This window comes from Notamacropus eugenii, chromosome 3, assembly GCF_028372415.1.
Source record: "Notamacropus eugenii isolate mMacEug1 chromosome 3, mMacEug1.pri_v2, whole genome shotgun sequence".
In the NCBI taxonomy this organism is placed as follows: domain Eukaryota; kingdom Metazoa; phylum Chordata; class Mammalia; order Diprotodontia; family Macropodidae; genus Notamacropus; species Notamacropus eugenii.
The window spans coordinates 267,494,349-267,566,437 of record NC_092874.1 but is presented as its reverse complement, the minus strand read 5'-3'; the positions used below and the strand labels follow the sequence as shown (position 1 = coordinate 267,566,437).

The 72,089-nt window shown below is 35.9% G+C and overlaps 1 long non-coding RNA gene and 1 pseudogene across 1 annotated transcript; both read left to right on the top strand.

Moving 5' to 3' along the window:
- The first annotated feature begins 19,480 nt into the window (after positions 1-19,480).
- On the top strand, positions 19,481-21,430 carry LOC140531523 (heat shock cognate 71 kDa protein pseudogene; annotated as a pseudogene).
- Positions 21,431-30,928: 9,498 nt separating this feature from the next.
- Positions 30,929-59,884, top strand: LOC140534453 (uncharacterized). Its single transcript, XR_011977319.1, has 3 exons — positions 30,929-31,009; positions 51,278-51,309; positions 59,795-59,884. It is a non-coding gene; the product is annotated as an uncharacterized lncRNA (long non-coding RNA).
- Positions 59,885-72,089: the final 12,205 nt, after the last annotated feature.

Here is a 72,089-nt window from a genome sequence, read left to right as displayed (position 1 = left end):
TATCCAGGAAGCCTTCTGTGACTTCTCAAGTTGGTAATGACCTTTCTCCCATTAGAGTTATTATGCTTTTTTTTTTTTTTTTGGCATTTAACAAATGTTTATTGATGGATGTATGGATGTAGCAATTTCTTTCTCAGCAAAACATCTGAATTGCAATTGGCAACTGATTTATATCCCCAGTTCTAGAAAAGTCTATGGACTCCTGAAGAAAATCAAGCATTGCCCGTTCAAGTGCCTCTACCAGTGGCAAGGATTAAAGAATCACTTAGTACTAATGGTGCAGTTCCCAAATGCTCCTCAAATGCCAAATTAAAATAAAATAAAAACAAAAAAGGTCCCTAAAACTAAGTTCTTTTAGGGGACAGCAGTTAGACAATCCTAAAATTCCAAGGACCTATTACACAATTTTCTGATGCAAATCTCCTAGAACGATAAAGGTGAAAGAGACATAGAAGTTATCTAATGGGCATATGATGCCTTCATTTTATAGGTAAGAAAATTGATCTCTTTAGGAAAAGAGATTATGAGTTACTTCTGAAGGCTACAGCAGCAATAAATGAAGGAGTTGTTATTCAAATTTAGTTCCTGTGACTCCAAGTTAAGCATTCTGAGTTAGACAATCCTTCTACACTGTTACACCCTGAGTCATATAAAATAAATGTAGTTATCTGCATTTGGCTCTTAGATATATATGCTACAGTCTAAATTTCATCAAGCCAGGCACTATGTCTGAACTAAATTTTGTTCTCTAGGTCCTAGTTTAGCTTTCTACTTATTGTGAGCATTTAGTAAGTGTTGATTGAATGAATGGATGATGAATGAATGGATGTATCCTCTTCAGTATGTGAAAATTCTCATGGTAGGGGGTTCTTTCCCTTTCTCCCTTAAGGGAAACAGTTCTCTCTAAACCTTTGATTTGTGTCTTCTTCATCTCAGTTTTTTCATTATTCAGATTGAGTACTGGTGAGGATATCTTCAAGGTGAAGCGATACTTTTGGTAATCATCTGCATGACTGACAAACCCTTAGGATTCTCTTCCTTTCCTAATCATCATAACATAAATCACTAGAATATCTGATCTCTGGTCCTGTCCTTTAAAAGATGAAAATTTGGTTAGGTAACCCATAAACTGAAATTAAAAATATACATTATTATTTGATAACACATTAAACACAGTGAAAATTATTGAAAATGATTAGTAAGAGAACAGTCATTTAATGAGGAAGATGCATCATTAAACATAGTCTCTTGTACTTTTGACTACAAGAATTTCTTATGCTTCCAATGAGAATGTGTTACAACATTTCTTGTTACTATTCGGCTGGCTTACTGAAGCAAAGAAAGACATGATAGAGCTGGAAAATCTCCAAGAAGACTAACTAAGATCAGTGGGATGGAGATAGACAGAAAAAAAAAAAACAAAAAAAACCCCCTCAATCTGGAAAGATAAAGGCTGAATGAGGATGGGATTAAATTTTGTAAAATTGTAAAAGCATTAATTAATTAACACATGATCTCTATGAATGTGCTTGTTTTCTACTCAAATATTATAATAGCAATAATAAAAGTAGTAACAATAATAACAAAATAATTTATATAATGCATAATAAACTCCAGGTACTGTGTTAAGTGCTTTATAGTATGTTCTCCTTTGATACAACCTTGAAAATTGGTTTCTATTATTATCCCCGTTTTACAGGGGAGAAAACTGAGTAAAGAGAAATTAAATGCCTTGACTAGAGTAGTCATACAATTAATTAGTGTCTGAGGTCAGATTTGAACTCAGGTTTCCTTAATATAAGCCAGGTGCTTTATAAATATTTTCTCATTTGATACAGTAACTCTGGGAAGCAAGTTATATTATCCCTATTTTACAGAGGAAAAAAAAATGAATCCAGCAGAAGTTAAGTGCCTTGCCTAGAGTCATACAGCTTGAGAATCTCTGAGGCCCTATTTGACCTTGGATTTCTTTATCTCTAGGTCCAGTGTTCTGTCTCCTGAGCCATGTACCTAATACTTAAACATGGATTTACTAACCGAGACCTAGATTAGGATGATTTAAATGGACTCCTTACCTTGAAGCAGTGCTTTTAAGATAAAAAAAAAATGAAAGTTCTTCTGGTAATTGCATGGGTGTATGTATGTTTTGTATGTAGGTATATGCATAAGTACGCATTGACATTTATGCGTATGTCTGTAACTTGTGGATTTAGCAGTGTATAGACCTATATAAAGTTCCTCCATAAGTGTAATATAACATTTTGTCCTAGTGAGTTGCCTATAGCACTGAATGATTTGTTCACTTTTTTGTAGCTATTGTGTATCAGTGTACATATTTGAATCTAAGTTCTTTGAGATTGCAAGATCCGTGAGTCCTCTATGTCCTGACTACAAGGCTTTTCATTTATTTGTAAATTAATTATAAACCTAAGAGCTTGCACCTGGAGGACTGATCATGGTGAGATGCAGATGACTCAATGTTCTCAAAGGCTTTATCAGCGAAGGATCTCACATTTCCTACCAAAGTGAAAAAGTTGAGATCACAGCCCTATGAAAAGATTCTACATCCATTGGTTGAGGCTTAGCCCAGTTAAATTTGGAGAGGGCTCATCACCTAGCTGCCTCAAGGAGAGACATTTTTAAGATATAAAAATTTGTGATAATTACATCAGCATAAAGTGGTTAGAATTAGCATTAGTGGAAGGTAGTATACACATTGATGAAACCAAAAATTATGAAAATATGAATTCTAAAGCTAAAAATACAAATGACTGAAAAAATGGTCTCAGAAAACTTAATTGTTAACAGATAGCTCTTTCTATATGGAAGTGTTGTTCACAAGTAATGCTGAAGCCTAGACTAGAAAACTTAGTTTATTGAGTTTTAAACTTTAAGTCAACTTTTCAGAGGAATGATGGCTCATCTTTCCTCTAGGGTCCAGCTTTCTTAGTTATAAACTACTAATATTATATTCTGTTACTAGGATACATCTTCACCTTGTCCGTATAATTTTATTCACTTATATTCTGGATTAAAAGCTTAGGAATTTTGTTTGATCCCTTAACTAACAAAAGAAACTTTGACTTGTTAAAGAAAAGCATATTTCTACAAATAAGCAACAAAATCCAAAAGAAATGAGTGATCAATAGGAATATGAGGAATTAAGCAGCACAGACCTTTTTTCCCCTTGTCTTTCATCACTTCATCATTGTGAGATGTAGGCAGTAGTATCCTGGAGTCAATTCATACTGGCTTGCAAAAGCCAATTGTTAAATTTTCAGTGTGATTACATTTCAAGAATCAGCAATGATATAAATCAGGGCTTGAGTTATTATTGTTCATTGGATTCTAAACTTAAGTGCTGGGAAAAAATTAATAATGCAGGTCAAATGTAAAATTTTATTAAAAGCATATAATTTATGGGGCTCAGTGGGGGGTGGAAGTGAGTTGTTTGACATTTACTAGCATGCCCTTGGATTCAAGTATTGAATCAGTCTTAGTTTTTTAAAATAAATTAATGTTATAGTCAGAATTTGGTATGGAATGAAATATCAGTATAATTGAGGCTGAAGATGGAGTTTGCTTTTAATGTATTGCTTTTTTTTAAGACTGTTAAAATAGCTGTAAGTGTGATTATCACTTCAAATGATTTCTCTTTGAAAAATGTATTCGCACAAAGTCATGTGTTAATTTCATTTGTGAGAATTCACAATTTAGATACTTTCATTTTTTCTTATTTGGTATGTTTCTTCTTTTACAACAAGACTAATGTAGAAATAAGTTTTACATGATTTTATATATATAACCTGTATCAAATTGCTTACTATCTTAGGGAGGGGAGAGGGAAGTGAGAGGAGAAAATTTAGAACTCAAAATTTAAAAAACAATGTTAAAAGTTGCCTTTACATGTAACTGGGAAAATGAGATACTATTTTAGAAGAAAGAAAGAGAGAAGGAAAGGAAGGATGGAAAGAAAGGAAGGAAGGCAACGGACAGGGAAAGGAAAGAGAAAGGGAAAAGGAAATGAAAGGAGAGGAGGGGACTTGGGTCATTCACATCCTGGCCCTCAAAACAAACTGACTTTGTTATCATGGACAAATGACATTACCTCTCATCAATATAAGCGATCCTATCAGAGCAAAATGTCATTAACAGGGGAACCTACTTCAGTAGAAGTGTTCCTGAAATTACAGGTTCTATCCCTAATAGATTTCATATACTTTAATCTTCATTATAAAACCATTGCTAGAGGCATTTGGAGTTTGTGTGCATGGCCATATAGGTAATTGCATCAGAATCAAACTTGGTATTAGTACATACTGTTTGAATTTGGAATCAGGAAGACTTGAGTTCAAGTCTTGCATCAGAAATTAATAGCACTGTGATTGTGAGTAGTCATTTAACATTTGTCACCATTAATTCCCTCATCTGTAAAAAGAGGGTAACGGTAGAACCTTCCTACCAGGGTAATTGTGAGGATAAAATGAGATAAAAGATGGAAAATGTTTTGCAAACTTCAAAGCATTGTTGCTTCAACTCTTGTTTAGTTGTTATTTAGCTGTTACTACAGTTGTTATTAATTGAGGTTTTCCTGACTCCAAGACCAGTTCCTGTCCATGATTCCAGGATTCCTTAAAAAATTGTATTTTCTCTTTTAAATTTGCATGTCCACGAAAAATTTCTAAGATTATATGAAAGAAAATATCTGTAATTAATATATGCCAATTTTCAGATTTCTTTATAAAATGCATGTTTTTGTTTAAGGAAATATTACCCTTTCCCCATTTTCATGATATAATATCCAGAAAGATTATTTTCCCCAAAGATTTTCTTTTTTTTTTTCTAGATTTTATTATTTAACTAAAGAAAGCATTACTCCTAAATTCAAATGCTTTGGGAGGAAATGCTTACTTTAAAAAATGCCTACTCTAAGGTAAGGTAGGAAAACTCTTGTATTTGTGTTGTTTGCACTTGTTTTCAATTTCAAGGTGGTGAGAGCTATTTAAGCTTCTCAAGGGTATGTATTATAGTACTGTATTCTTCACAGTGTGGACACATAATAGGTGCTTAGCCATATTTGTGAATTAGTGAAATGTGGATTGAGGAAATGTGTCATGTACTCAACTAGCATTCCTTGAGTATTTAATAAATGTTATGTGCAAAGCTGGAAATAGAGATAAAGTAGAAAGACAAGTTCTGCCTCCAAGGAATTTACATTTTAATTGGGGAAGACAATCCTTATAAGTAAGATGTATGGAGATAAGGGTACCTAATGAGAGAAATGGGACATTGCTGATCTGAATGCCCCCAACCCCCATGGAGGTCCTGGGAAGAGTCATCCAATCAGAGAAGGGTGCTTCAGGGCTGAAAGACACTTCCAATATGTAAACTGGAGAGGAAGGAAAGTGTGAAGCTCCAGGTTGAAGAGCTGGGGTATAGTTACACTCCAAGTCTGGAGTGTAAACCAGAGAGGAATGAGATCATATGAAAGTCGATGTCAATTTCAAGAAATCGTCATTGAATATTTTGTTTTCAAATAGGAAGGTGGAGAAAAGCAAAATGTTAAGGGGAACATATTTATGTGTCCTACTGTCTGATGGTCACCATGGGAAATGGGAACTTAGACCATTTTCCTATCTTGTCTAGAAAATTCATAGAGTAGCTAAGGGAAAAGTGAAACTATCCCTTCCCATTCATTAATCACATAATCTCATATTTGCAAGGGAATTAAGGGGCCATCCGGATGAACCAGAACTGGAAAAAGAATCACCTCTATGACTTTCAAATATCTATTTCTGTGTTGCTCTGATTTTTAGGGAAATTTGTTATTCTTATAATTGGTTTCTTTTCTGTAGTCAAGTTTAAATTTGCTTCTTTGCAGCTTATATCCATTATTTGTGGTTATGTTCTCTTCTATACAGAAGCATGAAAAGTACTGTAGGGCAGTGGACTGGGAGCTGGACCTGGAGAATTGACCTTGTACAAGTCATCTAGCCACTATATGCCTCAGTTTCTTCAACTGTGAAATGGGGATATATACTAGTACCTGTCTCCCAGGGTTGTTACCAGGATCAAATCTTCAATTATAAATAAACTTTATTGTCTTATATATGCCACATTGTATACTGAGTATGTTGGAATACATATAGGAAAAAGGAAAAAAATATTACTGCCCTAAAGAGTTTGCATTCTAATGGGGAAAATACACAAAAGAAAGCTGAGAAGGAGAGGAGGAAGGCAGAGGTGGGAAGAGGTAGACTGGGATGATGAAGCAATCCAATTTAAGGAGTGCAGCTAGTGGGAGAGTTGAGATGGGGGCTTTGGGTTTTTTACCCCTTACCCTCTAGTCCTCCAATCTGAGGAGGAGAAGCTACTGAGGGTTGTGATAAGGTGTAAAGATCAAAGCTCATGAAAAGCTCTGGGAGGCTGACTTTATTTGTTGATGAACTTTTTCTAGAAATATGAAGATGTTATAATCAAATTCAATGAGTTTGATAGAAAATAGTTAGGATCAAACGAGATTTATATTTGTGAAGCATTGTAGAAACTTTGAAGTGCTAGATAAACACTAGATAAATATTTTGTGTTTTTCTACAAGTCTTCCTTCACTCAGCACAACAGCAAGATCCTTTACCATTCCAATTGACTTCCCTCTGCTTTGACATTTTTAAATATTCTCTTTAACTTCTAGTTCATAGTACTGAATACAACAGTCCAAATGAAATTGACCTGGGGTAGAATATAGTAAGAAGATCCTGTCCTAATTTCTGGAGTCTCTCTAAGAAAATCAAAATTGCATTGCCTTTTTGAGTTGTCATATCACAATATTGTAGGGCAGCTAAGTGTTTCAATGAATGACCTGAAGCCATGAAGCCTTGTCTTCATGGGTTCAAATATGAACTCAGACACTAGTTGTGTGACCCTTAGCAAGTCCTTAGCTCTGTTTGGCTCAGTTTACTCATCTGTAAAATGGAGAAGAAAATGACAACCCTCTCCAGTATCTTTGCCAAGAGAACCTCAGATGGGAACATGGAGAGTCAGACATGACTGAAAAAAATTACATGCTTGACTGCTCTTAAGCTTAGAAATCATTTGGAGAAAGTCTCTATCTGTAATTTCTCTTGGAATTAATTTAATTTCCTATGGATTTTAACCTGAGTGCACCAGATAGAAAGATTAACTGAGAATGTGGAATAAAAGAACAATTTTTAAATCCTAGAATTCATATAGCACTTTAACATTTGTAAAGTGATCTCCTTCGGCCCTGAGAACAATTCTGGGACATAGGTCTCGTGGATGGGCACCATAATTTCCATTCTGTTGTTGTTCAGTTGTATTCAACTTTTTGGGACCCCATTTGGAATTTTCTTGGCAGAGATACTGGATTGACTTGGCATTTCCTTCTCCAGAACATTTTACAGATGAGGAAACTGAGGCACACAGGATTAAGTGACTTGCCAAGAGTCACAAAGCTAGCATCTGAGGCAACAACTCAGAATAAAGTTGGACTGGCACAAAGGGTGATAAGACCATCTTCTCTTAATTACTGGAGTTAGATCTTCCTGACTCTAGACCTGGTTTATCTACTCGCTGTACCACCTAACTGTCTGTGTAATTCAGTGCACTGACTACAAGTATACTCAATGATGTAAAGAAAATATGTAAAGAAAATAAATAAGCATTTATTAATCACCTACTATGTGCTAGGTAGTCTGCTAAGGATTTTACAAACTTCACCTTATTTAATCTTCACAACAAACAAAACAAAAAAGTAAGTTATTTTATTATCCCCATTTTACAGATGAAGAAACTGAGGCTTACTGGAGTTAAGTGACTTGCCCAGGGTCCCATGAATAGTACATGCCTGAGGCTGGATTTGAACTCAGGTTCGGGCCACTGTGCCACCTCGTTACTTCTATGTGCCAAGAACTAGGCTAAGCACAAAAGATAAAAAATGCAATAGCACGTATCAAGAAGCTTATATTCAAATAGGAGATACAATCCCATCTCATATTGGGAATGGTGATCGAAGAAGACCATTTTTGCTTTGGCTGTTTACAGAAATGTTGAGTTAGGTCATAATGGAGCAGATTGGTATTCTTTAACCAGAAACTATGGTAGAGTTGCTTTGATCCTGATTAATTGTTCCAGAAGTGAAGAGGGCTATGGAAGGCCTAGAGGAAAGGAAGAGAGGATAAGTTGATAGTGGCAAGGTTGTAGAAGAGAGGGCCAGAGAATAGGGAGTGGAATGAAACATGGAAGATGAATGTTCCTGAACTAATGGTCCAGGAAAGCCAAGAAGGCAGCAATTGTGGGCTATGGGCTAGTACTTCAAAGGGGTAGGATTGCTGACCAAGTTCTTTTTAATTTAGCAAAATATGGAGCAACTGTCAGTGGCAACAATGTCTAGGCCCTTATTTTACCCTTTGAAACTGTACCCTAAAGCAAGGTAAGCTCATACTTCAAAACTGCTTACATCCGATGAATTATTGGTGAATTCCTTCAATACCCAGGCTAGGACTTGAGTTATAAAGAACCTGAGTTAGCAAGAATTTAGTATAGAATTTGACTTCCTGATCATCAATGCCACGTCATTAGTGACAGGTCAGTCAGTGATCCCCAAAGGTGATTTTATTAAATATGACTTAATGTGCCATTTCTACCTCCATATCTGTGCCTTTGTATATAGACTGTGCTATGTGCCTAGAAAAATTATTTTCTTCCTCTACTAACCTCATTTTAATCAAAACTCATATCTATTGCCACCTTCTACCTAAGGCCTTTCTTTAACCCCTGAGTTATCAGGGCCTTTCCCTCCAAATTACTTTGTATTTATCTTTTGTTTTTCTTAGGGATAGGACCTAGATCTCTAATTTCATGGAACAGAGAACTTTAACATCAAAAAGCTCTTTTACCAATGTAGATCAACACCTTCTCTGCAATTTATAATCTCAGAAAGTTGTTGAGAGCTATGTGAGATCAGGTGACTTGACCAGGGTCTCCCAGCCAACATGTGTCAGAGTTGAATTTGAACATAGAACTTTCTTATTCCGAGACCAGCTCAGTAATATCCATCACTCCACATTTCCTCACTCTTTACATGGATATCTTGTATATACTTATATAGAGAGTCCCAAAAGTCTTAGTGCAAATGTGAACCATAATAAGTTCAAACTGCACCAAGATTCTAGGGACAGGCTTTTATCAGCTCCATAAATTAAGGGAAAGTTTCTCTTTTTTTGTCTAAATATCATCAATATCTTAGAGTTTCTGGCATAGAGTAGATAATTAAATGCATGTTCATTGGTTGAAATTTATCACATCCCTGTGGAATTTATTACCAACTTACTGCCCTCTCTTAGCTTCCTTCAAAGCTCTAGTCAAGTACATAGGATGAATGTTCTGATTTTCCCCCAGCTGCTAGTCATTCCCAAATTACTTTGTATTCCCTTTGTATATATTTTTATTTTATTTTTTTCCAATAGAATATTATCCTTTGAGGACAGGGGCCGTTTGTTTCCTTGTATCCCCCTTGAGGGTCAGACCTTGCTTTGCCAATTTAGACATAGATGGTACTTAAGATCTTCCACTGAAAGGATAAAGGAATGAATAAGCATGTTGAAGCTTGAATTCAACACTCCTCTCCACCAGGCATCTTCTTCATAACCCTTTGTCACCACAGTTTTGGTCTTCTGAGATTGTGTATTCAATAATTCATAATTATAAAGCAATAATCAGAAAATCTTGGTTACAAAAAAGATACAACAGTAACACTGTATGAATTCCCAAGTCTACTCCAGCAGCTGATTTCTACTGCCAATTTGATTGAGTCCAACTCATTTTCCATCAGTATAGTTCATGTCACAGATACATGAATTCTAGTAGCATACTAAATCCAAGGTCTCCATATCTAAATACATTTCATAGTCAGGATCAAATGCATTCTTCTTCTAATTAGTTTTTCCTATGAGAATTAGAAGTAAATATCTTCTCACCTTCATACTTTCTCAAACTTCAGTGTTTAGTTTCTCCTTTGTTCTAACTACTCAATGATCCTAGCTGCAAACACTCAAGATTCTGAACATCTTTGAAAGTCAGCATCCTGCCACTGAGGTAGGGTCTAGGTCTTAGTTGAAGGAAGGAAGGAATGAATGAATGAACGAATGAACTGAGGTTTCCATATCAGTCTAAGATCATATTTAATGGGGTTTTCTGGACTTGGAGTCAGAAAAGACTTGCGTTTAGAACAGTGCCTTTGACAGTTATTAACTGTGTGGTCATGGTGTATCTCTTCTCTGAACCTTGATTCCCTCCATTCAGGGTGAATGTACTTAAAATGTGAAACTTAAATGAGGTTATGTATTTAAATCACTTTGAAAACCTTAAAGAATTAGAAATGTATCAGCTATTATTATTATTTTAGTTATTATAGAACACAAGTCCAACTTTTGTCTGGTTGTGCCCTTACATAGATATTTCATCTCCAGAGGCCCAGTTATGTATCCTACCCTAATGATCACCTCCAGAGCCAGTCAAAGCCTGTGTTGTACTCATTATTCCTTTTCACAAAGCCAATTACTGAGCAACTAGGTGGATAATAATTATATTGTTATACATGTTCTTTCTGAAATTTACTTGAAGTTTACAAATTCAAAAAAGTTTGAAAAAAACTAAACAGATTGATAAAATGAAACCCACCTTTTGATAGTTTTTCCCCTGTAGTCAGTTTGTTTCTCACTTTTCATAACAAATAAGCATTGTCAGGTAAAACAATCCCACTCATTTTTCAAGCTTGCCTTATTCTGGACCTTGAGTCCATCACCTCTGTAAAGGGAGGTAGGCATCATACTTCATTATCAGTCCTCTGGTTGCTTATTGCATTGGTCACAATCCGCATTTCAAAGTTATTTTTCATTACAATCTCAAACATTCTTGTCAAGTCATCTGTTGTTAGAGATTTGGTCAAAAGTCTACCAGACAGCTAACTGCTGGCAGCACTTTCCTTTCAAGAGCAAATGCCCATGTGAACCCCTGTCTGATGAGACACTTTTTGTAATCCTTCATGTCACATCTCACCATTAGGCCTACTCATTATGCTGTGTCTTTAAATGTTCAAATGGACCCTTCACTCTTGACATTTTTAGTTTCTCTCTTTTAAAAAATTGAGTCTTGAAAGAAGTCCCCTAACAAGACTATTATGTAAAGGTAAATGGAGGAGTGAAACATTCTTGGGTTTGACAGATAATGTGAGAAAAACAAGTTCCATGTTTAGCTTCAGATCTTGACTTTCTTTCTATGGCTGATCCATCCTTCAGTCATTGTTTTTAATTGCCTTTTCACTGCTCTTCCTAGTGAGAAAGAAAACAGCAGCACATGCTAGGCACTTTTATATAAAAATATAGCCTTTAGGGTTTATCTTATCCTGATGACATAAAGCATGTCTTGCCAACTTTGAATTTTTATTCTCATCTATAGAATTTTTATTTCTTTCAAGGCCTTTTCTTGTAGAATAATTGAAAATTTAAAGACACATTTCTAGAGTTTACTGATTGCTTTATTCATGAATCTAATTATTTCAGATGAAATGTCAGCATATTTTGGAACTGTTCTATATGAATTAGTTAATATTTATACATTTAGATGAGATTAAGGGCTATACAAATTCCCAAAGTCCTCATTATAATAATAGCTCATTGCATATCTTTTTTGTTCTTTACATATAAAAGTAAAACAGAAGGCCATCTGGGGAGCCAGTAAGTACCTCACAAGCCCTGCTTCTGTAGGATTATTAAAACATTGGCTTCTTAGAGCTTATATTTCGGAGTACAGAAAAAAGTTTCTTTTTTCCCTTTGTTTTTACTTTTTCAATGACATTTTATGAGCACTGAAATTAATTCTTGAATTTCTACCTGTCCCACTGAATTGGGACTAGGTAGATAATTTCAGTGATTTTTAGAAAATTCCTAGATGAGCAAAGTTCCCTTCCTTTTAGAGAGTTAGCTAGAAGTGTCAAATATGCACTCTGAGGGAAACATGCTACCCACAACACTCCTCATTGTACTCAAAATAGTTTTAAAAAGTCATTGGGCAATATTTAGCAAAACAAATAAACAATAAAACAATATTACATTTTAAAATGATCAACGTGGCATAACAGGAATATTTATGTAGGGACTGATATCCTCCATTTCTATTTGAATTTGACACCATTGCCTAGAGTACTGAGAGATTTAAATGACTTACTAATGCTTGTAGCAGAGGTGAGATTCGAACCTATGTCTTTCTAACTCCAAGACTGGCTCTCTGTCCATTACCCTACACTGCGTCTTTTCCCCATACATGCCAAGGCAAGTTGTGTTTCTAATAATTTTAACTGTTTAAAGGTGAATACAATTAATTAAGTCTTCATAATATAATTTTGTAAACTTTCATTGCTAAATTATTACAATTAATTTTACCTTTTGAGAACAGTGTTGTTGTTCCAGTAATTAGCATCATTGGCTTTGTAATGGTTATGAGAAATGACATGGTACCTTGCCATTTATAATTATAACAGCAACCACTATTTGAGGATTATAGTTATTTTGCTAAACTTTCAATTACTTCCAGGCAATTTCAATAAAATGAGCCCACCAAGAATTAAAACAAAATGCATTTTCTCTAAAGCCTTAGATGACCCAATGCATTATTCATGCTTTTTTGAATGGGACATTTACAGTCACCATTGCAAAATTCCATTAAAAGTGTTAATTTCTATAACCAATAAAGAAAGCATCAGGTTTCAAGGTTGCACAAAAAGAATCATTAGTTAAATGGGATCCATTGGTTACATGTGGATTTGAAGCCAGATTTTGACCTTTTTATTTTTTTAATTGACTCAATTTTTCTCCCATGCAGAAATTATAGGTTGACTTTCCCTGATATATTTTGTAAAACAAGGATATATTCCAATGAGGAAAGTGTGTCGCTTTGAAAGCAAGCTTGTTCAGTAATGTGTGTGTGTGTGTGTGTGTGTGTGTATGTGTGTGTGTGTGCATTTGTAGCTCTTCAGGAAAAAAAAAAGACCTACCTTTCTAAAAAATCTTTTGTATAATCCATATAGTGTGGGGATGTATCTTTCAAGGCTGCAAGATAAAGGCAATGTTTTTGTTTGTTTTTGCTTGGTTTTCCTAATGGAACCAGTGATATGATAGCAATTATTTTTTGCCATTTCTCTGAAAGAACTCTGAAAATTGAAGAATCAGCCAATTTTTAAATACTCTAGATGAATTATTGAACAGAATGTTTAATGGAAATGGGAGTTGCAGAATCCATACAAAAATGTGCTTGAGAGAAAATGCTGTCAAGAATGTTCCCTTAGTGAATATTTCAATAAGTCAAGAATCTGGGATTTCATTGTGGCAGGAGTGCTCTACACTGATGTAGACTATAATACATATAAATTATACATGTATGTGAATATATAAAAACTATGTTTATAGGAATATATACATGTGTATGTATACATACATATATGCACATATACAAATATCTATATTTATGCATATACATGGATCTATATACACATGTGTGTATACATATGTGCATATATTGTACATGCATGTGTGCACACACATGTACATAAACACCTTATGGTTAATCTGTTGATGAGATTCTTTGAAGTTAGTAATTCTAGCCTAATGAATATAAATGCCATCACTGGGCCTGTACAAGAAGACTTTCTACACTGTTAGATCCTGCCACATTGTGTATTACTGCCTGCATGACCTTTGAGATACCAGATACATCTCCATGGCACTATGAGACCATCAATTCAGTCCAATTCAATAAGCATTTATTAAGTGCCAAGTATGTGTAAGAAATTGAAAAAATAGGGTTACAGAGTACATAACTTCCCACAAAGAGAAAGTTGTTGTAGTATATTCAATTAGTCATATCTGACTCTTCATAACCCTGTTTGGGGTTTTCTTGGGAAAGATATTGGAGTGGTTTGCCATTTCCTTCTCCAGCTCATATTATAGATGAGAAGACTGAGACAAACAGGGTTAGGGGGCTTGCCCAGGGTCATGCGCCACTGTTTCTGAGGCTGGATTTGAGCTCAGTTTCTCCTGACTCCAAGGTTGACATTTTCTCCACTGTGCCACGTAGCTACCACAGAAGACAGATGTGAGTTTAAGTGTGCCTCTGGTGGGAACCAGACTCTGGACAAACTGCTTAATTTTTCATTTTTTTAGTAGCACTTGCAGAGTATAAATTGCAAAGAAGGTGCCAGAATGAATTGGTAGAAGGAGTTTCTTTACCTTTAAGTTCCCTATATCAATGAAATCACAAGTCCAGCTTCTATCTCTCTATGTAAGGAAATCACTGATCCAGCTATAGAGGATTCACAGAAAATAGAAACAATGAAGAATCACATATAAAAGTAGGACTTTAGTGGAGGTAAGTAGCCTGGTTAATGTTGTGGTACCAAACAGTTGTAAATTTCATTTCATGGTGTTTCTGTTTTGCAGCTTGTTTTCTTTATGAAATTTCACTTCAGTCCCAGTTTCCCTGATATGAATCCCTCCACCTCGGTAACCTGATTGTCTGTTTCCCTAGTTCAGCTTCTTGGTCTACAGGCATAAACAAATCTCATCCACACTTCGTTTGGGCCTCTCACACTTGGCAGCTGCCCAATACCATGCAAGTCACCATACTCTGATCACTTACTGATGAGACTTGATTCCATATGGGGACAAGAGAAGCTGCGTCTAGGAAGTTGTGCTTCTGTTTCTTGTTGCATGTCCTTGTTCTGTTAGGGCAAAGAAAAGTTTGTCTGTTACATGGGCAGTGACTTTGGAATGTTTCCTTTCATCCCAACATAAAACCTGAACAGAGGTTGTTGGGACTAGGACTGTGGCTCCTACACAACCAAGAATAGGAAAAAAAATGCAAACATACATTTATACATATATGTATACATATGTGTGTGTGTGAGACAGAGAGAGAGAGAGAGAGTGTGAGTCTTACCTCTTTCTAAAGGACGAATGTACAAAAGTACTTTCATTTTTGGTTAAATTTGTTTTGTTTTTTATTTTTGAAATGCAAACTATGATTCACATTTCCCACCCAGATGAGGGGAGAAGAATAAAGATAACCCAGTATAATCTATATATCAAATGCTTTTCAATGGCCAATGACCATTTCCCCCCATTGTCATTTCATGACTGTGAGCATTTTTTATCTTTACTGACAGAATTTCGTGGTCCTAACAAGGATCGCGTGGTACTGCCCTGAATTTAAAGTTGAAGGATCAATGTTAAGGTCTTACTCTTCCTTGAACTACTTGAATGCTCTTAAGAAAATATTTCTCTGAGCATCAGTGTTCTTATCAGTGAAGATAGTAATAAGCCATACTCTCCCTAACTCACGGTGCTGCTGAGAGGATCCAATGAGAATGCATGGAAAACATTATGCAAATATGTGATGTTATGATATGAGATAGTCTGATGTAATGTGAAAATATCACTGGCTTAATGTAATTATTGAAAAGAGTAAATTGCTTAGCTCTTGGAAACCTGTGGATGTTTCTTGACATAGGGTAAAATGTGATTTTGTAATTCCTAATACATTGAAATAGATGGAGGAAAAATGAGAAATTTTGCTATCCAGGTATGACCTGTGGTTTTGTGTTTTTAGGTCCCTTTTCCCTTCTAGTACACAGTTGTAGGATCTCATTGCTTCATATCTGGACTATTGCAATAATCTGCTGTTTGGCTGCAAGTCTCTCCCCACTCCAGTCTGTCTACTACTCAGCTGTCAAAGTGAGCTTCCTAATGACCACTCCTCTCCCTTCCCCTTCCCTCTCTTCTTCTCCTCTTCTCTCCCCTCCTCCCCTCCCCTCTCTTCTCCTCTCTGTCTCTCTCTGATATCGCTTTTACATAGTGATTTGCATACTTTCTCACCCGTTACATCGAGAACTCCCTAAGAGCAGAAATTGTTTTTTTTTAATCTCTCTTCGTATCCCCAGGTACAGTACCTGGTACATAGGATGTACATAATTAAATGCTTGTTGACTTCTCCTCTGACGCAGATCATAAGTAAGCCTTCTCCACTCTTCATATTTGAATTCATCCTTTGGCTATTAGTCATAACTGATTCTGTAACATAATAGATAGTCTTTGAGAGTCATTGTGGTTAGAAAATTTGTTCCCCCACAGTCAGCTTGTTGATAAGTGTCTTTAGACCTAACTTAGCTAGGAAGGTCCTGAGCTCATAAACATACAGTCCTCTCAGTATTTTTGGTCCTTTTTCTTTTCACTGATGAGAATACCGAGGCTCAGAGAACTACTTTCCTAAGGTTATTCAACTAGTTCATGGCAGAGATAGAAATCAAAATTATATCTTCTGTCTTTAAGTTCAGACAGTGTTTCTTCTGTTGTGCCATGCAACCCTTGCTAGGGCCATGAAACCATGATGCCATACTTGAAGCCTTTCTGACTGAACTGGATCTGCCAAATTTGAACTCTTCTGTCATAACCTTTAAAAACATGGGGGGCATGTTCTATCCAATCAGACATTCAAATAGGATTTTAATGAAAACGAATTTTTAAAGGGAAAAACAATGGAGTCACCAAACATGAACCTTCATGAAAAACATTTAGAAGTCAGTGATAACATTAAGATGTTTTCTGTATGTTTACTTTTTAAAACATGAAAGATCGGTAGATGGCAGTTCTCTTAATAGAAATAGTTAAATATCAGATTGAAGAGGTAAGATAACAAGTTTAATTTTATACATGTTGATTTTAACATTTCTAACTCTAAGTAGAGATGCCCTAAGGCAATTGCTTTTAGGAAACAGGTGTGGAGGTTAGAAGAGAAAGTAAGTGTTGGATTATAAAACTAGAGATAGATAGAAGAAAAGGGAAAAAAGGGAAGAAGCATTTATTAAGCACCAACTATTTGCAAGACACTGTGCTAAATGCTTAGTATTGTAGATTTGACATAGTAAGTACTTAATAAATGCTTGTTTCCTTCACTCTTAAGATCACATATATGCATACTCACTATATAATGTACACATGTGTATACATACATGTAAATGTATGGGTGTATGTATGTGTATTTGATACACATATACACACCTATTTCAAATGAAATTATATGTTCATATATGTACATCTATGTGCATATGTAGATATATATGTGTATTATGTATGTGTGTATAGTAATTGGATGTTCACAACAACCCTGGGAAGTAGCAAGGGTCTAATGAGAGAGAATAGAAAAAAGTTCTGGGTACATTCCCATTAAAAGAAAAAAAGGAAGTCAGCAAAGATGACAGAAAAAAATACATTAGCTGACTTGTAACTCATTCTGCAATTGTAGGTATGTTATAGCGAAGGTGTCCGAGTTGATTAATTAATTTAGATTAAGGTCCCCTGAAGAAGGGGAACCAGGAGCCAATGACATCTTACACGCTGTAGAAACAAGGAATTCAGAAGGAAGGGTCAAAAGTGTTATCTTCTGCAGAATTTTTTCCTTGACTCTCTCCTTGTTTAACATTTTATTACTGATTTGTATGAAAGCAAAGATGGTGGATTTATTAAACATTTAATTGGTATGAATATAGGAGAGATAGCTAATGAGTAGAGGTGGCTGAGTAGGGATAAAATGAGGTAGACAACACTTTGTCCAGTTATAGGAACCATGTAGTAATGGTGGTGATGGTGGCAACTGCAGCAGTGGTGGCAGTAGTGGTAATTATTATTGCTGTTATTGTGAATATGAGTAACTAGCATTTATATAGTTCTTTAAGTGCTATAAAATGCAAATCACCTTATACACATTGTCATTTGAGACTCACAACAACCTTGGGATGTACATACGGTTATTATCTCCATTCGTGCTACTCCTACTTTAATATTTTAAGCAAACTAGGAACTGTGGTAAGACCTTTGGAACAGACTGTATTGTTCTCTATGTTTTCTTAGTTCTTCATTAGATCATGTAAATATTCCCTGTATTTAAAGTCTTATATGACATTTCCAAGAACACTATATATTCCACTATGTCTATGTACCAGCAGAGTTTCTCCCCATGCCCACTATTTTCATCTGAGTATTCCTGGGTACTCCCTCCATTATATGTGTTTCTCTGTAACACGTGTTCCATACAGTAATTTGTGTGAATATTTTATTGGGCCTTTTTCTGGTGTTCTAAATTCAGCATACAGTGTTCATGAACAGGTTGGCCAGTCTTTTGATAGAGACACTCCTGTTGATATTCATAAGGTGAATTACTGAGGATCATAAGGTTATAATATTCTAAGGTAGAAACATCAAACATGCACAAGTAACTTCCAACACTCCTGAATGCACCCACACCAGATTAAAATGTAATTGGACAATATTTGACAAAGTAAAGAAAAGCACAATAAAATATAGATTCTGTGAACTTGTGGTCTTCAGAGTCAATACGTGGCTTGCAGGGATCCTTGTGTGTGGTTTACTGTTCTCATTTCTATTCGAATCTGACACTATTGCTATAAGATACCTATAATTACAGAATGAGTCACCAGTCAACAAGAATTTATTAAATTCTTAAAATGTGATAAACAATGTGTTAATTGAGGTGACTATAAAGGCAAAACTGTAATGTCTCCTCTCAAGAGGCTTACATTCTAATGAGAGAAAACAACATGTGAATAATTATGTTCTTTTATTAATAATAATAATGATCATTATCATGAGAAAAACACTAGCATTTTTATAGCACTTTAAAAGTTGCAAAGTACTTTACAAATATAATCTCATTTTATCTGTACAATAATTCTAGAAGTTAGGTATTATTATTATCTATTTTACCAGAGAGGAATTTAGAAATGACTTGCCCGGTATCACACAACTAGTAAGCACTTGAAGCCAAATTTGAAAATACAAGTGTTCTGATTCCAGGACCAGCATTCCCTCCAATGTGTCTTTAGGTATCTCCTCCATACAGTGGATATACCCATATACTGTGTAAATGGAAAGGCATTTTATAGGGAAGGACCTCCTATAGAAGGTAGCATTTGAGCTAAGTCCAGAAGGATATGGGGAATTTAGGAAACAAAGGATAAAAGGGAGATCAATCATTACATTTAACAAACTTCTCAAGCCTTTTCATCATCTTTTCTAGCAGAGATACCAGTGCACACTTATATGGAACACTAATGAATTTGACCTCAGGCTACAAAACCGGTCAGGGCTGAATTTTCCTTGTCAATATTCTTTAGTCCTTAGAACTGAAATATATATCATGGCTGCACTTGAAACTTCACATATATGAGTTGACATGGATTTGTTTTCCACAGAATTTCAGTCAAAGTTCATAAAACAGTTTGGTTAGTAGGACGCTACTAAATCATGCTCAATAAAGAAAAGGGGGGCTACTCAGTGCAGCAGCAACCCTTCTTTCTCCACAGTGGTCAACTATGACCCCCAACTCCCCAGCAACCATGTCGAAGGGACCTGCAGTGGGCATTGATCTTGGCACCCCTTCCTCCTGTGTGGGAGTCTTCCAACATGAGAAAGTGGAGATCATTGCTAATGACCAGGCAATCAGAATCACCCCCAGCTACGTTGCCTTCACTGACACAGAACACTTAATCAGTGATGCTGCAAAGAATCAAGTTGCAATGAACCCCACCAACACAGTTTTTGATGCCAAACATCTGATTGGTTGTAGATTTGATGATGCAGTTGTACAGTCAGATGCTGGCCTTTTACAGTGGTGAATGATGCAGGCAGGCCTAAGGGCCAAGTGGAGTACAAAAGGGAGACCAAAAGTTTCTATCCAGAAGAAGTATCTTCTATGGTCTTGATCAAGATGAAATTGCTGAAGCTTACCTTGGGAAGACTGTCACAAATGCCGTAGTCACAGTACCAGCCTATTTTAATGATTCCCAGTGTCAGTCTACTAAACATGCTGGAACCATCACTGGTCTCAATGTGTTCCGAATCATCAATGAGCCAACTGCTGCTGCTATTGCTTATGGCTTGGACAAAAAGGTTGGTGCCAAGAGAAATGTGTTGATCTTTGACCTTGGAGGTGGTACTTTTGATGTCTCCATTCTTACCATTGAAGATGGCATCTTTGAGGTCAAGTCCACAGCTGGGGACACCCACTTGGGTGGGGAGGACTTGGACAACTTAATGGTTAGCCATTTCATTGCTGAGTTCAAGCGAAAGCACAAGAAGGATATCAGTGAGAACAAGAGGGCTGATTGCCATCTTTGCACAACTTGTGAACGTGCAAAGCACACCCTCTCTTCTAGTACCCAAGCCAGTACTGAGATTGACTTCTTCTATGAAGGTATTGATTTCTATACATCAATCACCCGAGCCTGTTTAGAAGAGATGAATGCTGATCTCTTCCGTGGCACGCTGGACCCTGTGGAAAAGGCCTTAAGAGATGCCAAGCTAGATAAATCACAGATTCATGATATCGTCCTGGTGGGTGGTTCCACTCTAATTCCCAAAATCCAGAAGCTTCTGCAAGACTTCTTTAATGGCAAGGAACTCAACAAAAGTATCAATCCCGCTGAGGCTGTTGCTTATGGTGCAGCTGTCCAGGCTGCCATTTTGTCTGGAGATAAATCTGAGAATGTACATGACTTGTTGTTGTTGGAAGCCACTCCTCTTTCCCTTGGAATTGAAACTGCTGGTGGAGTTATGACTGTTCTGATAAAACATAATATCACCATCCCCACCAAACAGACACAGACCTTTACCACCTATTCGGACAACCAACGTGGTGTGCTTATTCAGGTTTATGAAGGTGAGAGGGCAATGAGAAAGGATAACAACCTACTTGGCAAATTTGAGCTCACAAGAATCCCCCCAGCACCCAGAGGAGTTCCTCAGATTGAAGAGACATTTGACATTAATGCAAATGGCATTCTCAATGTTCCTGCTGTGGATAAGAGCACAGGCTAGGAGAACAAGATCACCATCACCAGTGATAAAGGATATCTGAGCAAGGAAGACATTGAGCGTATAGTCCAGGAAGTGCAGAAATACAAGACTGAGGATGAGAAGCAGAGAGCCAAGGTGTCTTCCAAGAATTCTCTTGAATTTCATAGTTTCAACATGAAGGCTACAGTGGAGGATGAAAAACTGCAAGACAAAATTGGTGATGAAGACAAACAGAAGATCCTTGACAAATGTAATGAAATAAACAACTGGCTGGATAAGAACCAGACTGCTTAGAAGGAAGAATTTGAGCATCAGCAGAAAGAGTTGGAGAAGGTCTGCAATCCCATCATTACCAAGCTGTACCAGAGTGCAGGGAGCATGCCAGGAAGCATGCTGGGTGGATTCCCAGGGGGTGGAGCAGCCCCATCTGGAGGTGCTTCTTCTGGACCCATCATTGAAGAGGTGGACTAAACAACAGAAGAAAAAGAATTCCGCACAGCTTTCCCAAAACTGAAGGACTCAAATTTGTAGCCAAAGCAGTAACAGTTTAAAAGTAACGTTTAAGCTACTGTATAAATTTGGGCATTCTGAATACTTGAATGTGTGCAGAGGAGAGAAAAGTGAACAGCATTGCACTTTATCAGTACCGTAAACAAGTGGAAATGCAATTCTTGTCCTGGAGAATAAAAACTATTTCACATTGACACCATATTTCCCCAATTGGTAAATGATCAAAGGATATGAACAGGCAATTTTCAGAGGAAGAAATTAGAGATATCTATAATCATAAGAAAAATGCTCTAAATCACTTTTGATTAGAGAGATGCAAATCAAAACAACTCTGAGGTACCACATCACACCTATTAGATTGGCAAACATGACAGAACAGGAAAATGATAAATACTGGAGAGGATGTGGGAGAGTTGGAACACTAATTCATTGCTGGTGGAGCTCTGAACTCATCCAGCCATTCTGGAGAGCGGTTTGGAACTATGCCCAAAGGGCTACAAAAATGGGCACACCCTTTGACCCAGCAATATCGCTTCTTAGACTGTATCCCTAAGAGATCATAAAAATGGGAAAGGGTCCCACATGTACACAAATATTTATAGCAGCACTTTTTGTAGTTGCCAAAAACTGGAAATCAAGGGGATGCCCATCAGTTGGGGAATGGCTGAATAAATTATGGTATATGAATATAATGGAATACTATCGTGCTATAAGAAATGATGAACAGAAAGACTGCAGGGAGGCCTGGAAGGACTTCTATGATCTGATGCTGAGCGAAAGGAGAAGACCCAGGAGAACTTTGTGCACAGCAGCAACCACAGTGTGTGAGAATCTTTTCTGGTAGACTTGGAACTTCGTAATAATGCAAGAACTTAGAAAAAAAATTCCCAATGGTTTTCTAAGGTAAAATGCCTTCCACACTCAGAGAAAGAACTATGGAATTCATTCGCAGAATGTAGCAGATCATGTTTGTGTGCGTGCATGCATGTGTGTGTGTGTGTATATTATGTTTTGATTTGTTATATGATTTCTTCCATTTATTTTAGTTTGTCTACATCGCATGACTATAGTGAAAACGTATTCAATAGGAAAGTATATGTAGATCCTACATAGAACTGTATGCTGTCTTGGGGAGAAAGGGGGGTAATGGGGGGTAGATGGGAGGGGGTAAAAATCTAAGGTCTATGGTAGTGATTGTGGAACATTAAAAATAAATAAAATATAAAAAATAAATAAAATGCCAACCTGTGTACCCATGTTTTAAGCTAAACAAACACACACACACACACAAACAAATAAATAAATAGAATTGGCACCATAAAAACAAAAAGAAAAGAGTGAAAAATTGTCCCATCTTTACTGGCACCTCCTAAATGTCCATTTCCATAAAACAAGGTCATTTAATTTCTAAGGTGATTTTCTCTCTACCACCACCTGGAGAGTAGTCATTCATTTATTTAATAGTTATTCATTGTTTCTGCAATGGTCTTCCAGTTCCTTTCCATCTTCTTACTCCTTCTTCCATAAGCAACTCTGCTATATGGGTAAAGAGTACTGAGTATACAGTCAGAAGACCTGAGTTCAATTCCCAGGCCAAGTACCAGTAGTTCCATTAATTATGGATAAGTCACTTAATCTCTCCAAGCCCCACTCTCAGGAGGAAGGGAAGGGGAAAAGAATAATAATATCTCACAAGGATTAAATGAGATAACGTGTACCCAGTGGTCAAGCTTTAGCTCAAAACTGCACTAAGATTGTTGGGACAAGCTATAGAAATAACTTTTCCTCCCTCTCTCACTTATTTTCAATCACGCTGTATCTTCTGATTGCTTCTTTACTGTCTGCAAATATACCAATGTCTCCCTCATCTGAAACAAAACACCACAAAACAACAACAACAACAAAAAACCCTTGATCCATATGTCCCTGCTAAATATCATCCCTATCTCTTCTCCTTTTGGTGACTAACCTCTTTGAGAAGACCATTCACAATAGGTGCCTCAGCTTCTTTTCTCTCACTCTTTTCATGTGCTAGAGTTTGGCTTCTGACCTCATCATTCAGTCAAAACTGTGTCCTCCAATTTACTCTGAGAGATGTCTCAAAGATGTCTTAATTGCAAAATCTAAGGATCTTTTCTCACCTTTAATTCTTCTTGACCTCTTGGTACTCTGATGATGTTGATCAACCTCTTTTCTTTGATTCTCTCTTTTCTCTAAGTTTTTGTGACATAACTCTCTTGTGCTTCTCCCTTATTTATTTGACTACTTCTTTTTGGACTCTTTTGTTGGATCGTCAGCCAGGTCACATTTAGTAACTGTGGATGTCCCATAGAGCTTGATCCTGTGCCTTTTTTTCTTCTCCTTCTATATTATGTCATTTGGTCATCTCATCAGCTCCAACGAATTATATTATTATTTTTGTGCTAATGAATCCCAAATCTACTTGTCCAGCCCTAACCTCTCTTCTGACTGGCAGGTTTACATTCCTAATGTCTATCTCAAACTGAATACTTTATAGATGTCTTAAAGTCAATGAGTTCAAAACTGAATCTTTCCACTAAAATCCTTGCCTATTACCATCTAGGGCACTGTACTTTAAGTCACCCAGAATCACAACCTATTTGTTATCCTCAACTACTCAGTATATCTCACCCATCCACCCCAACATCCAATCTCTTGCCAGCAGTGGTCAATGTCAGGGATATAGTAGGAATAGTTACCTTCAAAAATTGCAATTTTAGCTGAGTTTGGAAGAAATTATGAAATTGTAAGGGATAGGTGAGAAGGAAGAACATTCTGGGCATAATCAGACTGACATTTCAAAGGTATCCATATGGGAAATCAAGTGTTTTGTGGAAGGATCATTCTGGATGAAATATAAGGTGTTTGTAGAAGGCTATGTAGTACAAAGACTAGAAGGAGAGACTAGACTGAGAGGGCTAGGGGAAGAGTTTAACATTTCAAAAACTTCTTTTTCAACTCTTCTATTCTAATTCATCAGGTTTCTTTATTTTCCACTCCCTCCTTCCTCCCCTTGTCAAACACATATTACATGTTCATTCCTTTCTGTAACCCTTTGAAAATATTTGTTTTAGAAATGGAATGTCCCGTATCCTCCCCTCCACCCAACCAAACCTTCACCTCTCTTCTAAGGCTCAAATAAAGTCCCCAGTTCTTCTTCTCCATGAAACCTTTCCTCAGCTACTACAGTCCATCATTTCTCCCTTCTCTGATCTCCTTGAACGTTTAAAGTTGACACAGTCTACAATTAAAAACACATAGTTTGCACTTAATCATTCTTTAATTATGTCATGGGTTTATGATTACTGCAAACATGTCATAAGGAGAGGGACCATGCAATACACTTTGCTTATATCCCCATCAAAGGTACCAGTACAGCTAAGTAAATAGGAGGCAAGCAATAAATACGTGTTAGTTGATCAATTATAAGCTTCTAACACCTAAAAGGGGAGGTGTACTCATGCATGATACTTCTAGCAATCTCTCCTAATATTCAAGCACTCCAGAACTTTTACGGAAGAGGCACACAAGTTTGCCCAGAGACATTTGGAATGCCTACTGTACAAAAAAGAACTTTAAAAAAAGGTTTTTGATGGATGAAAAAGGAAGATAATTACACGCATGTGTGCCCAGAGTTATCAAAATGTTATTTTCCCTTTTGGTTTCACAGATCTTGGCTAGGAAGCATGGGAAAATCTTAATTGTTGTCATAAACCTGAAACATATCTCAATAACTTACAGCCTTCATGGAAAGGTTTCCCATGTCTGGATAATGCACAAATGATACATAATTCAGCCTCCATCCCTAGCATAATATTTAGAGATAATTTTATTATTCACATACATGAGCATCCATATGTTGACACATGTATGCTTAGCTATCCATGCTCAATCTATATGTGTGTATGTATATATGTATGTATGTATATGCACACATATATGCATACATATACATATACATATACACACCATACATGTGTGTATGTAGTGTATGCATGTAGTCCCAGATTGCAATCATTCCCATTCAGCAGTGACTCTTGCAGGATTGAAAAGACTTTGTACTAATAGCTGTCTTTTCTTGTAATTAATGTAACATGCCTCTGTGATTTAAAAGCAAGTGAAGTCCCTTTGAAAGTGTTTGAGCACATGCGTGGGTGAAAAACATGTAGCCACTAATGCTTAAGCTTAAAAAAACCACTTTCTTGAAATATTTTAAGAATGAGGGCTTCAGAAAGAGTTTTTGCTTTATATAAACACATAACTCCCACCATCTATAATGGAAATTGAACGCACATGAACAAGAAAGACTGTTCTGTACGTCTTTTGTCTTCAAGGTTTATTTATTTCCTTGCTTTAGAATTTTCAAAGGATTTCTATCATAAGAATTTGGCATCTCTCTGGAAAATGGGGAAATGATACCTGTTTTTTTATCAGAATTCCATCTACAAAGAGTGAGATTCACACTCTTGATTCTCCCTGAACCTCACACCTATGAGGATCTTGACCCAATGGCATCACTAGACTGCTAGGAGTAAACATATAAATATTTGTGCTCTCTGGGAATACTGGAAATCATATTATATATGTGATCCACCACAGTGAGAAGTACTTTGAATTAAATTCTAAATAAAGGATGTTTTATCCACAATGAAAGATTCATGGCATATGCTAGAAAGTTCTTATGATCCAGAACAAACATTTACTTGGAGCACCATGGTTTAGTGGGAGGAGTACTGGATTTGTAGCCAGGAATACTGCATTCAAATTCTGGCCAGCTCTGCTATGTGCTACCAGTGTATTCCTCATTATGTCACTTGGCCTTTTAGGTACTGAGTTTCTTTATCTTTAAAATGAGGCAGCTGAACTAAGTGAGGTCCTTTACAGTACTATATGTAGGATCCTAGTCTTTCTCCTCTATTCTTCCACTAGTTTTTGTGTTAAGGGTAAGTTTGTACATCCATATTGTCCTTGGGATTTTAATGGAATGGAATAAGATGTATTTAAATGCTATGCATGCCTGTTTAAGATGGAAAGTTAATTTTCTTTAAGGCTCTTAGAAGAGTCTTTAGACTGAAAATGGAACAACCATTTTATGGGAGTATCTCGTTCCCCTCCCCCTTCCCCTCCTCCACCCTCCCGTCTCCTGCCCTCCCCTCCCCTTTCCTCCCCTTTCCTCCCCTTTCCTCCCTTTTCCTCTCCTTTCCTCTCCTTTCCTTTCCTTTCCTCTCCTTTCCTTTCCTTTCCCCTGTCCTGTCCCAAAATCTTAAATCTTAAACACTCTGAAACTGGGACTCCAATGGGCCCCTGGCAAGGGCTTCTGGATCCCCCCAGCTTTACAGGGATTATCAATAGTAACTGTTGCTGTTTCCCACCCAGCCTGATGTCTTTGTTTTTCTCGACCTCATTTAAGGGGCTATGCCCTGGCTACTTCTTATACTGGCCTATTCAATGAGTAGGCGTTGCCTCGCCCTAAGTGAGTACCTCCAAAGACCTTGGCCTAAAGGGCCCAAGGTCTCCCAGTGCATCCTGGGTCAACTCCACTCATCCTGAGCAATATCAGGTCACTGGATTCAGATGTCTCTGGAGGAGAAGTGAGGCTGGTGACCTGCACAGCCCTCCCTCACTCAAAACAAAGCCAAGTGCAAATCATGTCATCATTTCTCTGATGGCATGGCCTTCTTTGGCAAAGAAGGACAAACATGATTCACTAGTTTATTTTTTTTTCCAAGAACACTTTCCATCTAATGACAAGTACACATTTTTTTTTCATGTTTCCTTACCAATGCTTGTCTTTACCTGTATTGTGATAAGTACTGGAAAGCTCTCTGGTCACTGTTATTTCTATTATGGCAGAAATATGTCATCTTTTTTAAAAATGATAATTGATTGTAACAGTTATTAAATGTATAGAATAAAGGGTGTTTTAAGAGGCAACATTTTGTACTACCAACATTTAAAAATTCAACAAAAATAGAATTCTGTACACTTAATAATGACTGTTTATTTATGTGTCCTCATGTGCAAAGTGAATACGCACTGGATGTCTCATAAACATCTTAAGCTCAACATATCTGAGATTGAACTCATCTTTCCCTTCAGTCCCTTCTCTCTTTCCAACTTTCTTATTATTATATCAGTCTCCCAATCATCCAAGCCTTTATCCTAAGGGTCTTTCTCAACTCTTCACTCTCATCCCCAACATTCAATCAGTGACTAATCTGGTTGATTTTAATCTTTGTAATATCTCTTATATGCCCCTTGCACTGCTCTGACACTATCATTATCCTCATAAAAGTCTATATCCCATCATACCTGGAAAATTGTCATAGCTTTCTGGTTGGTCTTGCCTCAAGACTCTTCCCATTCCAGTCTATTACCCATTTGGCTATCAATCTGATCTTCCTAACCACAGGTCAGAGCATGTCATTAACCTATTCCATAAACTCCAGTGGCTCTCTAGTACCTCCTGGATCAAGTATGAAATCTTGTTTGCTCTTTAAAGTCCTTTTTACCCTGACCTCTTCCTAGTTTCCAGTCTTACATCTTATTCTTCTCTACATACTATGTGATCCAATGACACTGGCTGCCTTGTTGTTCCTCAAACAATATACTCTAGCTCCACATTCCAGACATTCATTTTCACTGGCTAACATCTCACATACCTGCAATCATCCCTCTCTTTATTGCTACCTCCTTAATTCCTTGGCTTCCTAAAATTCCAATTCCATAATAAGTCTTTCCTGATTCTCCTTAATGCCAGTTCCTTCTCTCCAATTTTTTCCTGTATTTAGCTTGTTTTTATATAATTATTTGAGGGCTATTCCTTCCATTATACTGTGATCTTAAGAACAGAGGACACTTTGTTGTCATTCATTTATATTATTTTGTTTCTGACTTTCTTTGTATCCCCTTATACGGTACTTGGTAGATAGTGGGTACTTAATAAACATTAAATATCACATCTGAACACACAATATATGTATATGTTATCTATGTGTCATATATACATATATGTACATATACATATGTGATAAATGGTCATTCTTATCCCCTTTTAGAGATGAGAAAACAAACTCAGAAGTGTTAGGAGTTTGGCACAGTGTAAAGTAGCTGGTAAATATCTGGGCAACATCTGACTGAAAGTCCGGTTTTTTTATGTAGCTCAGCTTACTGATTCTAGGATACTTTCCTCAATATTTTAAGAGCATTTTGATTGTTATGCTACAAATACAACCTTTGGGGTAAGGGAATTCTTCAGTCAATTTCAGTAGATACCCACACATTTATAGAAGTCACCTCTCTCCTCTAGGTATTATGCAATGCTAATTTTGAAACAGAAATGATCAGAATTATCTACATTTGCCTTATAGTCAATCATTCTGGTTTTATAAATGCATATTTCATAATATCAATCATATCTCTAAGAAAAATCACCTTTCTTTTCTAGCCTAGCTTGTATCAAGGGAGTGAAAAAAAGTTATGTCCATTTTATAGATTTAAAGATATATTTACCATCTATCTATTTCTATCTATAGCTATCTACACATACACACACACAGACACAATTATCTTTCTAGTAGATCAGCTTTTCATACTGATCCATCCTCCTTATAACACTCATGGACGATAGAATTTTAGTTAAACCTCAGAAGTTTACTTATAAAAATACATAATCTAGGGTTGTGAAGCAAAAAGGTCTGAAATCATATCTATGCATTGTAGTAGAAACATTGTCATATTTAGAGTCATAAGAGTTGGATCTGTCCCTTATAAAATTTAGAATCATCTACCAGCATGACTCTCAGTTGTTTTATATCAAAATAAGGCACTTTGCCTAAATGACCATAAAAGTCTTTTTATGCTAACATTTTGTCATTTTAATTAATTTATATTCTAAATGTCATCACAGAGGGCATAAGGCAGTCTACTCTCAGACCAAGAGAAGATAACTTTCAATAAATCCTTATGATTTAATGCGTTCTGCCTATCCAAACTTGAAAAGACACCATTCTACAAGTCGTGATATGAATTATCCAAGTGCCTTCATAAGATTTACTCAGTGCAACCTTCACACATTTTACAAGCCTCAAACTAGGCACTTTCCATCAGTAAAGAGTATAAATTAAAGGAAGATGTCAAGTTGTACATAATCAAATCTATATATTTTCAGGATGGTACTTTTTTTCTTCAGTATTTGTAGATATTAATGGGGATGGTCTGAATGATAAGTAAAGGGATGATTCACTTTCTCAACTCTAAAATATTCCAAGGGTTTACTGACTACAAGCAACAGTAGAAGTGGCAGATATTATTAAGTATATATAGGTCAATATACATTCTGATTTCCTACACGCACACACACACACACACACACACACACACACACACACACATACAAATACATGCATGCACCTAAATGACCTGGGTGATATGGAATTTAATATAATTTAAGAGAATAATTTTTGAAAATAATTTCCCCTTAATTATATAGTATAATCCATACATAAGTACTATAAATTTCAAATTTGTAGTATAGCAAATATTTGCTTTACTTTGCTAAAGTCTTATACAACTTATGAAATGAAGGTAGTGCCTGAGATGTCTATGGGGGGAGGAGAGAGCCATGATATGAGTGTCATGGGGTTCCAAGATCAGACATTGGCCACCAGTGAGAATCTATGACCCTTGTTTCTTGCTCCAATCTCTAAACAAGTGAGGAGACAAAAATACCCTCTCCCCATCTTTATGTGTGCTTAATATTATCTATTCTTCAAATCTGTGCTTAAATGTGTGATTGCCATGAAATCTTCCTTAATTTGGTTGGTAAGATCCATTTTCTTTGGATTTCTCTTGTTTTCATCATATCTGATGTTACAGTTATTTATTTTTGTAGTTTAAGTAATTATTAAGGCAATATGTCATAAAGAATAGGGAACTGGACTTGAAACCAGGAAGATATGTGTTCAAGTTTTGCCTCATATATACTATGTGACTCTTGGCAAATTACTCGACCTCTAGATCCTCTAGGCAATTTTCTGAAACTTCAAAGTGCAGGAAAGCACTGTCCTCTATTGGTTGAGGAAATTCTACATCAGGACATCTTAACATCAATGAAATCTCAGGTCCAGGCTTTAGCCCTAGAGAGACAGGATAGATGTATTTGAATCTCTCGCTCTTCCTCTCTTTTTCTCCCTCACTCTCTCTCTCTTATCCTCCTTTCATCTCCCTTTTGCTCTTTCATTTGTTTGTCTATGTATCTGTCTCTCCGATAAAAAATACTTTGGGCACATATTTTCATAATGCATTACAAGTTGATATATCTGTTTCACTTTGGATATTTGCATGAAGACCAAGATCTAAGTAGAATGTATTTACCTTCATGACACAGTTTGGAAAAAAAAATTCTCAGAATGATTTGCTTTTTAACAGTAACAAATCTTTCTTGCTTTTCCTAACAGGACCATGGCATGCTATTTAACCAGAAGATATAATCATGGAGATGTGGAAGTAATGTAGTGCATCACAAACACAAATATTTGGTAAGTTCCTAATCAGATTGTTTTATTAAGTCAATATGTCTTTCATAGGTATACTTTATCAATTACTTAATTTTCTTCTTAGGTGAGTGTATGCTGTACTTGTTCACTATTCCCACTTCCTTTTCCTTGGCTAATATACCATTCATCAAACTAACAACTTCAAATGTCTGAACATATCTTATTCAGAAACAATAGTATCTAATTCATTATAGCACCCTTCTCTTTAATTTCCAAATGCAATAAATGTGGCTTGAAAAATATTTGCAAAACTTCTCATAAAAAGTTTTGGACTTTGCTCTATTTTGTGTTATAATCTGATGAAGATCTTACTTAACTCTCCACATATGAAAAAATGTGAGCTCTGGACATTTCCTAAATAAATAGCAATAATTGAAATACATTAACAACAATGAAAAAGAACTTTGCTCATCTTTCTGGCATATTTTCAGATTCTTCATTATCCTTGGACAGGAATGAAGGTTTAATGGGTTGTTACACACAAAAAATTTACACTTTGCTCCCTCCCTGTGCCAATGTACATGACTTCCATTGATTTCCTGTCTTTTTAGATATTCAAGCTCACTTCAGCTCCCACAGTATAGTTTTTTTTTCTCTAAGTAAGGTGTGATTTAAAAATAATTTTAATGAGATGTAGGAATCATTTAGTTCTTCAAAATACTTTTTTAAAATTATTTACAGCTAATTAAATAGCTTGAGAACAAGAGTTCTATAGAAAAAAATATCTTCTCCAAAGATGATTATTTTCAGGATTTTTAAAAGAAAAAATATTTAAATTTGTTGGATAAAAGTTTTTTTTTTTAATATAGTGATTCAAAATACAATTTCTATTTATTTCAGTAATCAAGCTGAATATAGCCTTCAGTTGAAAGTCAACAATATCAACAGATTTTGTAAAATTCAAAAATTTCTGAAAATGGATATACTGCTACCTTTAATGGTCCCATGGTTTCATAACAAATGGTATGCAGAGGCTAAGTGACCATGTCATATATGTTGTATTGGGAATTCTTTGGGGAGTCTGAGCTTGACCAGATGACCATTGAGGTCCCTTCCAATTCTCAAATATTGTGACTCTGAAGCAGTATGATATAAAGTGTTGAAGTTGGATTCACGGGACCTGAATTCAAGTCACAACTCTGTCACTTATTACCTAGACTTAGGAAACTTAAAATCTGTGAGCCATACTTTTCCATCTTTAATTTGAAAGAGTTCTACTATCTGACATAGAAAATCTTCCAGATCTATGATATAATGATCATTTTTCTTGGTTCTTGAAAAATATTAATCACCCAATACTACCCGGAGCTAGATTCAATTTATTTTATAATCTAACCCAAATTCTAAAAGTTGATTATTAAAGAGCCTTTCTTAGTCTGAAAAGATAGTATTTAATAGTATATAAATGGAAGCAGAAGATAATGTATATCGATTGGGTGAAAATATTAATGGAATTTTGATGGTTTAATGTTAAGAAAAAACTGTAATGCATCATATTGCTAAGATGGGAAAATATGATTTTATATATTTATATCTTAGGATACAAAAAACCTTTAATAAAATATGGCATTAATTTACCTTAAAATATTTGAAAACAATAGCATGAGAATGATCTTGACATAATAGAATAAAAGGTACATATTTTGAAACTTATTTATAGACAACAGAAAAATACCAGTAACATTGCAATTAATAACAAGCATTTAACAATGGAAAGAAAGTTGATTCTGGAGTCAGAAGAATTGGGTTCAAATTTTACCTCTGATACTTACTGCTTTGGACAAGATGTTTTTAAGTCACTGAGCCTTAATATTCTCATCTGTCAGATCTGGGCGGGGCAGTGAACTAGAAAGTTTATGGTGTCCCCTCCATCTCTTAACTTATGTAATTTTATTGTTGAGTTGATATCAAATATCTTTAAAATTTTTTAAACAGGTAGAATGAATGAGAATACATTAAATAAATAAATATGATCACTGAATAAATTAAAATTCCTTTATTTACAGAACACATACCAGTTTACCTGTTAGTTTTGGTGTTAGTTTCTAGGAGTTTAAGTTGAAAAACAGTTACTGCCAAAGAAAGTTTTCTTACAGTTATGAGAACACATGGAGAGGAAGGGAGAGACAGAAAGAGACAAAGACAGAAAGAGAAAGACAGAAACAGAGAGAGAGAGAGAGAGAGAGAGAGAGACAGAGACAGAGACAGAGACAGAGACAGAGACAGAGACAGAGACAGAGACAGAGACAGATTGATTCTGTATCCAGCCTAAGTAAATCCAAGCGTCCCAGTACATTTCCAACTTTTTGGTAGCCAAGCTGGCTGAGGTACTGGATAGAACATTTGGCCTGGAGTCAGGAAGATCTGAGGTCAAATCCAGCCTCAGATTATTACTAACTGTGTAAACCTGGGGAAATTATGTTACTTCCCTATGCCTCAATTTCCTCAAATGTAAAATGAGCATGATGTCAGCATATAGGGGCTATATAAATGCTGATTCCTTTTTCCCTTCTCACTTTTGGCACAAAAAGGACTTTTTTAACAGAGAAATTAGATAACAAAAATAAATACTTCATTGTTTATAATGGCATTTAAAATCCGTATATGAAGACCATAGACTAAAGTAATGGTGAAATCCTCCAAGGAAGGAATACAACCTGAACTGCTCTATGACATGGGCTAAAATAATAGACTTTAAAGGGATGGTGCTAAGTCCTTTTTCAGAAATGATTAATTCATTGCTCATTTTTGATGTGATATTCAGGAAAGCTTAATAAAAGACTAACTATATTGGCAGTGCAATATATTTGCAGATAAGCATTAAAGAGGATAGAGCACTGGCCCCTGGAGTGGGGAGGACCTAAGTTCAAATCTGATCTCAGAAACTTACTGTGTGATCCTGAGCAAGTCACTTAAATCCATTTGTCTCAGTTTCCTCATCTGTACCATGAATGAGAGAAGGAAATGGCAAACTACTCCAGGATCTTTGCTAAGAAAACCACAAATGGGGTCATGAAAAATTGGAAACAACTGAAACAACAAAAGCAAAAGGAATAAAAATAGACAGTAAAGCTGATGAATATTTCCAGAACCTACCCCCGAAAAAACTACAAGGAGTAGGTTAAGTTTAGAGCATATGAGAAGGACCACAAAACAATATTTTTAAATCATTTAGGGAATTAGACTTTTTTTTCTTTTTTTTTTTTATTTAACTTTTAACATTCATTTTCACAAAATTTTGGGTTACAAATTTTCTCCCCTTTTATCCCCTCCCCCCCCGCCCAAACCCAAGCATTCTAATTGCCCCTGTGACCAATCTGCTCTCTCTTCTATTATCCCTCTCTGCCCTTATCTCCGTCTTCTCTTTTGTCCTGTAGGGCCAGATAGCTTTCTTTACCCCTTTACCTGTATTTCTTATTTCCTAGTGGTAAGAACATTACAGTTGATCCTAACACTTTGAGTTCCAACATCTTGACCTCCCTCCCTCTCCACCCCTTCCCTTTGGAAGGCAAGCAATTCAATATAGGCCAAATCTGTGTAGTTTTGCAAATGAATTCCATAATAGTTGTGTTGTATAGGACTAACTATATTTCCCTCCATCCTATGCTGTCCCCCATTACTTCTATTCTCTTTTGATCCTATCCCTCCCCATGAGTGTCGACCTCGAATTGCATTCTCCTCCCCATGCCCTCCCTTCTATCATCCCCCCCACCCTGCTTGTCCCCTTGTCCCCCACTTTCCTGTATTATGAGATAGGTTTTCCTACCAAAATGAGTGTGCATTTTATTCTTTCCTTTAGTGGAATGTGATGAGAGTAGACTTCATGTTTTTCTCTCACCTCCCCTCTTTATCCCTCCACTAATGAGTCTTTTGCTTGCCTCTTTTATGAGAGATAATTTGCCCCATTCCATTTCTCCCTTTCTCCTCCCAATATATTTCTCTCTCACTGCTTGATTTCATTTTTTTTTTAAGATATGATCCCATCCTCTTCAATTCACTCTGTGCACTCCGTCTCTATGTATGTGTGCGTGTGTGCATGTGTGTGTGTGTACTCCCACCCAGAACCCAGATACTGAAATGTTTCAAGAGTTACAAATATTGTCTTTCCATGTAGGAATGTAAACAGTTCAACTTTAGTAAGTCCCTTATGACTTCTCTTTGCTGTTCACCTTTTCATGGTTCTCTTCATTCTTGTGTTAGAAAGTCAAATTTTCTTTTCAGCTCTGGTCTTTTCATCAAGAAAATTTGAAAATCCTCTATTTCATTGAAAGACCATTTTTTCCCCTGAAGTATTATACTCAGTTTTGCTGGATAGGTGATTCTTGGTTTTACTCCTAGTTCCTTTGACTTCTGGAATATCCTATTCCATGCCCTTCGATCCCTTAATGTGGAGGCTGCTAGATCTTGTGTTATCCTGATTGTATTTCCACAATACTTGAATTGTTTCTTTCTAGCTGCTTGCAATATTTTCTCCTTGACCTGGGAACTCTGGAATTTGCCCACAATGTTCCTAGGAGTTTCTCTTTTTGGATCTCTTTCATGCGGTGTTCTGTGGATTCCTTGAATATTTATTTTGCCCTCTGGTTCTAGAATCTCAGGGCAGTTTTCCTTGATAATTTCATGGAAGATGATGTCTAGGCTCTTCTTTTGATCATGGCTTTCAGGTAGTCCCAAAATTTTTAAATTGTCTCTCCTGAATCTATTTTCCAGGTCAGTTGTTTTTCCAATGAGATATTTCACATTATCTTCCATTTTTCCACTCTTCTCTCTTTGTTCTGTGATATCACGCTTTCTTGCAAAGTCCTTAGCCTCCATCTGTGCCATTCTAGTTTTGAAAGAACTATTTTCTTCAGTGAGCTTTTGAATCTCCTTTTCCATTTGGCTAATTCTGCTTTTGAAAGCATTCTTCTCCTCATTGGCTTTTTGAACCTCTTTTGCCAATTGAGTTAGGCTAGTTTTCAGTGTGTTAATTCCTTCAACATTTTTTTTGGTTCTCCTTTAGCAGGGAGCTGATTTGCTTTTCATGCTTTTCTTTCATCTCTCTCATTTCTCTTCCCAGTTTTTCCTCCACCTCTCTAACTTGATTTTCAAAATTCTTTTTGAGCTCTTCCATGGCCTGAGCCCATTGGGTGGGCTGGGACACAGAAGCCTTGATTTCTGTGTCTTTGCCTGATGGTAAGCATTGTTCTTCCTCATCAGAAAGGAAGAGAGGAAATGTCTGTTCTCCAAGAAAGTAGCCTTCAATAGTCTTATTTCTTTTCCCTTTTCTGGGCATTTTTCCAGCCAGTGACTTGACCTCTGAATATTCTCCTCACACCCACCTCGCCTCCTGGTCCTCCCAGCCAGTGTTTGGGGTCTGAGATTCGAATGCTGCTTCCAGCCTTAGGGCTTTTGGCAGGGGCAGGGCTGCTATTCAGTGTGAGAATTAAGTTCAGGTGGTCAGGTCGGGGCAAGGTCGCCTCTCAGGCTCAGTTCCCTCAGAGGGTTTATGCACAGAACTTCCACAATGGATCCAGGCTCCCGCCCTCTTGGGGAGCCCCATTCTGCAGCCGCCTCTCAGCTTCTACCTCCCGGGGGGGGGGGCCCGAATCATGGGGGCACCCCACTCTCCTCTCGACCCGCCAAAGAGACTCTCTCACCGACCCCCGTCACCTGTGGGCAGAGGGACTTGTGCGGCCACTGGAGATGCCGTCCCTGAAGCCTGCTCGGGTCTGTTTCTCTTGGTGCCGTGGCCGCAGCAGGGCTGGGCTGGGCTGGGCTCCACGTCTGCAGCGCGACAGACCTTTTGCGAGAAGTTTGCAGGTCCCTCTGTGGGTGGGGGGACCCGCGTGGCCGCTGGAGATCCTGTCCCCGAAGCCCGCTCGGATCTTTTCCTCTCGGTGCCGCGTCCGCTGCAGGCCTGCCCTCAGCTCCCAGTCCTGGCGCCCAGTCCGTAGCGCGACGGACCCCCCGCGAGAGGTTTGCAGGTCCGTCCGGAACAGAAATCTCCCTCACTCCAATATTCCGTGGCCTCTGGGTGCAGAATTTGCCGTTATTTACTCCCCTATAGCCGTTCTGTGGGTTGTGGGTTCAGGGCTATGTGTATGTGTGTCTTTCTACTCCGCCATCTTGGCTCTGCCCCGGGAATTAGACCTTAAAGGAACCTTAAATGTCCCACAATCATAGAATCCTTGGTCTATAGCTGGAAGGAAACTCAGAAGCTGTCTACCTAGTCCACTCACCTCATTCTAAACACAAAGAAACAGAGGCTTTAGCGCTACCAGGTCTCAAATTGTACTATAAAGCAGCAATTATCAAAACCACTTGGTATTGGCTAAGAAACAGAAGGGTAGACAAGTGGAATAGACTTGGCACTCAAGACACAGTAGGCAAGGAATATAGCAACCTCCTGTTTAATAAACCCAAGGACCCCAGCTTCCGGGATAAGAACTCACCATTTGACAAAAATTGCTGGGAAAACTGGATAACAGTGTGGCACAAACTAGGCATAGACCCATGCCTGACACCATACACAAGAATAAAGTCCAAATGAGTGCACGATCTAGGTATAAAGATTGATACCATGAACAAACTGGAGGAGCAAGGAATAGTGTATTTATCAGATTTATGGAGAAGGGAAGAATTTTTTACTAAAGAAGAGATAGAAAGCATTATGAAATACAAGATGGATAATTTTGATTACATTAAACTGAAAAGTTTTTGCACAACCAAACCCAATGCAACCAAAATTCAGAGGGATGTAGTAAACTGGGAAAGAATTTTTACAGCTAAGCTCGGGGATAAAGGCCTCATTTCTAGAATATATAAAGAACTGACTCAAATGTACAACTATACAAGTCATTTCCCAATTGATAAATGGTCAAAGGATATGAACAAGCAATTTTCAGAGGAAGAAATTAAAGATATCTATAATCATATGAAAAAATGCTCTAAATCACTTTTGATTAGAAAGATGCAAATCAAAACAACTCTGAGGTACCACGTCACACCTATTAGATTGGCAAACATGACAGAACAGGAAAATGATAAATGTTGGAGAGGATGTGGGAGATTTGGAACACTAATGCATTGTTGATGGAGCTGTGAGCTCATCCAACCATTCTGGAGAGCAATTTGGAACTATGACCAAAGGGCTACAAAAATGGGCATACCCTTTGACCCAGCAATATCACTACTAGGACTGTATCCCCAAGAGATCATGAAAATGGGAAAGGGTCCCACATGTACAAAAATATTTATAGCAGCACTCTTTGTAGTTGCCCAAAACTGGAAATCAAGGGGATGCCCATCAATTGGGGAATGGCTGAATAAATTATGGTATATGAATGTAATGGAGTACTATTGTGCCATAAGAAATGATGAACAAGAAGACTTCAGAGAGTCCTGGAAGGACTTATATGAACTGATGCTGAGCGAAAGGAGCGGAAACAGGAGAACTTTGTGCACAGCAGTGATCACAGTGTGTGAGAGTTTTTTTCTGGTAGACTTGGAAATTTGTAATAAGGCAAGAACTTTAAAAAAAAATTCCCAATGGTTTTGTAAGGCAAAATAACTTCCACATTCAGAGAAGGAACTATGGAATTCATTCACAGAGTGTAGCAGATCATGTTTGTGTGTGTGTGTGTGTGTGTGTGTGTTATGTTTTGATTTGTTATATGATTTCTTCCTTTTTTTTTTAGTTCATCTACATAGTATGACAACAGTGAAAATGTATTCAATAGGAAAGTATATGTAGATCCTATATAGAATTGTATGCTGTCTTGAGGAGGGAGGGAGGTGGGGGTGGGTAGGCGTAGGGGGGTTAAAAAATAAATTAAATTTAAAAAAGAAATAAAAGGGACTGGTTATAATGACTCACTTGCAACAAGTAAGATAAAATACATTTTTGTGGCAATGCAGAGACATAGAGACCTTGATATATATTGACATTCTAATATACCAAAGTGATGAGTGATATAAATATTTGGGAAACTCTCATGTCAATTACAAGTTAATTCTAAAAATTGCACTAACTTTTAAATGAGTGATTCCATTGCCAGGATCCTTTTTGAGAAACAAAGATGGAAAAAATACTAATCTGTTCAATATTTATTGTTGTTTTATTTCTTTTAGAAAAAAAAAGAAAGAAAACTGGTTTTTTATTCAACAACTGAAAAATATCAGAATAATTTATCACAAATTATTGTAACATAATATTTTGGTTCTACAAAATGACAAAAATGAAGTATTTACAAGGAAAAATATGTAACATTGGGCAAGTTGCTTAACCTCAGTTTCCTCAACTCTAAAATGGAGGTAGTAATAACACTTGCTTCCCAGAGTTGTTGTGAAAATCAAATGAGAAATGTTTAACACAGTGCCTGGCACATAGTAGGTACTCCATTAGCTATTACTATATGAAAATATCAATATCTGGTAACAGGATATTGAGTGAAAGGATTATGGAAAGATGTGATCAACACCATTCTATCCAATTTCATTTTAGCTCGAATATCTTAATTAGTTTAAGACATGTCTTGATCAGTCAAAAGACTTTTTGACAAATTGTGAGAAGTCTTTGACAGCCAGTGGAGTAAGTGAAAAAATGCCAGATGGAACTCTGTTCCAGTAGAATGGAAAACTTGGTAATGCCTTCAGGGATCTCCATAAATTATCAAAAAAGTTGAGGGAAGTAGAATTTCTGATTCTTTAGCTGAATGTGCAGTTCTATCTGAAATCCTTGAGAAGGAACAACTTGGAGATGCAAAGAGGGAGAAGAGTCTTTGGAATTGTCCTTTGTCCACTCACCCTCACCTTGACTGGAGGGGGACCTTCAGCTTCATTGACTAGGGAAAATATTGGACTTCAGTTTTCTCTGTATGAAAAGACAAGGACAAACTATACAGTGATTCACAAATCTTAAGAGCAACTTTTTGACTACCCTACAAATGGTAGAAAAGTACTTCTGGCAGACAGGTGCTATACATGATTACTTTTCCACATATGCTAAGTTGAAGCCAATTTTCCTTGTGTATCTTTATGTACTTGTAGAGGAGATATTGGAGAAGATGTTTTGTGCCAATTTTGTTAACCCATTTTATACCCACTTTTCTAAGCTACCTAAGATTGGCTAACTAGGTAGTGCTCAGCTAATAATCTTGGGGTGGGGGGGAAGCACATGAGTGAAGGCTGAAGGAAAACAATAAGAGAATCACCTTTGGTTGTTCAAGGTTACCCCTAGAGCCCCCTAGCTCTGTAAACCTGTCTCTGACAAGGTGAGTTAAAGATGACCTGAAGCTTACAGCACCTAGAAAAAATATTACTAAGTATAAAAATATTTTATGAAAAAGGAAAAAAAAACAAACAATAAAAACATTTTCATTTAATCTTTGTTATATGTAAAAGCAATTATCTGTCTTATTAAAAAGTGTTTGAAGGAATATTGTTGTCCCTAGTATATTTAAAATTTGTAAAATAACATCAAAGAATTGCTCCTCCCCATTCCAAATCAAATTATTTCACACACACACATACACACACACAAACACACACACAAATCAAAGAAATAGAACACTTTTTTGCATACATTATTGCTTCCAGATTTGTCTTAAATTATATCACTCTGTCTTCCTTTATAGTCAAAAAGTCAGTCTGACACAGCTGTGCCACTGAATGGCAGCTCTATGAGCTTAAACAAGTCATAGCTGTCCTAAGCCTTAATTCATTCATCTGTAGAATGGGGATAACCATATATTTCATAGCTACAGGAAAAAGTGTACTGATAAATATTTAACAAACAGCTCTCTGAGGAGAGGGGGGAAGAATGTACAAACAACACAGATTTAAGTTTAATCTGCATTACTAACATTTTTCCATCACTTATTTACACAATCAAAATAATTCAAAGACTGATTTGTATATAACATGTCCCAATTTTTGGAGATGTAATTACAATTCAAATTTAATAAGCCATTTTCATAATTCAGTCAGAATTGACGCCCGAAGACCTCTTGCTTTAGAGCTTTTGAAAGACATTCTTAAGTATGTCAAATGGTCTATATACTATAAAAATGCCAGAAATATAAGATAAATGATAGCAATAGTGATGATTCCCATTTTGCTGGGGATAAGTTGTTATTTTATCATTACTCTTTATACTTAATATTAGGAGGTCTACTATACAATGGATAAAATGGTTACTTTTAGGAGTTGAATAAAAATATTTGATGTAATCTCTTTTCTCAGTAGGCTCACCAGAAACATCTTGGATACAATTTCACTAACCAACAATGATAAATACCTTTTCTTCTTCCCAAAATGATTTTACTTCTTCTGACATGTCTACATTTCTGGAGTTTTTCATGTTATCTACTTTGTGAGTTATAGATATTGGGAATTATGCCATCTACTGTACAAAAAATGGAGTTCCTAAGTATTTCTGAGTCAATGTTATATTCAGGCAGTTGGGGGCAGTAGTTTTGACTGTATTGACAGTAGTTTTGACAATATTTTCATTCCTATTCTGTTCATTAATTGAACTCTCAAGGATATTTTGGGGCTTATGATTTTAGTATGTGGATTTGCCACGTATGTTTCTGAAGGATATAAAGTTTTGGAGTATAATTCTTACCACTTGACTTTCTTGGTGTGGAGTAAATGCTAAATCTTTGTTACCTGCTGTGATGTTCTATTTAGTTACTACAATTTCCTTACACATTCAGAATCCATAGTTAATTCTGGATTCCTTAAAGTTGAGTTTTCCACATTTCTGACAGGTCAGCCTCAGTTTCCTCAGATGTGAAATGGAAGGTAGAAAAGAAGTATTTATTAAGCACTAGCTATGTTCCACCCACCATGATAAACATTTTACAAATATTAATTCTCCAATAACCCTTGGAGGTAATTGCTGTTAGTACCTTCTCTTTTACTGTTGAGGAAACTGAAATATGAAGAAAAGCGTTTAATTATATTTACAAAATTGCTATAAGGATCATATAAGAGATGAGATGTATAGAAATGTAGATGTATAAGAGACATGTACATCTATAAGAGATGTATAGAAAACATTTTCAAATTTCAAATTTCAAAATGCTGTTTAAGTACTCCTTTTCTTCTTTATTCCTTCTCCGTGTCCATCTCCTCCTCCTCTTATATGAATCTCACAGCAGCCTTGTAAGATATGCATTATTATTATTTCTATTACACAGGTGAGGCACAAAGATTCAATGAGTTTTAAAGGGACTTATTCAACATCACACACCTAGAAAATGTATGAGGTGAAATTTAAAGACAAATCTTCCTGACTCAAAATCATTAAGCATTATGCTACAAAATCTCTCCGAGAATTAGGGTGAACCCAAAAGAATCTATATCTACCCTTCCCATTGGGTGATCCTATAATAAAAGAAAAGTTCCTGACGAAACAACCTCTTCATCCATGAATATATTGCTAATTAATGTCAGAGACTGGTCTGGAAGCTAATATTTCAGATATACTTATAGACAGATACATACACATACACACTATGCACATATATATACAAATAACTATTTGTATAAAGAATATTGTATAATACGTTGTGTATATATAGCTTCAAAATTCATAAAGTAATTTATGTGCATTATCTCACATATGCTACACAACAGTCCTTGGAGGGAGGCATAACAGGCAATATTAATCCCATTTTAACATAGAATTAGTGGGTTAAATGATTTTCCACAATCACACAGCTAATAGTAGATGCTTGATTTTTAAAAAAATCAATAATATTTTTTTTGCTGAAAATAAAAATGAGAACTTTTTAGTGCTTTTAATTTTAACCTCTAAAACCAATTCCTACCAGATATCATTAAAAACAGTGAAATCAATAGCATATAGCTAGGAAGCATGGGGGAGTGGGAGAAATTTTCTATTATGTCCTGTAATTCTTCATTATCTTTAATGGGGCATTCAGGAAATTTCAGAAATTTCTCCTGAGTATTTGTTGTTGAATGTGCATGCTGTCAAGCATTCCTCTTAGGCCTGGAATTAAAAATTCTTTGGAACCTAAACATTTTCCTTTTCATGTTACAATGAAAAGCAACATAAGCTGTTGAACACTTGAAATAAAAATGCTTTCTTTTTATTCTAAATTATAGGCACATTCACTGACAAGTGCTAGACTTTGTCATTTTGGATTATTATGCCTCTCGTAGAACTTTGAGATTTACTTATGTGAGCCTTCTTTCTATGCAAATTCATGATGGCATGGTTCTAACTCCCCTCCCAAAAATATACTCTAAAAATGGTCTGATATGGTAGAATGAACACTGGGTTTGGAGTTGAGAGACCTGTGTTCTACTCCCATCTCTGATATTTTTTATATGTGTGATCTTCAGCAAATCACTTAGTTTTCCTAGGTTTCTCATTTCTTCATCCACAAAAGGTGAGGCATCTGCATTAGATTGCTTCACAGGTCTCTTCTGATTCTAGATCTTGAGTTGAAATATTAATTTCACCCCTTATCCACTGTGTGACATTATGTTTCTTATTTAAGTTCTTTGGGCATCAGTTTCCTCACTTGAAAAATGAGTGGATTAAGTTAAATGATCTCCGTGACTTCCTTCTGTCTCAAAATTGATAATTATGTGAGCTCACAGAACAGCAAATAGGTCAGTTCTCTGTATCACTTACAGTTTACCCAATGGATTCTTCCTAATAACTCTGTGAGACCAGAAATACAGGTGTCATCAGCTCTGTCATACACATGAGAAGCCTTGAGGCTGGAGAAAAGAAGCACCCAATTTACCATCGCAGAGTGCTGTCAGTCTCAATGTAAGGCCTTTCAATTTCTAGACTACTGCACCATAGTGTGTTTTACCAAAATCGCTTTTATTCATGGGGATGCTTGACCATGAAATCTGTTCTTACTCATTGAAAGAACACTGATTTGAATTCAACGTGTTGATAGTCTGGGCTCAATTCTCCATGTACCAGGTGTTGTAGAAAATATGAAAGAGAGCACATTGGCCTCCATGACCTTTAGAAATTTGCTATCCGGTTGAAAAACCAAGTCATACACATATAGCAATGTGAAGACAAGACAAGGTGTTAGCTATTAAGCCTGTCTTCCAAACATAGTGTATGTTTTCCCATGTCCTTTAAAGCATATGAGTCTTAGGATTTCATATATATTAAGATTAAGGTTATCTTTGATTTTGTTAGAAACCTTTAATCCTCATGCAGACAGTCCCAATCACAGAAATCTTGAGTATCACAAAAATAGAATCTGACCTGACTTATAGGGTCTGATATCTCTCCTTGCTCTTTCTTGCTATAGTGTATTATCATCCTTTATGTCACCCATTTCTCCTTCTCAATAGTCATCTCCCTATACCCTGCCCCTCAGGGGTATCCTCCATAGCCATTTCCCAGTTTATCCAATAGCTCCAGCTTACCAATTATTAACTGCTGGCCAGGACACATCACTACTAGTTTTCATGACTCATTTTGGGGTAGGGGAAAAAAGACAGCAACAACTAGCCATCCTTTCTTGTAGAGGTCTCATTCCAAAATTCCTAAACTCCTCAAGAAGCAGATCTCCTCCTCTCCAACTATGGGGATAATTTATTTTCTCTATTTTTCATATTATTTTCTTCTTATGCAGTAAAAGAAATATTTGCACATCATCAGGAATCAGGGCATAAGACATATAGTTTACAGGTAAACACCCCATTATGATTGCATCATGGATTTTCTGTGATTACATCAACTGAGCTGCAGATGGGAATCTCCTTCTTTACAAAAGGTAGAGAATATACAAAAGATGATTATAGAGAAGAATGAGGATGGAGGAGAGAACCTTCTCAAAAGGTAGACTTTAAATAGTAGGATCAGAGGTGAGAAGATGACAATGAGGGTAGCTTTCCAAAGGGCAGTGAGGCACCCCAGGCTTGACTAGAGAGGAAGGTTCATGCAGGAGCCAAGTTTGGAAGAACATATTAGGGCCAGGTCATGTCTACCTCATTTCTTCTCATATTCTCTTCTCTGGTCACTCTTCCTTGCATGATTTGATCCCATTTTACATTTCTAGTCTCCTCCATTATCTTTTCACTTGGGGGAGTCTAGCCTCACTAATTGTTGGAATTCAACAAAGTTCTCTACAATTCAGGGTCCTCATATGCAAATGGAAATGATTGGTTAGATTATTACTTTCACCAATTAAATAATGTATTTAGAGCACTGAATTCTAAGTCAGGAAGACATGAGTTTAAATTCTGCCTCAGACACATTTATGAATTGATAAGTCACTTAATCCCTCTGGCCTCGCTTTTTATGCTGGTAAAATGAGAATCTGGAGCTGGATGACTTGCAGTTGTAAAAACTATAAGCATTGATCACAGGCTTATTATGTGTCAAATACTATCTTGTTCATTGGGGATGCACAGACAATAGGTCTTACCCTCAAAGACCTTAGAGCAGGGTTGGGAAACCTGAAGACTTGAGGTCACATGTGGCCCTCTAGATCCTCAAGTGTGGTTCTTTGACTGAATCCAATCTTCGCAGAAAAAATACCCTTAATAAAAGAATTTATTCTGTAAAAATTAGACTCATTCAAAAGCCTGCACCCAAGGACCTACAAGGTCACATGTCACCTGGAGGCCCTGGGTTCCCCACCCCTACCTTAAAGACTTTAATTCAGGACCATTCCAAGGCTTTCAACTTATTAACTCTCAGCTGAAGCAAACACTTGCCCTGTGTGCAAGCCAATTTATTTAACTTTCTAAGGCATCAAATTATCAAAGACAGGATGGAAAACCCTGTCTTCCTTTCTCCACAGCCAGTATATTCTTTCTTCTGCCTCACTTCATGTTGATTTGCTTTTCAGAAATTCATGCTGTCAGCTTTCTAATTTCCCAACGTTGTGAGGCACTCAGTAAAAGCTTATCAATTTATTTGTGCCATTTTTAGACTGACAAGAGAGTCTACAATCTGTATGTGTGTGCAAGCAGAGAAATATGAAGTTATCACTATTCCTGCAGCTTTACTCCCTAATACAGAATGTTCATTTACTCCATTTATTAAAAATAAAGTCAATATCGTTTATATTAGCATGAAAATGTATTCAGTATTTATTCAGTATAGTCTTCTACATGACCTGTATCTCTAGATCTTAGTGTCTTAGACTGATAACCAAAGGATGCCTGAATCTGTACAGCGCTACAGGTAGAATGAACTTGGAGAAGGTAAATTCTGGTCTCTTCACTTACCCCCTGTGTAACCTGGGACAAATCATTTAACATGAGAGTCAATTTCCTCATCTGAAAAATGCAAGAGTTCATCTGATAAATTCTAGAACCCTCCAAGGTCTAACTCTGTGATCATGGGACTATATATCACGTGCCTCATCTTTTCATATTTCCATCACAGAAATTCAACAATACTATTTGATTTCCTAAAGAGAAAGAGAAAGTATAGTGTAATGGTGGATAGAATCAGGAAGATATAAATTCACATCTGACCCTACCGGGTTTCCACTGCAGACATTACCTTAATGTCTCTGAGCTTCAAGATCTGGCTAATGCCATTTTAATGCATGGACATTGTTCTTGAAATAAGAGAACCATAAATTTCAAGCAGGAAATGGTGCTGAAAGCAATCTGGTCCAATCCCCCAGATTTTCAATCATTTCAAAGAGGAGAAACTGAGTCCCAGAGAGGTGGTCAGACTTGTCCAAAGACACAGATTTAGTAATTGGCAGAGTCAGGATTTGAACTCAGCTCTTTAACTCCTGTGTTCATCATTACCTTACGCTGTCATATACTGCTTCACTCAATGTGAAATCAGGTTTTCCTGATTCTAAGTCCAATGTTGTATCTATTGTACTACCTAGGTAGGAAATGAACCTAGCTTTCAAAACTCCAGTGATTGCCACTATACGATACCATTGCCCTTTAAACAGACTTCTCTCTATTGTTTCTTTGATGATATTTGCCACTGTAGATTCTAGTTTCTGTTTTTTCTATTTTGTCATTATTTTTGCTGTGCAAGTAAAAATTTCTATTTACAAAATTCACATTTCTTTCTTTTACATAACTCACAAACAGTATTTTCTGGTTCCATGTTCTCCACAAGTTGTATAGGGCCCTCATTCTCATTAGATCAGTTTCCTTTGTTTGGCATGTATTCATAGATTTTTGAACTCATTTACTAGATCTGGAAGTCAAAATTCATTTTGATGATAATGTTTTTTTCTCCCAGGTGGTGAATCTACTGAAGTTTAAGATTATTGAATTTTCTTCTTCCTGAAATCTTTGAAAATTTCATTTTCCCCTATTGTTTACTGTCTGACTCTGTCCCATCTGATGATGGTGGTTTCCTTGGGGCTAGATTTCAAAATGTCTCAACTTCCTCCAAATCTGGGTAATTCAAGGATCAGCCTAGGTCTCTGCCCCAAGTGACTTTTGGAGTGACGAAATTCATCCCAGTGAGATGCTGGGCTAGTGGAATATTTATATCATCCCCTCCAAATGCACACTCACACAGTAACCCTTGCCTCCCTCCCAAACATTAAAGCAAATTTCTGCCCTTGAAATATTGCTTTAGTGCTGTTTCTCACTGTCTTTTGAGATTCCAGTAAGACTCAGACTTTGGAACAATACTGAGCTGATTTTGCACTCCTGGAACTTGAATTTCCATGGCATTAGAGAGAAGGAGCGGGGACCAAGGTGGGCATGGGGGAGAGGGGGAGTGGACTTTTTGCTGCAAGCTCATGTTTAGATCCTTTGCTTAGGTCTTGAATCAACTAAATGAAGATTTGATTCTAATAGCATGGGAGGTGGAGTGGGGGTGGGTGGGTTGGCGAGTTGCTGAGTGATATCAGTGTAGAAGTAAATTTGTGTTTTTATTTTCTTATGGTATTACTTTCTTTTGGATTCTGGGTGTCCTAAATCATGGAGACAGTTAAAGTTGCTTTCATTTTTGGCACATGATTTCTGTTTGGGAAAAGTTTAAAAGCTCAGGGAAATCATAGAAAATGTCTAGTCCTCCATCTTATTGATTGTATGTTCCAGTAGTTCAAAAAGAGAAAAAACAAAGAACTAAATCTTTGTATTCCTAAGTCTATTCAATTTGATTTAATATATTTAAGTACCATTCATAAGCACCATTCGTTATACAGTGGAAAAGATTGTTGAATTTGGAGTTGAGAGTTTGAATACTAGTCTAACATTTTATGAACAATACCGATATTCCACAGTATAATTCTCTTCATACTAAGTATATTTTCTTGACAAATCACTCAACCTTTGTGAGCCTCACTGTCCTCATCTATAAAATAAGAGATAGACTAGAGGACTTCTAAAGTCACTTCCAAATATATAATCCCTATGATTTATGATCATAAACTAATAGAACCTTCCATGCTTAACTATTATTTCCCAGTTTTCAATAAAGCCCCATCCCAAAGTCCAGTGTTGGGAATGAATGCTATGGGCAACAGAGTTGGTAAGAGGTAAAATATCCTTAACCTTCACCAGTTCCCCTTTGAGGACTCATCATTCAGGAATTCCTGGCTTCCAATTTCAAGAGAAAAAATGGAAGACACCAACCCCACTTCAGATTGCTGAAAGAAAAGACTCTTGGAAGAAACAAGAGGAGTGTGAAATCTCCATCATGTCCCTATTTAAGCTTGCTTCACTGAAGTTTCAGGTAGCTTCCTCTTGGTTGAAATCCAAGACCTTCTCTCTTGGTTGAGCCGAGTTACTGTGCTCCCAATGGGAGAGTTCCTTCGCTCTGTATTATCGGGTATATAGTCTCCCATGTATAACTTTTCTGATAGTTGTTTTCATATGATTTGGATAAAATGACTTCTTTTTATTTTTCTCTCTACGTGTTCATTGTAGAATTGTTATTCTATAGGAAAGGAATTAAGACTTAGAAATCTTGAGGTCCCTCTTCCTGCCAAAATTGGATGGAATCTAATCATATTTCCTAGGTAAACAATATTTAAGGAATCAGATAGATATATGCCTATTTTCTTCTCCTGTCACCATTCTCCAAAGGATGTTTTAATTCCTCCCAGGATGGGAAGCAGAAGGTTGGGACCAGGACCACCACTCTAATACTCCCTCTGAGGAGACTAATGTGATTGACTCAGTTCCCAACCTTCTGCTTCCCAATCTGAAAGAAATAAAATTCTCCCTTGGAAGAAGGGTGGGGAGAGAAAAGGCTAGGAGTATATCTGTTTGCTAGAGTTCCATACCAATGGTCTTTGGGACAGGGTCACATCAAAGTACTTCTCCATCTTCTTTTGGGTTTAGTTCACTTTGTGTTCTTTCCTTAGGAGGGCTATGGCAGGATGAATTTCATTGAATAATTAATTTTAATTTTAGAACTTCAGCTTTGAAATAGACCTGTGAAAGTCCCTTTAATAAAAAAAAATAGATTGGCATATGTATTTTGGGTCTTTGATTCAGTGTTGAAGGGACTGACTTCATAGTTCCACTCACCACCTATTGGGGTGAAAAAATGCCTTTTTGTTGAAAAAAGAATACTGAGAGGAGTAATTTTTTCCTTAGTGAATTAACACTAATTGTTTTATAATGAAAATAACTTTCTATCCTTAATTCTAGTGTTACTTCCATAAAGACTATAATATATGGGGATAGTGATGTATAAATGATGAAGAATGTTATTTCCCATCTGATTACATTTATTGTTTTTATTTTTGCTTTCTAATACATCAACCATTAAAAGATTTTTAGTTGATTGACTGAACTTTTGGTTAAACTCTTAATGGGAAGATAAACTGTGATTCTAATGTATATTTAGAATTTTTTCTTAAGGAACAAGAAAAAAATAGGACTAAAGACATGGGTTGTATGGTAAGAAGTGAGATAATTTTCACCATGTTTGGATGGGGGTGCAATTCCATTGCTATCAACTTTTTTCTGACTTTGTGGTATTTAAAAAGTTTGAGATACAATTTCTGGGTATTTAAATAAAAAGGATGGCCAATTGGCCATCTCTCTCTTAGATCAAAAACCATCATGGAGGCAGGCTCTCAGTTTATATGCTCTTTTGGAAGAAATAAATTCTTGTTGGCCAACAATCAAGGAGAGGATGACAATGACAATGCTGTGCTAGACCTGAACTTTGTTTATGGCATCCACTTTTAACACCTCCCCTCTAACCCATAACTCCTGCCCCCTGCCCACCAGTCTTGACCAAACTATTCAAAGAATTTATAGCCTCCCCAGGCCTGAGCAATGACTGCCCCATCTGTGTGGAGTCTGGAATTAGGAAGTTAGCTGAACCTTCAGAGACTGAGGTCTTGAAATGAGAATAAAGGAAAAAGGGGACGGGGGAATCTGAATCTCCTCATATCATTCATTATTAAGAATCATTTCTCTTAACTTTTTTTCTCCCAGTGAATAGAAGTTTATTAAGTTCCTTCTTTGTTCTATAATATATAGGACCTGCAAGACATTTCCAAACCATTCTTCTACTCCAGCTATCTTCCTTATCTGTCTTATCCCCTTCTCATTGGCACCTTGGACTACACCCTGGGATGTAGTCCCAACAACCTCTAGGATGTTGGTCTCTGATAAGTGAGCTTTTAGCCTTAATTTGCCTTTAATTAGGTCTCCACATTACTTCTATGTGTTATATTTGTCCATTATTATGTAAATTTCTTGAAGACAGGAACTCTCTTGCTTTCTTATATTTGTACATTCCACACACACTTCCACATAGTGCCTGGCACATAATAAGTGGTAAATAAATGCTTTTATCATTCATTCATTGATTCATATATATCTTTTTCATGACCTATTTAAATAAGATATAAAATAACATTGATTTTAATCAAGTGTATACTCTCTCCAACTTTATAAAACAGTGTCTGAAGTATCTATTTCCACTCTTCCCTGACTTAGTAATTTCTCATCTTACTCCGTTTTATTTCATCTGTAGTAAGGTCAATCATTTGTAAGATTTCAAAATAACATATCCCATACTCATATTAAAAAGAGTAAAAAAAAAAAACAAAGTCATAAAAAGTTTTTCATAAAACTAAATCAATATTTTCTATTCCTTTTAAAGTTAGGGTAAGAATATGAGTGGGGAATACAACCAGTTGTAACCTTGGAAGACCTGAATAAGATATCAGTAGGACAATAATACTAATTCATGGCTAACATTTATGTCGTACTCTGATTTTTAGAGTATTTCACTCCTACTATGTTGGTTGATCCTTAAACTTTTACTGTACCTTTTATTTTTTCCCACAGTTTAGAGATGAGGAAATTGAGCCTTTGACAGGGTAAGTGCCTTTTCCAAAGTCAGACACTAGTAAAAGTTTTAAGTCAAATTTAAATTCAGGTCTTCCTGACTCCAAATCCAACACTCAGTTCACTATGACAGCTCTTGTCCCAACTTTTTAGAAGTGGATAGCAGATGGTGAAATGGAATCAATCATAATGTTGATGTTACTGATCCTTGGTTTTCAAAGAGTACCAATGGCATTATGGTGATGTCTTGACTTGCACTCAAATTTGATTTAAATGTGTGACTTTTACAAAGTTACAAAGTAGTTTATGACTATGATAAGAAGGTCATAGAACTCTTAAGCAGGAAAAATGTGTATTTATCAAGACAGAGAAGCACATGTATTTGGGAAGAGTTTGCAAAAAATTATATTGGTGGAGACCAGAGCCATAACTAGATACTTTCCCCAGGGGTGACTGAGGGAGGGATTGTAGCATCAATGGTAGTACAGAAGACAGTCCAAATGGCAGTCCATGTAGGAAAAGCATTCCAAATAGGCTTGAATGACTCCCCACTTGTCTGGTTAGAAGAACATTTGGGACCCTTGTAGAGAGATATCAAATTGAGTTGATTTTTTGCGTGGGGCCAGGAGAAGGAATAGTGTTGCTCTGTTTGGAGAAGGCACAGAAAAAGAAAAAGGAGGCTGGAGGTTGTGATCTTTGGAAGATTTAGAGACAGTAACTTCTAAATCACTATAGAAAGGAGATGTTGGGAATTATATATTGAGATCTTTAGGAAAGCTTGGATATTAGTTATAGCTTATTTATAGTTAGTTATAGCTCTGTTGTAGATTTATCCAAGAAATTTGAATGAGAGGGATAGAAGGAAGCCAAATTTCTTAACATATAACAGAGACCGGCAAATGCTAGGGGGTGCAGTGGATAGAGCACCAAGCCAGAAACCAGGATGACTGAGTTTGAATGAGATCTTAGACGTTTACTTAGCTGTGTGATCTTGGGGAAATTAATCTTGATTTGTCTGTTTCCTCAACAGTAAAATTGGAGGGAGGGGCAAATAGCACCTACATAGGGTTATTGTTATATTGTTACTAAGATCAAATGGAACAATATTTGTCTATCTCTTAGCACAGTACCTGGTACATGATAGGTGTTTACAATTCTTCTTAAAAATATTCCCCAAAGGAAAAACACCAAGATGAAAGAAATAGCAAAATAACATAGTGAAATGTACCATATTACGATGTAATATTTTAGAACACAATCAGAAAAGATAAAACAATTACAATTTAAAATAAATGAAATGTTGATTGGTGCTAATAGAATTTTTAAAACACCATAGAGTAAAGAATCAGTTAAGCTACCAGGATTAAGGGAAGCTGAAAAATAATCTATACAAAATATCCTAGGAGACATGTCTTTAAGTGGGTGAGTGAACTATTAAATCAGGCTAAGGAAGAAATTTTAGTACTCAGAAAATCACAAAACCAAATAATAGCATGGAAATTATAATTATAGTTGTAGCATAATGTGAGGAAATGGGGTTTTTAAATTAGAGGGAAGCAGAAGAATCAGATAAAGTAATGAAGAAGGTGATCTGTCCATCAAATGTGTTGACTTAGCATTTACTACATGCTGGGTACTGTAGTGAGCGAGAGTACAGACAAAAAAGTCAGACAAGCCTTGCCCTAAAGGACCTTCAATTTCTCATAACCAATATAAAGAATGCAATAGAAAACTTGGAAAAAAACATCCCTAGAAGCAATGAACAATAAACTCACAGTGGCAGAAAATAGAATTGAGGACAATTCAGAGCAACCACAAATATATAACAACAATAACAAAACCTGAATTATCCAAACTGTGAGAAAACATACAGAGCCACATGACAGACTAGAGGAAATGATTAGTGAAAACTCAGGGAATTTAAAAATAATAGCTTATAATAATTCAGGATATCTACTACATTACATTACAGGAAACTGTCAAAGAAAAATTTCTAAAACTGGTCAAAAATAATCTGATGAAACAGAAAAAGAATTTAGAAGGTCCCAAAACTTAACATGCTTAGACATATCATAATTAAGGTTCAGTGCTATCGAGGCAGGAAAGAAACACTAGAATTTGTCAGAAGCAGAGAAATAACAAGAAACTATAGTTAGGATCAAAGTGAACTTTTCAAGAGGGTCAAAAAAGTACCACAAAAACTAAAATGCAGTATAAACACAAGTTAAGAAGCATGGACTATGAAGGCAGAATTATGAACCTAGCTAAACTTAGCCTTGCTTATGAAGACAGCAGCTGGATATTTAAGCAGAAAGAAGGATCTGAAAAGTTTACAGAGAGACAATCCAATTCAAAGAAGTGTTTTTTTAAATAATAAATAAACCTAACAAAACTGATGTGTACATAAAAATGATAGATAATTTATTTCCTAATAAGATGTGAAAAGTCTCAGAATGTTGTTTTGGCTTAAATCACCAAATATTTTTTGAGAAAGAAGGCAAAAGCATAGAGAAAGGAAAAGAGGAAGGAAGGAAGGAAGAAGAAAAAGAATGGAGAGAAAGAAGGAAGGTAGAGAAAAGGAAAAGAAAAATCCAGCAATCAGATTGGATTGTCAATGACTGCTTTCAGCCTGGGCAAGATAAGAATACCCAATCTTTAATAAACAAATATGCAAACACATAAATAAATAAAAAAACAAATTTAACAGCAATAATAAAATATTAAGTATAGCTTAGTTTTGAATGCCCACTGTCTCACAGTATGTTAGCACATGAGGCACTTAATAAATGCTTATTACTTGCATGATGAATAGCTAAAATGTGGACAACAAAACAAAAATGAGATTCATTTTAGATTAAAAAGCAGAATCTAACCACACTTTGTTTACAAGGAGCAAATTTAATCTAGAGAGATGTAAATCGGGAGTTCTTAAGCTGAGCTTCATGACACCCAAAAGTCCATGCATTCCCATCAGGGCTCTATGAACTTGGATGAAAAACAAATCTTTATTTTCACTAAACTCTAACTGAAACAAAACTTTTCTCTTCACTCTAACTGAAATTTACCATGTCCTTCACTTATTATTATTTTTACTAATACTGGTAATAAAGCCAATAGACCACTATATTCCACTGCATTTGTGACACAAAATGATCAAGAATTTCTCATCTAAATATATTAAAAAATAAAATCTGGCCAGATATTTACCATAGTATTGCTACTTTCTATGGTAGAAAGAAGAAATAGAACTAAGGACATTGAACAAAATTGAATTTAATACCCCCCAAAAATGTTAACAAATATAAGGAAAGATGTCATATTATATATATTAAGTTATTCAAAGAAAAAAAAGAAAATATATCAGTCTCAAATGAATGTGTCCCTAATAATCCCACAAGAAAATTCATTAAAAACCAAACCAAACTCAAGTTTTCAAAAAGAAATGGATATTTTAAAGTAGTGGGAGATTGTAACATAGCAATTTCAGAATGCCCATAGATTTATAGCTGAAAGTTATATTTGAGGGCCTCTAGTCAAACTCCTTTTTTTCTTCAAATAGGAAATTGAAGACCAGGAAAGTTAAATGACTTTCTCTTTTTTTTTTAGTATTTCATTTTTTCCTAATTACATGTTAAGACTAGCATTCATTTTTACAAGACTTAGAGTTCCAAATTTTTCTCCCTCCCCAAAATGATATTTTTAAATTATTTTTTAAATTTTATTTTTGATTTTAATTTTATTAATTTAGTAATATTATACCTAAATTATTATTAATTTATAAAATTAATTTTAATTTAAAATAATTTGATTCTGATAATTTTTTATTATTTTTTGTTATAGGCTATACTTGTGCTATCATATAAAACATATTTCCATATAAGTCACTGTTGTGAAAGAACAAACAGATCAAAATTTAAAAAAAAATAAAGTGTAAAAAGTATCTTTCTATCTGCACTTGGAGTCCATCAGTTCTTTATCTAGATACAGATTTTCCTTCATGAATCCTTTGGGCTTGTCTGGGATGATTGTGTTTCTGAGAAGAACTGAGTTATTCACAGCTGATCATCACACAATGTTGCTCATGGTGTATACACTGTTTCCCTGCTTCTGCTCATTTTCCTTTCATCAATCTGGGCAAGTCTTTCCCGGTTTTTCTGACATCAGCCTGTTCATCATGGTAACAGCAAGGACCCAACATACGCAGAAGGGCCTTCTGTACAGGTTCATAGATCTGCTTTTCTAAGAGGAAAGCGACTTTTAAGGGGTCAACAATCTACTTCAATCAAGCGCATGTATCATTCACTTAGTTCATGGGAAAAAGTCAGCACCCTGAATCTCAGAGAAAATAAAATAAAAACCAACAGAGCTTCCAACCATCTGACCATAAGCAACACATACATCACAGATCAATAGACAGATCCAACTCTCTGACCATTACAAATATTCATAGTTGCCAGACAGAAGCTGCAGTTTCTGACTTTTCAGCCAGGAAGATCTTTAGCGGCTTCCCATAGTCTCAGCTGGCACACAGACCTTCTTCCAAACTAAGCCCCAAAGTAAAACCTGACCTCAGAATATTTGTACACTTTTCAGAGGAGGAGGGCAAGACCCTCTGACCCAGTGCCTCAACAGCAACTAACAAAATATTGATACCTATTAATGGGCAGGGAAGATTTTTAACTTTCCTTACCACCACCATTAACCTTGAAATTACTATTACAATCATTTCTTATTGTACAATAGAATCCCATTACATTCATAAACTATAACTTGTTCAATCATTCTCCAGTTGATAGGCATCCCTTCAGTTTCCAATATTTTGCCACAATGTAAAGGGTTGCCAAAAATACTTTTGCACATATTGGTACTTTTCCCTTTTTAATGATATTTTTGTTGGGATATAGACCTAGTAGTGGTATTGCTAGATCAAATGGTATGTACAATTTTATAGCCCTTTGGGCATAGTCCCAAATTGCTCTCCAGAATGGTTGGATCAACTCACAATCCTAACATTAGTTTCCCAATTTTTCCTCATCCTCTCCAATATTTATCATTTCCTTTCTTTTTTGTCATACTAACAAATCTGATAGGTGTAAGTTTGTACCTCAGAATTGTTTAGCTTTGCATTCCTCAATTCAAAAGTTATTTCAGCACTTCTTCATATGCCTATAGCTAGCTTTGATTTCTTCATCTGAAAACTGCTTGTTCATATCTTTTGACCATTTATCAATTGGGGAATGTCTTGTATTCATCTAAATATGACTCAGTACTCAATATATTTGAGAAATGAGGTCTTTGTCAGAGACACTTGCTGTTAAGACTGTTTCTCAGCTTTCTGCTTTCCTTTTAGTCTTAGTTACATTGCTATGGTTTGTTCAAAAACTTTTTTAATTTAACACAATTCAAATTATCCTTTTTTACATTTCATAAATAGTCTCTGTCTTTTGTTTGGTCATGAAGCTGTAACTCACTTAACTTCTTCTTTAAGAATTTGAATGCTATACCACTTGGTGCTTCATTGTCTATGGTACTTTTTCGCAAGATGTAGTTTCCTTGCTTCTCTCTTTTAATTTGGTCTATTTTTCGTTTAGTTCTCTCTGAGATAATGATTTCTATTCTTGATTTTTTTTTTTACTTCAACTGAAGCATAATAGATTCTGCTTCAGCCCTTATTTTTACTCTTTTTGTGTGTTTCTGTTTCAAGTGTGTTTCCTGTAAACAATATATTGTAGGATTTGGGTTTTTTATCCATTCTGCTATTGCTTTTATTTTATGGGAGAGTTTGTTCCATTCACATTTACAGTGATGATTAGTACATGTATTTCCCTCCATCTTATTTTTCCTTGTTTTTTTTCTGCTTTTTCCTTTTACCCTTTCCCTCCTTGACAGTGATTTTGCTTCTATCTATTGACTCCCCTTGTCTAATCTCTCTTTTCTTGGTCCCCTCTTCCCATTCCATGCATATACATACCCACCTTTACTTAATCTCTTTCCCTCCTACTTCACTATCAGGTAAGATAGATTTCTAGATTCAGCACCCTTCACCCACCCTTCCATCTTTCTATCCACTGTAACAGAGTGGGTGTTATGGGGGGTTTTTGTCCCTCTTCATGTGAAACAATCTCCCTTTTCTGAGTTTGTGTCTTGATTTGCCTGTAATCATAATAACTTTCTATAGTCAGATCATTTTTGTTACTTATTGCTCATCTCTTTTGGCCTTTTTCCTTTCCTTCAGCTTTGAGCCTTGGTGCCAGGGTGGAAGGGGCACTGTCTCAGGCTTTTTGTGAACTAATGTGCTGGTCGTTTACCGGGTACTGCACTGATATTGCCCTGAGGTCCATGGGGATATTTCTGTCTGTTGTTTCATTGGGGGAGAGGGGAATGGAGTGAGGATGTCTGGTATCTCTATGGGCCATAGGGGCCTGGCAGCTTACCTGGTGCAGAGTCAGGGTCCTAATGCTGGTGTCTGTTGGGGTCTTTCTGTATTTTCCCAGGGCTATGTTGCAGCAGGTAGTAGTCTGACCACTGAAGGCTTCCTGTTTGTCCAAGGCTATGCTGAAGCTTATGGCAGTCTACTTGTCCAGTTCTTAGAGCTGGACTCTGACTATGCTGAGACATGGGGGGTTGGGGTGGGGCTTGTGTTGGCATTTGCCCGTTCTGCCACACTGGGGTTCATCATCTCCCATTGGTTTGTTGAGGTGAGGTTTGCTGCTGGCTTGCTGGGATGCTTCCTGCCCTGGACTGTTGTATCTAAGTGAGACAGAACTTTGAAACTGATCTTCCAAGTTTATTGGTCTAAAGGATTGTTTTACTCTATCTTTTTGCTGGTCCTGCTGTCACAGGATTTGTTCAGGGCACTATTTTACTGTTGTTTGTTGGTAAATATGGGAGAGTTAAAGTGATTTACTGCTCACTCTGCTTTCTTGGCTTCCAGAACTCTGTCAATTAAGTGACTTCTTTAACACAATTTAAAGAAGACATAGCTAGCCCTTGAACCCAAGTGCATGGTCTTCAAATCCAGCATTTTACCACTTCATCACACCCATTATAAATTTTTTAAAATGACAAATAAGAAATTACAGAGCTAGGTGTAGAGATATAACTTTTCAAAAATCTGTTTCATCAGCCAAAACAATATAGTCAAAAACAAATTCAAAGTACCAAATACATTCACTATGAGTGAGAAAACTAACACATTGATCTTGTGCCTGAGAAGCTTAGAAAAAAGATGAAAGCAATAGAAAAAATAGCCATTATAAGGAAAGCAGTATATTTAATTGGTAATAAGAAAGAAAAAACATTGAAATTATAAATCAAAAGGAAACATTAAAAGCCTAAAAATTGATTAACAACAAATCCAAAAAAGAAAGAAATGCAATGCTGTCTCCAAATTTAGAAATGAGAGAATACACCACACAAGAAAGAGGAAAAATAAATCCAGAAAAATTCAGAGTTAATTCCACAGTTCTAGTCTAATAAACTTGAAAACCTAAAACATATGAATGATTGATGTATATAAGTAGAAAATAGCATAATTAACAACACAAAGTAGCCAATCTGAATAACTCTGTTACAGGAGGCCTTTAAAGAGGATCCCAGTGAAAAGACATTGGTACCAGATGGATTCACAAATGAAATTTGGCTAACTTAAAATAAACAAAATAAAATATGCAATTGCCGTACTATATAGATTGCTTCAGAACAGGGAAGGGAACCTGGCTCCTTGTCTAAGATATATATTGTATTGATTCTTAAATAAAGCAAAGATAAAGAGAAGAAAGGAAACTATTGTCCAAGATAATTAATGGGTATTGACATAAACATACTGCCTGAAGTACTCACAGACAAAGTGCACTTTTATAAATACTTGAGTATGAGAGAATTTAAAAACAGAATTCAAAGGATGGTTTTGTATAGTAATAATGCAAAATAATAATATCAGTTTTAGAAAAATAAAGACTGATCAGATCACTAGGTGCAGGGGAAAATAAAAGAAAAATACAGATGAACACACCACCTTAAGAGTACTAGGATGGAAAAATAACATGTACAATAGCAACTAAATGAACTTTCAAGGTTGATGAGGAAATAAGAATTTAATTATATTGTTATTAAGGTTGCATACTGAATAAAAATATATACGTGTGCATACATATATACACATAAGTGTATAGACACATATATACATATTTTATATAAATGATATATGTTATTTAAATGATAAATAATGATTTACCCCTTTGGCCTACTGTTTCCATAAGTAAAACTTTGCCACCAGAAGATCATAAAAAGGACCTACTTTTATCTCCCCTTTAACAAAACAAAAGCAAACAAGGGGAGATTTTCTATTTATAACTGCAAAATGACACAATTTCCAATAATGGAGAATTACTGAGTCAAATATTATATATAAATAAAGAACAATGTGAGGTAGCTTCTTGAAATGAAGACCTGTGTTCAAGTCCAGCCACTGATAACTACTAATTCCAAGACTCAAATGTTTTTTGACCCTTCCAGGTCCTAGGATTGGGAAACCATCCTGCGAAATAGAGTCCCCAGGAGAAATCGGATAGTTTCTAATCTACAGATGGGGAAAACAAAACTAGGAGAAGGAAGACCTGAATTTAAGACCCTTGTCTGGCATGTACTGATTGTACAAGACTGATCAAATCCCTTAAGCTCTCAGGGCACTAGGGATTTAAATTGTGAATCTGCACTGATAGAAGAACCTTCCTCTCTTTTCATTTGGTGTGTAAAATGATGAAGGTAAAATGCCATCACCTCATAGCCTCCTGTTTTCACTACTTATTCTTGCTAAGTACTAAGCTCATTTGTTTCCCCTTTGGGAAAAGAAGCACAAATACTATAGGTATATGACCTTCAAAGTTTAGTGCTTTAGGGAAGACCCACAGTCACTCTACCTTAGTCGCAATTCTGGTAAGTTTTTGACAATAATATCTAAACTTTCAAACATAATGATTTGGAAAGATCACTACTGGTTTGTGGTCAGAGGACCTATGTTCAAATAATACTTCTAATGTATTCTCCCTATACTTCCTTCAACATGTCAAAACTTCCCTATAACTTATAGTCCTCATCTCTATAACTAATTTTAAGATTAGACTAGGTGATTTCTGAAGTCCCTCCCAACTCTAGATGTATGATCTCATCATAAATAATCATATAATGTCATAGTAGAATGTTCAGTATTGTATAAGATAGATATCTGGCTTCAAAGAAGTCCTGTGTTCAAGACCTACCTTAGTCACATACCAGCTGGAATTATCACTAAGTAACTTAGAAAATGTCCAAGATTGGGTTCTAAAGGGAAGTATGTGATGTGGCAGATAGAGCACGGAATTTGAACTTAGGAAAACCAGAATTCAAATCCGATTCCAGACATGTACTAGATTTATGACCCTGAACAAGGTGCTCACTATCCCCTAGCCTCAGCTTACTCATTTGTAAAATGAATGTAATAATAGTATTTGCCTCATAAGGTTTTTGTGAGGATCAAATGAAATAATTTATGTACAGTGCTTTGCATTACCTAGAGTGCTATATAAATGCTATTAGTATTAAAAAGCTGCCAACCTCAATTGGTAGAGAGAGTTTCTTCATCTAGATAGCAATGAAATCACAGGGCAAGTCTCTAACCATATCCCGTTCTATCTCTAAGCAAGTACAGGGAATGCTCCCCAAGGAAATAATCACATTATGTCTGCGAATGCACTTCTCACTGCAATAAAGTTCACTAAGGGAAATAAACTATTATAAACCAGCTAGATATAGGAAAAAATTCAGCTTTGCAATCTGAATTCACCTTTCCAGGAGATGACTCTTATATTTAAGCAGACTCTGTAAATCAAAGTCCTTGTGTGTTAGATACTGTGACTTAAGCTCAGTAAATGCCTTTTTAGTAGACTTTCCTTTAGCCGGGAGTCATTTGAGGTGGGTGGGGATAATCTAATAGCTGACAGTAAATGTGATTCCCGAAGGTGCTTTGTCCATTAGGATGAATGGTTAATGGCAGGTTGCTGCCCTCAATTTTACTTCATCCTTAATTAGAATTAGCCCAGAAATGAAAGAGTAACTATCTGAAAAGCATAGAGGACTGTTCAGCAAAAGGTACCATAATGGGATAAGCCTTTTGATTTGGAAGCGGAGCTCATTTGGGTGTAACTTTCTAATTAATTATTCTTAATAATAAGCATAATAGAACTAAAGGTTCAGAGGAATTAAAATGCACTTAAGCACACACCCTACCTCATTTACTTTTCTTGTTATTAAATAAATATCCTCATGATAAATTAAGTACTGGAATTGGGAAGAAAATTCTGAATTACTAGCAAATAGTATGTTGAAACATACCTCGTCTTTGCTTACTGGGGATGTTCCAATGAGTTTACATTCAGAACATATCAAAGACAAAAATATTTATGTTAACCTGTACATGCAGTTAAATATTTGTCCCCTACAACACTAAAAATAACAGTTAAACCTTTTCAAAAGTACATTCGTGGAACTCAAATAATAAGCAATCTATGTCACTTCTCATATCTATTACTATAGAGACAATGGGAAGTACACAAATGACCCTTCATTTGCTTGTGACTATGATGGCAATTACCTCGATATTTCAAGCCAAATTCTTGAAAAATCACCATCAATTACAACTTTTACCAACCCAACCCCCTTCAAAGGTAACTTGGCTTTTTTTAAAATACCCTTCAGTTTAATTCTGCATGACAGACATTTTAAAGGAAAGAACAATCAGAAGCAATATTAAGGACCGAATAAAGATAATCACAACTGGAAGTGTTGGTGGGCTTCCAAGCAAATGCTGGGTATGAGAACTTGGGAGAGGAGCTAGGAGAGAGAATTTTGTTATTGGCAATATCAGTTGGTTCAATAATAAAAATAAATGTGGTTTTAGTGATGAGAATAACTCCTTAAAACACATAAAACTATTGTCTTTTTCACCTTGAGACTATTGGACCTTTCCATCAGACTTGGCACTGAAACTTTTCTGTCTTGCCTTCCCTCATTATGTGAAGTCCTTAAGGACAAACACCATCACGTTTTTATTTTCTTTTGTTTCATTTTTTCTCCTATTTTATCCTAATGTGCAGTTGAGTGATTTGAATATAGTAAATATTTAGTATGTTTTCATTCACTGCCATTTTGAAAAGTGTGTATGTAAAAGATTACTTACTCCAATAGAACATAAGCTCCTTGAGGGCAGGAAGAAATTCACTTCTATATGTGTATTCCTAGCTCCTGGTATAGTGAGTAGACCCAAATAAGATGATGCTTGAGTTGCATTTTAAAGTAAGAGAGGGACTCTAATGTCAAGATAACGAAGAAGTTCCTCCCAGGTATGAGGTATGCTCAGTACAAGGCAAGGCAGAGAGGTGAGAGATGAAGTATCTCATGTGAGAAACAAAAATATGTTGGTTGCATCACAGATAATGTGATTTATTGCCAAATAGAACAGGAAACACAGATTAGGACCAGTTTGTGGAAGGCTTTCAATCACTGGGTTCCTAGAAAATAGGATACTGAAACATGGCTCACCTTTGCTCAGTGGGAATCTTCCAGTAATTTGCTTATGGAACATATGGAGCACATTTTGTCTTAAAAGCTTAAAAGTGGAGGTTTTATCATATAGTAGCGGCAAAAAGAAACCACTAGAGTCAATTGAGTAGGTGAGTCCATTATTGGATCTGTATTTCCTTTTGGCATCAGGGTGGAAGCTGGACTGGAGAGATGAGACACTTGAGAAAGGGAGACCAATTAGGATGCTATTGCAATAATGTAGGTCAGAGATAATGAGAACCTGAGCTAAGATAGTAATTTGTTGGAGCAGAGATGTGGGATGGGAGGGATGTTTTGAAAATAGAAATAGCACAGTTTGTCAGAGGAATGAGATATGAGGGGTGAGAGGAAGTGTGTGGTAAAAAATAATCCAAGGTTACAAACCTAGGAGACTAGAAAAATGATGGTCCATTCAACAAAAATGGAAGTTTTAAGAGGGGAGGGTTTTAGTTCAGTTTTGGTCATTTTGAGATTAAGATATCTCCAAGAATTTCAGTTTGAAATATCCAACAGACAATTAGTTGTTGAACATCTCTTGTACATTCCCCCTTTTCTTTACTCCCATAACCATGATCTTAGTAAAAAAGAAAAAAATGCCTCTCACCTCATCTCTTTCACTAGCCTTTTGGTTAGTGTTTTCTCCCCTTATTTCTCCAACTGCCAACTATCCTCCATTTAGATGCCAGGTGATTTCCTAAAGTGAATATTGGACCAAGTAGCCCTCTCATTTAAGCAAAATCTCATGGCTCTATATTCTAATCTATATGATCAAATGAAAAATAATTAAAAATATTCCAACAGAATCCCATTTAATACCTGTGAAAATTTATCCCCTTTCCACCTTTTTCTCCTACCTTATTCTTCTCCATATGATTCTCAAATATGATCCAGCAACACTGTTCATCTTCCTATTCCTTGCACAAAACACTTGGCTCCCAACTCTGTTCTTTTTCACTGTCTGGCAATTCATCCTTGGAAAATTTTTCCTTGTCACTACCAACTGTTTTCCTTAATTTCCATAAAAAATCATCTAAAGCCCTAATTTCTTCTGGAAGCTTTTATTGTCACCCTTTCACACTCAGCTTCTAGTATCTTCCCTCTAAGGTTTCCTTTCATATGTATTATATATGTATATGTATTTGTACATGCACATACATGTATGTATTTTGCATGTACATAGTTATTTATATGTTGTTTCCCCCATTATCATGTGAACTCTTTCAGGGCAAAGAAAATATCAAGTATGGATTTTTGTTTGCATGGAAATGTAAAGTACACATTAAGAATTAATAGCTGTCTTAGAAGGATGGCCTCTTAGAGAAACATACATTTGCAAGGTAAAAGTTCAACAAGCTTACTTTTGTCCTTTTAAAAGTATTTTAACAAAAATTCCTCCTCCCACAACAAACACTAAGATATAATAGCAGCTATTGTCAAGTTATTCTCAAGACATTTTTTAATTTTTAAGTCCAATTTCAGTAATTGACTGAATATCGTCTTTAGGTTAGTGTTGAGAAAACCACTCAGTCCTTGGACCTCACTTTCTCCAACACAACAGTCACTTACATCTGAGGATGCCCGTAGTTCTGAATGTGAGTCATTGCCAAATTACCTCAAAGAAACATGAGTACATAAAAGACTGTGCCTTCAGGAACGTGTGATTTCACCAATTTAGTAATGCGTCCGAAAGCATGACCTCATGGTGTCACCTTCTAATGGTGAGACATCAAGCACAGAACCTTGAACAAACAAGATTTAGACAGGATAGAGTTAACGCATAAGCAGTGGTGTGGAAATTGGGGAACTAGAATGGCCTCCAAATGACAGTAGGTTTCAGCTGAGTCTATAAGGAAGGCAGGAGATAGAGGTAAAAAAGGAGAGAATTCCAGACATTCAAATCTTAAAATTAAAAGCCTTTTGAAGATTTAGATCATACTGATATGCTTATACATAAATAATATGTATAATATATAATATATGTATTGTATACTGTACACATGGCAGCATACATATTTAAATACATAGATGTACATACGTACAGATTTCTATCAAAAATAACCCAGCCACAAGTGGCATTGCTCCAAAACTTCATGTGGCTGTCACATGCATATTATAGTTTCTAAGGTTATAGAGGAGGCTGATAGTCAAAGACCCAGAAGAGCATATATCTCACCTGAAAGTCCTGAGGAGGCACTGCCAAATTTCTTATTTTATGTGCTCATTTTTATCTCTCAAACCTAACCATTTGTAGCTCATTTCTATCAGTAAAACCTGCTGGGATGCATGAGTTGTGTATTGGCTCTGGATTTCACGCATTTATTAGTGGTATAGATATAATATTTACTGCATAACTATCCTTTTAGAGAGCATTTGTTGTCAAATGTTTGGGAATGAATAGGAGAAAATGCTAACTTATCCAACTCTTGTAATTGGCTTCACAAATCTAGTACAAGTTGTTCCTAGCTCTATATCCATGATCTGATGAGTACTCTAGTTGAATTGAATAAAATTTGAGGCAACAGTATGAAGAGATAAAAGCATCTCTCTTTTTGGACAGGAGGCAATGACTTGGCTTGAAATATAACTTTTTCAAGTCTCTTTTAGGGTTTTGTGTTTCTGTTTTTCTGTTATTTTTTTAATCAAGTTAAAGTTCTTTTCTACAACAAAATGACAGCGTGGCTAGGAATATGGGTCAATGGCAGAAATTTTTACTATGGCATACATTCCTCATGAGTCTCTGAAGTTGTACAGAGCCACATCATTGATATGTATCTGAATTGTAGCCTTCTCTTCAAAATAAAAGACAATTTTCTGTTATTTGATGTTAGTATATTTTAAATTATATTTCTGTCAACATCAAAAGAGACTAATCTCGTAGAGATATGAATGTCCTCACTCTTTCTTCAATCCGTAAGATGCTAGATTTAAAGTTAGGAGGAACTCCCCCCCCCCCCAAAAAAAAAAAAACTGTCCAGTTCAACATTTTCATTTTATAAATTAGAAAAGTGAGGTCTAGGCAGTGCAAGAGATTTGTCAAAGGTCATAAAGATCATTAGTGTCAGAAAGATTTGAACACATTAGCTCATTCCAGAGCCAACACTCTTTTCTTTAAGCAAACTACAAAGTATAGTTTCAGTTTATTTTTTCTTTATTCTCAGTCAGACTCTTTAGGATCAAGTCTCATATTCTCAAGGTACTGTCCTTTGTACTTAAACTCTTGCCGCCTGATTAGCCATTTTATGCTGTGCTTTCTTTTGTATTTCTGTAGTGATATTGAAATGCATTAATGCTCCATATCAGAGTCCAAAATGTCCTGAGGATTCTTATGGTAATGTTAATATCAAAACCCAGCGAGAAGAGAATGGCTAACAATTCATCACCAGGCTAGTGATAAGAAATTTGGACAATTATGCATTGAGGTTTTGCGTTCTGGCTCATTTACTCAGCTCTTGGGAAGTGGCTAGTTACTCAAGGCTGCCTTTTCCGTTCCTTTACTTTCAGTATAACTCTCTTTGAGGCACATCTGAGACAGCATTTTTCTCGTAAAGCATTACCATAGAAAGCACTGAGAATTAGAATGGTCTCAAGGCTTTGGACATTTTAACCTGCCTTTACCAACTTTGCTTTTCTGTAATGCTTTTGTGATGGGAATGGGAGAGTAGGAGAGATATAACTATTAAAAAAATAAGGCAGAAATGACATTCATTTCAAATAACCTATTCCAGTTATTTTTTTCTGACATGATCTCTTAATTCTTGAATTCCTATGGTAAGTAAAATTAATCTATATGATGATATTAGATAAATAAATAAGTTAGAGAGAGGAAAAGGAACTCCATAGACCTGGAAGACTGTAAAACTCATGTGGAAAAAAAGGACTAAAAATAAAAGTAATAATACAAATGTTTCCTTTTTTTCTTTCTTTACTTTTTCTCAAAGAAAGAGGATGGGAATTAGAGAAAATAAATATCAACAATTAAAAAGTAAAATTTGAAGAGGAAAGTAAGTATTGGAAAACCAAGGTAGTACCTGGCAAAGATGAATAACTTGGGACATTTTCATGTAAAGAATGACACAAGAACAAGTAGTATAAATGATGATGATGTATATATGTGACCAGAAAACAAATGGACTTATCACGTAGCAGAAATTAGTAATGACACAGACCAGCCACATAGTGAATTTGAGAGATGACCTATGAGTAATTGACATGCCCCAGAGTTATCCACACAATGGGAAGAGACCTAGAAGAAGACTCCAAGCATGTTTGAAGGACTTATTATAATTGATATGGAAGGAGAAGGGTTGCACATGATGAACAAGCACAAATGGATTGTGACCTAAATTGTTGGATTAGATTACACAAGGATTAAATTACAGACCCATCAAAATAATAAACCATATGACTAATGTTTTCTATAGGCATGATGATTAAGCTGACTATGTAGATATGTAAGACGCAGTTGAGAGAGACAAAGACATGGGAGCAAATGAGATCTTCAAGGAAGAGATTGTAGAGAAACAGACTGAAGACAGAGCCTTGAAAAACGCTCCCACGTGAGGGTTAAGGGAAGAAGTAAAAGGAAGAAATTAATGAATGAATCTACATTGCCTTATTTCTAGCATTTTAATGATATTTTAAAAACTAGATTATAAAAAATTTGATTTTTAAGTTTAAAGAACTTACATTATATCATATTCCCTATCTTCACTTGTTTAGTTGTTTTTCTGTTGTGTTGAACTCTTCATGACCCCTATTGGGGATTTTCTTGACCAAGTGGATTGTCATTTCCATCTCCAGCTCATTTTACAGAGGAGGAAACTGAGGCAAACAAGGTTAAGTAATTTACCTGGCATCACTTAACTAACAATCTGCTTTTACCAACCTAGGAATCTATTTTTCCCCCAGAGTATGTATATAAGAATTACAGGATAAATTATACCTTGTACGTTTTTATTTTCTTTTAATTGTTAGAAAATTGTCTTAACTATGAAGGAAAAAATTTAACTTATGGAAAATGTTGACCTAGAACATATCAAAGGGTTTTGGCAGACTTCTCCAGTAATGGGCATGCCAGGAAACATTGCCAAGAATATCGAAATCCCAGGAGTCAATTCTTGACAAGAAATGAAGAAATGCAAAGGGTTCTGTCCCCATTCTCCACTTCTAGTGTAATAATGTTCATTACACCATTCTACAAATGTCTGTTTATCTGAGTGTTCATTATATGAAAAGCATAGGAGGTAGCATGACATGGTGGACTGATGACCAGTATTGGAGTCAAGTGTGCTGATATAGAATAACAGAAAAACTGATGGATTGGGAGTCAAAGGACCCAAATTCAAATCCTAGACTCACTACTAATTGCTTGTATGACTTGAGGGAAGAGAGTTAACCTCTTTGTATTTATTTCTTCATATAAAATGAAAGAGTTTGAGTTGGAGAATTGTAAGGTGTTTAGCTCTAAATGGATGAGCCTATTAATACGATGGCGCATGCTACCTACAGAACTCTAGTCAAGTCACTTAATTATTCTTTATTATTCTTTTATTAATTATCCACAAGCAATTCTTTCAGATTATAAGCTATAGACAATTTGTAATTTGAATTAGATGGAGTTTCCACACTAGGAATTCCCTGCCCATCCACTAAAAATGGCAATCAAAGATGCCAAGATATATAAGAATAACTATTTACTATTAAGGATTGTATTTTTTTTGTCATGGCAATTTTTTAAATTAATAAACATTCAATTTTTTTCTCCCTCCCACTTTTCATGGTCAAATTAAAAAGAAAAATATAATTTCTTTGACAAATATGTATAGTCAAACAAAGGAAATTATTGCATTGACGTTGTCCAAAAATATATTTCATATTCTGCATCTTGGATCTATCACCTCTCTGTCAGGAGTTAGGTAACATGTTTCATAATTGTTCCTCAGGAATTATGTTGCTCACTTCATTCATCATAATTATTGTCTTTCAAATTCATTTTCCTATACTGTAGTTATTATATAAATTCTTCTCCTAGCTGTTATTTGAACTGAACAACAGACAAAATATGTACAAAAATAATCCATTATCTTAATTTACTATTATTTGCTCGGCTATTCTCCAGTTGATGAGCACTATTTCTAGTTTTTTGCTACCACAAAAAGAATTATTATGCATATCTATGCATAAATTTGACCATTACCTCATTCTTTTTTTGGTCTTTGGGTAATAATTCTCCTAACAGAATAGCCCGGTCAAGAAGTATGTAGAATTCAGTGAGTTTTGGTGCACAGTTCCAACTGGTTTCCAGAATGGGTATCCCTATGGGTATATCAATGCATGTATTTTTTCTCCCACAACTCTGCCAACATTTGTTCTCCTTCTTTCCTCACCTATTCTGGTCTGATACCTGTTAGATGGAATCTCAGAGCTGCTCTAAAACATATTTCTCTTTGGAACTTTTTTTTTTTTTAATATGCTTGTTGATAGAGTGGTTTTCTTCCTTTGAGAAACATCTGTTTCTATCATTCGATCATTTGTTAATTGAGGAATGGTTCTAATTTTTCAGATCTTGAATTGGTTTCTTACATGTCTTTGACATAAAGTCTTTTTCATATAACTTTGTTAAAATATTTTTCCTTCCCAGTTGCATGTTTACCTTCTCTTTTAAATAGCATGATCTTTTTGATAGAACTTTCAAAATATCATGTAAAATTTGCCCTGCTTATGTTCTGAAATCCTCTTTATACCTTTTTTCATTATAAACTCTTCCTTGTCCATTAATCTGAAAGCTAGTATCTTCTTTGGTCCCCTAATTTGTTTAAGATATTGCCATTCACTAAAATTCATGTATTTTTTTGGGGGGGGGGGGAGATTGTCTTAGTACATACAGTCCTCAAGGAACTTTAAAAGAAACAATATAGCGGCATATAAAACTTCATTATTACATGAGACTCTGAAATATATATATGTATGTGTGTGTGTGTGTGTGTATATGATTATTGCTGATGTTTTGTTTAAAATTTAAAGATGTTTAAAGTTGATATGCAAATGCCTTACTATGCATACCTAGAGTCCTAGGTTTAATGACAATTTCCCAAGGAAATCTAAGTTATCCTTTAATCAAGTTATGAGATTTCAGGAATTCAATTGTCAGGACTAAGGAAAAATGTATACTTCTAGGTTCTAAAATCCTTGGCATTTCTAGCAGGGAGTACAGCCCAACAGAAAGAGTACTAAACTTGGAACCAGATCATTTGGCTTCCAATCCTATTTATGACACATATTAACTGTGTGGACTTGGCCAGTTTCACCTCTGTGAGCCTCAATTAATTTGTCTCTAAAATGAGCAAGTCAAAACTAGATGTATTGAAGGTACTTTTCAGCTTTAAATCTATGATAGTGGCATGTCTTATGAAGCAGTAGGAAATGAAAAGAGATTTCTTTTATACTTATTTCACTTTCAGATTGTCTTTCCCTAAATTACTATTGTAGCTTCATAACCCTTTTTGAATTACTACACTGAAAGGAATACCCATAGACTTCTGAGATAATGAAAGGCTCATAAAAGATCACTATTTTTAAAAATGGTTTTGAACCACCCTAATATTTCCTTATTACACACATATGTTGCACATGTTAACCTATGTAAATATTTAGATGTGTATTGATAAATATCTGCACATGTATACATACATACACAGACATATACCCTCTCCTTTTTGTGAGCATATTTGTGTGTGATTCTTTTTGGAAAGACATTGCTTATTGAAATTATTCATAAAATACAATTTTCTGTGATTATTACTATTGTTTTTCTGAAGAAAAATTTTGCTGACTACGGAAAGACAAAAATTAGGCTCATCCAAAAAGTCAAAATTTCAGGCTTGAAGGTCAGATTTACCTGTGATCAAAGAAATGGAATATTTTTAGAATGATGATTGTTGCTGTCAGATTCCACCGAGCTTTTAAAATCAAACAAATACATGTACCCAGCATAAATACGGAAGCTCTGTGACCACAGTCACATTTTTATTGCCCATTACAAAATGCAAAATATTTGCATATGCTTGAGTTACTATGAACAAAATTAGGATGAAATAATGCAGATGGTATACCCTGTAGTGGTTTCAGTGCTTTCAACTGCTTGCCACGGAAAAGGCACACATCTTTATCAATTTGAAGTTATAACCATTATGTGATTTTCTAAGTCATGGAGCAATATGACTCAAAAGAATTAAAATTTCACAGGACCCAAAGAAAAGTGGGAAAATACTTGATAGGTCTAAGCAGACTTCATCATTTTACTAAGAAATTATTAAAATAACACACACATACACACATGTGCATGCACACACACATATATATGTATATAACACTTAGAAAACTTTGAAAACATGGAAATATAATTTGGGAAGATGATGATCATGAATTTTCTCATGTGATTCTGGGACAAGTTGCAATTGTATTATTTTTCTTTAGTGTTGAAATTCCAGTGGACTATTGCACAGGTGGCAACAACGATTGATTTTTGTAATTAAAGGCAGACATTGAAACCACCCCAAGACGATTCTGGCAACATAGGATGATGTAGATACTCAATGTCCCTTGCTATTCCTACCTGGTTTTGCTAGATATCTGTATGTTTGATTTTTTTTTCATATTGTTTGGAGGTTATGAGTGTTTATCAAGCAATATTTATTAAATTTTATATCTATACACACACACATATATATACATACACACCCACACACCCACATATTTATGAATTATGTCTAGATGATTATGGACAACAATCTAGTCCCCATGAAGATTATTTGTTGAATTTTAATGGATATTTAAGGATTTATATTTATATTTGCATATTTGCTTATGAAGGAAACTTTTGTGAATGTGATTTAGCCAAGTATAGTTCTGAATATTTGACGAAATCTTTCCAGGCATTCAGTAGTTTTTAAATGTTTTTTTTTGGAAGCAACATGTTGCATCATTTCCACCATTTTCTAGCAAATCTATCTGAAATGACAAGTCCAGGGTCCTAAGGAAAAGACATTTTGCAGATTCTCATAGCAAGGGCCTCATCTTTTTGTTTTTATGGAACCTTCCAATTTGTTAAACAGGCCATTGTAACCATGCTTCTTTGTTGACATATTGTTAGTTGAATTCGTGTAAATGTTGCTTAGAAAAGCCCTTTTGTTTGCTTTCTTGGATCTTCAGTGAG